The sequence below is a fragment of the Nicotiana sylvestris genome, chromosome 2, assembly GCF_000393655.2.
Source record: "Nicotiana sylvestris chromosome 2, ASM39365v2, whole genome shotgun sequence".
NCBI lineage: Eukaryota > Viridiplantae > Streptophyta > Magnoliopsida > Solanales > Solanaceae > Nicotiana > Nicotiana sylvestris.
In genome coordinates, this window is record NC_091058.1 from 125,115,340 (window position 1) to 125,187,428 (window position 72,089).

Below are 72,089 nucleotides of genomic sequence, written 5' to 3' on the forward strand. Positions count from 1 at the left end.
TGCTAGACGCCGTGTTTCATGCCCGCAGGTCCTGATAGACAGGTCGAGAGTCCTCCAAGTAGGTTATCAGCTTAGCGAAAAATGTTGATGCACTCCATTGCTCTGGAGTTGCTTAATTGGTCAGTACGATTAGTACATGTATTGGTTGGTACGGCAGGGTCAGTCCCGACCTTTATAATGAGTATGTACTATTAGAGGCTTGTAGACATATGTCATGTGTACGGATATTTGTATGGCCTTGTCGGCCTATATTTAAAGTATATAGTGGATTACGTTAGCCTTATAGGCATGTATGTCACAGGTATAAGTTTCTATATTAGGTTGGGACATTCTATGTCAGGTATTCCTTCATGTTTACTCTTGTTGTATCATGACATATCTTCTAGCCCACCTATCTATGATAATGTAATAAGAAAGATACGTTACGTTGGTACTCGGTTGAGTATGGTACCAGGTGTCCGTCGCGGCTCATCGATTTGGGTCATGATAGTTTCTTTTTCTTCGAGCTCGGGGAACTCGGATTCCTCATCCTCTTCTTCTCTCCGGCCTACCCCGGAGCAGGAGACTCAAACGGGCAAGTCCTCATCACCAAACGAAGGTCTAAACTCGACATCCTTAGGCAAAACCGAGAAAGAAAATAAAGGGAGTAAGAACTTGATAATAAAAGAGAAGCCTAACTCAACCAGATCGGAAAAGAGATATTACCATGGGAACTGGCCTCCCAACGACCCTTCGAGAGTTCACGCCACGAATGCTCGGACTAGGGCATCTGAGAAATGATACTCTCGACCCACTCCTTGAGTCGAGGGATAATATTTGGAACCCGAGCAATGGTTTCACCACCACAAACATCAATACGAAAAGAAAAGTAAAGGTAAAATCAACATTCAAAGGAAAGTTCTACTTACGTTTAGTATTCCACTTCTCGGGTAATGGCATGCATTCTGCTAAAATCAGGTCTGAATTCCTCACTCGGACAAAACGGCCTTGCTAGCATCGATCCCGGTCCTCATCGATGCAAGAGAATGGTACTTTGCTGGCCCGACGCATAAGCTTTATCAGCCCCCCTCAGAATAGTCGGGGACTGTACAGCTGAAGTAGATGATCTACAGTGAATCGACAGCCATCAATTTTGATAACAAAGAACCGGCGGAGGATCACGATCCTCCATATTGAAGGGTAGATCTGACCGAGGCAAACTTCATACCTCTTGCAGAAATCTATGATGACCGGGGTCCATCGATCCCAATGTGAAGGGATAAGTGTAAACACTCAAGTATCCCTTGACATAGGTGGAAATTATTAGCCTAGTCGCAATCTTTCCGGACCATTAGAAGGATCTCTTCAGTAATCGAACAGATGTATCTCGAGAAGTCTTCATGCCGATCCGGTACAGAAGATGTTTTTTCAACCTTAAAATCATTATTTACCGAGCATCCTCCAGGGATGAACATTTTCAAAGGGGGTTCATGTACTAGTTCATTGATGGCAGTACGCGAAATAGTTTCTTCGACCTCAGTAGCCGGTCACGAAGTAGAAGGTGTTTCTTTTGGAGAACATTTTTTGAGGTCTTTGTCATTTCTTTAAAAATGGAGAAATACAGGAAGATGAAGGAGTGTACTTGATGGTTTGGGATGAAGACGAACAAAAGTTCTTACAAAAGATCTCAAAAACTAGGATATAAGTGCCAGAAAGTATTGAGAATTCTAAGATACGAGGGTAGAAGGTTTGCATGTAAAGTTGGAATGAAAAAAAGGAAGAGGTATTTATAGTTTTTCAATGACGGTTCGCATTTTGGAGTAAGTGGCTGACCAGAAATTAACAAGCATTTAATGCCATTAAGACTTGACTGACAAGACGTTTCATTTATTTTGTCATTTCTAACGCGGGGTATAGAAGTAAGAATCAGAAGCTAATGTGAGTTTTGCAAGGGGGAAGGTTAGCTCGTATCCCTGCTGGCTTTTGCTTGACTCGTTCAACTTTGATCTGGTGATACTGCCTGTATTATTGGGGTAGCATTGCTAAACAAAATAGTTTCAATAATAAACATGCATGATTTTGTAAAAGTATGACATAAATGTATAGTTAAAAACAACTTTTAGATGAACTGACGACTGTGACGTGGTTCGGGACATTGCAACCTCTCTTGCTACGAAATTTTGAGGGTCTTCATTAAAACTCTACCCCAGTTTGATGGGTTGACGCTTCTAACTGTTGCTCATGCGGCGATTGGTTGAAATTACTTCGCAATTTTGAGGGTCCTCCTTAAAATTCTGCCTAAGTTTCCAATTGCAGGGTATAAAATTTTTATTAAATTATGACCGAACCCATAGGGCTGCCTATGTATCGCCTCTTAAACGGGAATCAGGTCAAGCATAGTTTAATTTACATCATATAAGGAAAGCATAAAGGTTACACATAGTAACGATTGACTGTATCTGAATTGATCGGCTTTGTCCAGACTTCTCCATCCATTTCTGCAAGTATGAGGGCTCCTCCTGTCAAAACTCGGTGAACCATGTATGGACCCTGCCAGTTGGGAGAGAACTTTCCTTTGGCTTCATCTTGATGCAAAAAAAATTTCTTTAACACCAGCTGCCCCAGTGTGAACTGTCTTCGCTTTACTCTCTTGTTGAAGGCTCTGGACATTCTGTTCTGGTAGAGTTGACCATGGCAGACTGCATTCATTCTCTTTCCGTCTATAAGGGCTAGTTGCTCATAACGACTTTTTACCCACTCTACGTCGTCGAGCTCAGCTTCTTGTATGATCCTTAGGGAAGGAATTTCCACCTCAGCAGGAATGACAGCCTCTGTATCGATGCTGATTCGCATTTCCTTGACATTTTTTGCATCTCCCAGGTTGACAATTTCGGTCTCGTCCAGGTTGGACTTAGGTTTGTTCTCAAAATTCTCAACTTCTTTGACAATCTTATCAGGTATGTCATCTTCCTCTGAATCTATGTCCGTTTGTTGCGTTTTCTCATTATATGTCACCGTCATTGGTTTATCAAGACAAGTAATAGTAATGTTGTATTGGTAAAGCAAGGAAAGAAAACGATAGAAATAATCATTATTTCATAAGAAAAATCAGAAATGCTTTTGATAAATTCAATAACTGTTTTGAACATTGAAGATCTTATTGCGGGAATTGAAAAAATGCGAAAAGAAAATCATTTAGTAAAAACAGTGAATAATGTTGGTTTTAGCCTTGCTACCCCGAGGCACGTCGGGCTTTGATTGTCCTGATGGGCCAATTGTTGAGATGTGCCCCTCTGCTCATAGCCTATATGGAAGGGCCTTCCTCCCCCTCCTCCTCGAGAATAACACTATAGTACATATCACTGTCCTCTAAAAATAAGTTCTTCACTGCTGCAAGTGCTTCTTCTTCATCTGACCCATAAATAATGTCGGCCTATTGGAAAGTCTGATCCAGATGCGGTATTGGCTACTCTAGTGGATAGTAAGGACCGCGCCATGGTGGTGACCAGTTATTGAATTCTTCCCAGGTGTAATCATATCCCAGACCGAAAGTAATGCCATGTTTCTTGAGTTTTATGGGTTTAGAGATTCCTTGGAGGTTCTTGCCGAGCTCTTTGCCAGGATCGTACCCACTCCAACTTAGTATACTCTCGATTTTGCTATCCCACCATTTGTCTTTGTCGATAGCGTTGACCCATTCAATGTGGTGGTAAGTTTCTCATCCCAGCTTCTTTCTTCCCTCGATTGCCGAAATGGTTTGGTGACTATATATAGGGTTGCTACCGTCGCCATAAATGATCACTTCTTAGTGATTCCATTCGAACTTTACTGCTTGATGCAGCGTTGATTCTATGGCCCCAGCAGCATGAATCCATGGCCGTCCCAACAGCAAGTTGTAAGACGCTGGTACATCTATCACCTGGAAATCGACCTCGAACCAGGTTGGTCCTATCTGCAAGCATAGAATAATCTCACCAATGGTGGACCTCTGAGAACCATCGAAGGCTTTCACATTGATTGCTCCATCTTTTATCTCATGCAGCCCTTTACCCAACTTCTTGAGGGTTACCAGCGGACAAATGTTAAGACTGGAACCTCCATCGATTAAGATTCTGGTGATGAAATAATCTTCGCATTGCACAGTAATGTGCAGTGCTTTGTTGTGCCCCAGCCTTTCAGGTGGCAGCTCGTCCTCATGAAAGGTGATCTTATGGCTTTCCGACACTTGTCCTACCATATTAGCCACTTCCCCGCTAGTGATGTTACTTGGTATGTATGCTTCATTTAGCACCTTTAACAAAGCATTCTTCTGCGTCTCAGAATTTTGCAGCAAAGAGAGCATGGATATTTGTGTTGGTGTCTTGTTTAACTGGTCGATAACCAAATATTCCTTGGCCTGTATTTTCCTCCAAAGGTCGTCCGGACCTGTCTCAATGAGGGATGGTCGATTGGAGGCCTGCTTGCTTGATTCAGCCAGATGTTCAGGGGTATAGACTCTACTAGTTCTTGTCATACCCTGTGCTGTGACAGTTTCTTCAATCCTGACCTTGCCATTCCTTCTCGCCTCGGCGGTATAGTCCCAAGGTACATCATTTGTATAGAATGGTGGCATGGTAGACATCACTACTGGGACCAGCATAGCTATCCTTACTTCAAATGGAACATGTGCCTTGGGTGGTAAGACTGCAATCTTAAATGGTGCAGGTGCATTTGCTAGAGACACGAATTCAACCTTAATTGGTGTCGGTGTCTTTACGGACGGAGTTGCTTCAAACTCGAGAGGTACAGACATATTCACCTCAGCGTCCTTAGACAGTTGGATCTAGACTATGATTGGATTGAGAGTAATTATCAGTTTCTTTGGGTCATCACCTTCTGCGATCAACCCGATTGATCCCTCGGGATCCCAGTCATCTTCTACTTCAATCATGTGGATACCTCCACCCTTATGGTCTGACAGAGGATTGTTGTGGACAATTAGAGTGGGTTCTTTTTCCATAATGATCTTGTTATCAATCAAAGACTGTATCTTGTCTTTCAAGGAGCGGCATTCATCGATGGTGCACCCTTTCATGCCGGAGTGGTATGCACAGGATTTGTTTGGGTTAACCCACTGAGAAGGATTCTCAGGGGTTGCAGCAGGGATGTGGGTGACATAACCAGCAGCTTTGAGCTTCTCATACAGCTGGTTGATAGGTTCAGCGATGGCAGTATATTATTTTGGAGGTCTGCGATCAAAATTAGGTCGGGGTCTAGGGAAATTTTAGCGTGTAGGGGGTGATTGATAATGGGATGGTTGAGCATTATAAGTTTGGTAGACATGAGCGGGTTGGGAGTATTTGGGTGAAGTAGATTGATATGTAGGAGGTGGAGATGACTGATAAGTTGGTGGCGGGGCTTGGTATGAGAGTGAGGGTGCTTGGTAATTTGGCTGGTACGTGAGTGGAGGTGTTGGATAAGTTTGGTATTCGAGGGGAGACTTGGTCCTTTGTGCAACCATCACGGCCCCTATGTCCCTTTTTTTGGACACACCACCGGACTGTAAAGCCTTATTCGTAGCTTGCAAGGCCTCAAAATTTGTGACTGTACCACTTTTAATACCTTCCTCAATTATTTCACCTAATTTGATAATGTCAGAGAACTTGTGGTTCTCAATCATCATCAGCCGTTCATAGTACTGCGGGTCCTGAGTTCGGACAAAGAACTTGTTCATTTGCTCCTCTTCTAAGGCAGGTGTGACCTTAGCAGCTTCGGACCTCCAGTGAGTAGCATACTCGCGAAACATCTCCGTAGGCTTCTTCTTCAAATTCCAGATATAGAACACGTCTGGCTCGTTCTCTGTATTAAACCTGAATCTGTCAATGAAGTCAGATGCCATGCCTACCTAACTTGACCACTTCTTGGGATCTTGGCTGATGTACCAAGATAATACATCTCCTTTCAAACTCCTCATGAAAAGCTTCATGTGGATCCTTTCATCCTTCCCTACTCCAACCAGCTTGTCACAATATGTCCTCAGATGGACCCTTGAATCACCCGTACCATCAAACATTTCAAACTTAGGAGGTTTGTACCCCTCAGGCAGTTCGACATCAGGTTGTATGCAAAGGTCTTCATAGTTAAGCCCCTCAATTCCTTTGCTTCCCTCAACACCCTGAATCCGGTTAATCAATTTCTTAAGTTCCTCGGCCAAGTTCTTGATAAGCAGATCCTTTTCATCAGACTCAGGTGTGCCTGAGACAGGTTGGGTGGAGTGTGGTATGGTCTCCACGTAGATAGGAGTGTTATGGTGTCCTGGTGTATGGGTGTGGAAATGGTCATTTGCGGAGTTTTGAGGTTCTAGGATGAGTAGTGGAGTGTTGTTTGGGGTATGGTAGGTGTTGCATTGGTTCTTTGGTGGAGCAGCGTGATGGTGAGGTGCGGGATAATTCTACTGTTTCGGGATATTTTGAGGAGGTGTAGGGTTCTGAGTGTTGGGGAAGTTGATATTTCGGGTGCTAAGGGAAAATGACAGGTTTTCCAGATTCCGGACCTGATCGAGCTCTTCCTAGAATTTCAACAGTTTCTGTTCAAGTTGTGACACATTCTCGTTACCCGAATACCCTGGCCATCATTGGCCTCTACCCGTTCAGTTGTGTTCTCCTTCCTGATATTGTTCAGATCTTCCATCTTGCCTTTGTTCTTGCCTTTAATGGAACTAAGAGGAGGAGTGGGTGGAGGGCCCCTAGATCTTGTGAAATAAGATGATGATGCTAGAGTGCATGAACTAACCTTTGGGGAGGGGAAATAATAAAAATGAAAATAAAAACAAAAGGTAATCAAGTCAGTGAGGATTATGAAAAAAAAGTATTGCAATATTTAAACACATAGTGCTGGAATTTAAAGCGCGTCCTAATTTGGGGACCCCTTTGTGGTCGAGGTAGGCCTAGCGACAAATTGATTTGAAGAACATAGAATGATAAATGCCTCATTTTATTGATAAAGATAGGCGAATCCCAAAACGACACTAAATAAACAAGGAATAAAAGTCACTAATGGCCATTGGCCTTATTACATTTGGAAGGCGAGTAAACCTAATCTATTTGGCCTCAGAAGGACCTTCCTCAGGTTGAATACTCTCTTTGATCAAATCCTCCAGCTCGCATAAGTTCACTAGTAAAAATGCCTTTGCCAGGTGTTCTCCTTCATTTCCCTCAGCATTCTGGCAGTCGGTGACTCTCTTCCTCACTTTTCCTTCCAATTCCAGCAGACTGTATTCTAGATGTTCCAACTTTTCGCTAGCTTTGGAGGCCCTCTCTTTCCACTCATTGATTTGGTCTGTTGATGGAAGACTCCTCCACCAGCCTAGTAAGAGTGAGGGTGTGCTAACCATATCGAAGCCGGGGACCTCGTTCTTCATTTCCTGCAAAATAAAAGGGTTAAGACCATACCCCCATTGGACTCGACTATTTAACATCAACAATTAGCATGAAGCATTTAGTTCTCTAAATAAATGTACAGAACGTGATGATGTCCGTTTGTATTTAGGGAAACCCAGTGGACTTTTGGATAAGGCTATCTTAAAGGATCATTATGTGGACAACATAACTGACCCAGGTAGGCTTGACCATGATACATGCATAATTTAACAGAGTAAAGTTTCTATGGGGTTTTAGATTGGTACCCTTGAGTGGAAAATCCAAGGGGGAAGGCAGGAACTATCGACTGCACCGCTGATCGACTAGTTTTACCGCAAATAAGCCTTTGCAAATTTAGGGGTAATGATATAGGAAGGGCGCAACCACTCATCAGGAATTGCTATAGTATTTGTTTGGCACGAGTGGAGTATGATGTTGAGCATGATTATGCAATAATTAAAAGCATGTTGACATGTATTTGCATGTTAAGAAAGCGATAAATACAGCAGTTTTATAATTTAAAGCAGTTATAAAGGAAGGAAACAAGAAAGATATGTCAGTTTTTCTTTTGAAGAAGAAATTAAATGCTTAAAGAAATTAAATAAATAATTTCACATAGGTAGGGGTACAGATTCACAAAAACGGCATGAAATGGTAAAAGCCTAAATATCCCCAGCAGAGTCGCCATGCTGTCGCGCCCCTTTTTTTCCTCGCAAAATCGGGTTCACGACATTTTGGTTGGGACAACTCTTTTCTTTTGGGAAAGGGGTTTGCATTTTTAAAGAGTCACTACCTAACGATTTTAAGGTACGTTAGCGCACCTATAGGGTTCATTTACAACTACGTTTGGTAACCAGAGACAGGGTAAGGGCTTGAAATTATTTTAAGGGGAAGGTGTTAGGCACCCCTCAGGATCCACTAGTGTGATTCCCGGCCAGACAGTTTTTGTGAATTTGTGCAATTAGCAAATAAACAAGTATGACTCAAATAGTAGGTGATTTAAGTTTAAATACACAAGTGTTTGAAAAACAACTAGTGAAAATAGCGTGATTTTGAAAAGAGTTACAATCTAAGCATGCTTATGAATGTAAAGGGGTGTCCTAGGTTTGTTTGTAATATGGATCACATCAATGCAATACCCGGTATGATACTCCTCAAAGAGGGGCTACACGTGGTATTAACGCACCGGTCATCATATTCATATCTACCCTTTCCCACCCCGTGAAGATAATTAAAGCAAGGGTTGGTCTCGAGCCCTATTGCATGTTGTTACCCATCCCTTCCTATCAGTCCTGGAGGAATTTAGGACTCCTATCCTAAAAAGGGGAAGGTTCTAGGCGGACCCTCAGGTTAAAGGCAAAATATTAGGCATCAAATAAGAACACATAAGACTACATTTTAGGGGAAAAACACAGAAACAGATAGAAGTCTCATATACACCTCCACAAGTACATAGACAGCATGACTCATATACAATTAAGGTCTGAATTCAGATCTTAAGCATGGTATCTAAGTGACAATAACAGAACTAGATCTATTATATAACTTAGAAAAGAAGTCCGAATCAGGCTTGCCTACTGATTTTAAGTATATTAATCATTAAGTAGTACACACAAAGAGTAGTTTCCAGTTTTATAAGAGATTGGATACCTAAGGATTGCCTAAGCATTTACCAGAACCATTAGAACTTCAGAAGTCGTTTTTGCCTAATAGCATGTTGTTCTAGGTGTTATAAAATGCAAGGATTGTTACCAGTTTATTTTAAATAGGATAATCAAATGTGAAGTTGTTTTTACCTCTTCTATAATTAGCAGTTTACACTAAGTGTGAATGCGAGTACGAATGAGATCCTAAAACACGATATCTAAGATGCATGTATAAAGCTCACGATGGTTTATTTGCAGAATTCCTAAAGCAGGGTTTCTAAATGCACGGCGGGATTGCAGAATTTCCTAAAGCAGGATTTCTAAATGCAGAAAAAGGTGACAACATTATAGAGCATGTTGTCAAGTATGCAAGAGTAGCAATCTTTGTTTTAATGACCCTTTATCCTAAAGCAGGATTTTTGAGTGACAAGAATGTCAAAAATGAGATGCTAAAACAGTATACATGAGACCTAAGAGCATGGTTTATACTGAACATACAGGAAATATAGACCTAAAGCATGGCTTCTACCCCTTTTCATATCTATAACATACATAGCTAACACCCCCCCCCCATTTCACTATCCAAACCCCAATGTTCATTTATAAATTATTACAGACCATGTGAATGAATTACATAAGAAAAGTAAAAATTATACTATAGAGAGCCTAAAACAGGTCCAGACTTTTCAACACCTGATTTGGACTTCCTCCCTGAGTTATGTAATAAACCACCTCAGGTGCCAAGATTGTTCCATAGTCTTTCGCACATTTGGGTGTGTCAGAGTTCCCTAAGGACCTTAAGGGATTCCGGGCAGTGCTCACACCCAGATTTTATAGCCAAGACAGAGTAAGTACAGTGTGAAAAGGCAAGATTTTATGTGTCCAAGTTCAGAGGGAGCTCAAGGATCCCAAGGCAAGGCTCACACAAAAGGGGCAGAACCTAGTGGTCTAAGAGTAATGTGGGAGTGCTTGTCATAGTTTGAAAAAAAGGTTGAATTGGAAAATAGTTTTGAAACAGCATGTTTGAAATAAGTTTGCAAAAAAAAAAACAGAACAGTTTTGAAAAGGAGAAGGGAATAGTAGCAACAATAATTTGGAACAAGCCAGCACACACAGAACAAACTCAAAGTGTAGTATCATTTCAACCTTCACAAGCAGGGAAGTAAGGGGTTGGGGATATAGAGGGCTCAAATCAGAAATACATAGACATGGATGAGAAGAGAAGCATATAGACCAGCAAGCACAAAGCACAAGTAGGAACCGATTGGCCTACAAACTACTACTTCAAAGGGTTAACAAGGGAATCATGCTTGAAATTAGAATAGTAATAAGACATAGGTACAGGGTATGATAGTAGTCATGTAGGGGTCTATTACACATAATTAGTCATGCCACTTGTACTAATCAAGTACATTAGAGGCCTAAGATACTAACATGGCATACTAGTTGAGGGAGATAAACAAGAACTCAAGTAGACATGCTGATTACACTTGAACAAGAGAGGGCAGAACTTAAGCATGCTGAATAAAGCAGTAAACAAGAAGGGCAATTAAACAACATGAGCCATTAAGTTAGTGTAGAAAGAGACAGGGATTGACAAACAATGGAGCACATAGAGTTGAGTTTCAGAATTGAACTAGGAACATACCAGTTAAGGAAGCAAAGTGCAGAAAAAGTAAAGCAAGTAGAGTTCCACAGTCTAGCCTTGGCTTTCAGTCGGCTAGACAAACAGTAGCACAAGTACTAGAGAAAAAAAAAAGAGTTTGAGTGTGTGTGTGTATTCTAAACTGTGTTCGTGTCCTAAGATTGTAGAAGAGAGTCCTTTATATAGTAGTTTAAAAACTAGTTAGAATAAGGCAAGAATCAATTCTTCAGTAATTATAGAACTCAGCATAGAAAATTGGTTTGAATCTCCCTTTGATTAAGGGAGTCAGTGTGAATGGTAAATGGGCAGGTGACAAATAAGGAAAGAAATCATACGCGGCTGGAGCATAACAAATAAGGAAAGATTTCAAAAATAGTACCAGTATAGAACGGGTAATTAAGACTAGGTTTAGAAAGTTTTCAAACTAAGGAGACAATCAGTAGTAATGCAGACAAGGCAAGGAGAATTAATTAAGGTAAGCAACTAATCAAAGTAGGGGTCGAGATTCAGTAGTGTAGAGTAGGACCAAATTCAATGAATCCCTGATTAAGGATACAACTTAGTAGAAAAAATAAGTATCATAGCAAAATAGGGTAAGGAAATCAGTCAGCCTAACAGACGAGGCAAAGCTTTTAGGGTTTTTGAAAGAAAATTTTCAATCACCATTGATTAAGGAAACTAGACTTGATCAAAGGGAGTCATGACTCTATACGTTCATCATATAAATAGAGGAGGTCCACAGATGTAGCAAGAAAAACATATTTGAAGCATATTCACAGAAAGAAGCAAAAGATGAACAAACAAAGTGACCATACTCATACAAAAGCGACATAAGTAGGCTAGGGATTAAGGAAAACATATTCGAAACAGAGTAATCACAGGACTCACGTAAGCAGGCTAACACACAAACACGAAGTAAAGAAAGCATGCTAACACTCAGAGAAGCAAAGTAAGGAAAATTATAGAAACAAAGTAAAGAAAATCTTTAAAAAAGGGGCTTCTAGCATAGTCAAGTTAAAAGCAGTAAGAGCACAAAATCGGTCAAAACAAACAAGGGAAAGGGTTTAATCATAACGAAATCAGTTAGAACATGCATAAAAGAACTCCGAGAAACCCTAGTTTTAGAAAAGAATGACCAAAATCGAAATAGTTAGTTAAAACAGGGGATTTTTATAGGAAAATGCTTAATAATACTTGAATCATCTTAGATCTATAAAGATCTGAGAAGAATCGAGAAGTAGCAAACTAGGATTTCGGAAGATAGTAAAGATGAGGAAAAATCGATTAAAAACTCATGGATATACCTAGATCTAAGACAGATCTAAATAAAAGTGAAAAATCTCAAGAGTTAAGGTTTCAGAGAACCCAGAAAAGATGAGAAAACCTTAGAACGTTACTGGTTTTATCCGGAAAAGTCATGGATCTTACTCGAACAGCCATGGATGGCCGAAAAATGGCATAAAAGACCATGGATAGGCTCTCGAAGAGTTTTGAACAAAATCTCTTCGAGATCCTTCCATGAAATCACAAAAACGAGCAACCAGGAGACGTAGGAGACAAGTATACGTCTCAAATAGCCATGGAAATCCATGGATCGAGTGAGGATCGAAGTGATTAGGGCTGGTTTTAGGTGGCAGCGGCTAGGGTTAGGTTTAGGTCTCAGAGAAAATTGGAGAGGAAAGGGATTTTAGGGCGGCTATTTGGTGAAAATGAGAGGGTTTGGGGGGGTCGTTTGGGGTTAATTATGGAAGGGAATATTGGGGACCGTTGATCTGGGAGATCAATGGTCGAGATTAAATGGGTAGGTGGGTTCCGGGTTTTGTTTGGGTTTGGGCTTGGGTCCGGTAGGTTTTTTAATTGGATTGGGAGTCCGTTGGATTTAGGCTAGATTTGAAAGCCAATTTGGCCAAAATTTAAATAGCCTATTTTTCTTATTTAATTTATAAACAATAGTAAATAATTTCTAAAAAAATAATTTAAAAATGCTAAAATGATTTATAATACATAATTAGCAATTTAAAAATACAATATCCAATTTTATGCATATAAAACATAATTAAATCTTAGAAGGGATAATATTGCAATTATGAGCAATTTAGCTTTAAAAATACTAAATGTAATTATAAAAATTACCTTAGCCATATTTTGGCAAAAATGCAGAAATCTAATAGATGAATTATCAAAAATAATAATTTTAGAAATAATTATTGGGGATTTTATGGATAAAAAGGGAGAAAATAAATCAATTTAAAACTTTGGACATGCTTATATATGCATATATATGCTATTTTGAAGGTATTTTGCGTATGAAAACATATAGGGAAAAATTAGGTATCAACATGTGTTACTTCATACTATTTCGTTTCCTTATATATATGTATATGACCGGTAGGGCCCTGACCTTCCTCGTCACTACTCGACCGAGGTTAGGCTTGGTACTTACTGGGTATCGCTGTGGTGTACTCATGCCCTTTCCTGCACATGTTCTTCGTGTGCAGATCCAGATTCTTTGATTCAGCCCTTGTAACGACCCGGTCAGTCGTTTCATGAGTTACCACCCTGTTTCCCTCATTTCTGCTTCTTATTGCCTTGTTCAGCTGTATTATATGTTATCGGGTTGGTTGGCTCGGGTTCAGAAAGGTTTTGGTAAGCTTTAAGACACTTAGTCTCTTATGAGTAAGCTTAAGTTGAAAAATTCAACCGGATATTGACTTATGTGAAAAAGGACTCGGATGTGAATTTTGATGGTTCGGATAGCTTTGGGAGGTGATTTGGGACTTAGGAGCATGATCGAAATGTGTTTTAGAGGTTCGGAGTAGTTTTAGTTAGGCTTGAATTGGCGAAATTGGAAATTTTGGCGTTTTCCGGTTGATAGGTGAAATTTTGATATAGGGGTCGGAATGGAATTTTGGGAGTTGCAGTAGGTCCGTTGTGTCATTTGGGACATGTGTGCAAAATTTCAGGTCATTCGGACGTGGTTTGAAAGACTTTTTGATCAAAAGCGGAATTCGGAAGATTTTTGAAATCTTAGGCTTGAATCCGATGTTATTTAGTTGATTCGATGTTGTTTGAGGTGTTTTGAAGATTGGTATAAGTTTGGATAGTGGTATATGACTTGTTTGTACTTTTGGTTGAGGTCCCGGGAGCCTCGGGGTGATTTCGGGTGGTTAACGGGAGATTTTGGAATTTAGGTTGGCAGCTAAAGTTTATGGTTCCTGTCATAACAGCACCTGCGGTTGGGAGGCCGCAGGTGCGATGCCCGCAGAAGTGGAAGGCAAGCCGCAGATGCGGCCAAGAGGAAGATCAGACGAAGCCGCAGATGCGGACACCTGGGCGCATCTGCGATGGGATAAGAATATATGTTGGGTTTGAATCACCCTATATTATTCGCTATCTTGAACCATTTACAGGAGATTTATTTACTGCTCGATTTGAAGATTGTCGATTTGATGAAACAAATTTCCCACAATTAGGGGGAGAGAAAAAGGAAATATAGCAAGAGGAAAGTTTCATTATTATCTCACTTTGATCCTCGTACCCTATATGTAATCAGGAGGTCCAGAAGATCATCCATTTACAGAATATAGTAAATCAAATGCTAGACGCATTTACTGATTTGAAAAGGATAACTAAGTCACATATCCCAGCAGAGAATATGCCTATCCGAATTGATGTCCCAGTAGAACCATCTACTAGCATGAGATCTAGTGAACCTAAAGCACGCCTGAAGCGTGGTAGGCCTTTGAGTTCTAAGGATCGAAATCCTCGGAAAAAAAAATCGACAAATGATCAAAACGATACTATGAAGGGATCTCCTGAAGAGACCCAAGATCTGATTAGTTCTGAGATTCCTGAAGAAATCAATGAACCCGAAGCTCATGTGAGTGAAGAACTTTTAATAAGTTCGACCGGTGATGGGATTAATTTAAATCGATCTGAAATAGTGGTGGATAATATTTTTGCATATAATGTTGCACTTAATATTATGCAAGATAGTGAGGATCTTGAACCTCGATCTGTCGAAGAATGTCGACAAAGATCTGATTGGCCAAAATGGCAAGAGGCAATTCAATCGGAATTGAAGTCACTTGCTAAAAGAGAGGTCTTTGGACCAGTAGTCCAAACACCTGCTGGTATAAAACCAGTTGGTCATAAATGGGTTTTTGTGCGAAAAAGGAATGATAAAAATGAAGTTGAAAGATACAAAGCTCGCCTTGTTGCACAAGGATTCTCACAACGACCTGGAGTCGATTTTGATGAAACATATTCATCATAACATTTCGATATCTCATTAGTTTAGCACTGCATGAAAAGCTTGAAATACATCTAATGGATGTAGTTACAGCTTATCTGTACAGTTCACTTGATAACGAAATTTATATGAAAATCCCTGAAGGATTTAAAATGCCTGAAGCAAAATCTCAGGAAATGTATTCAATCAGATTACAAAGATCTTTGTACGGTTTAAAGCAATCTGGGCGCATGTGGTATAATCGCCTTAGTGAATATTTGCTGAAAGAAGGTTACATAAATGATGTTATTTGTCCATGTATTTTTATAAAGAAAATGACATCAGAATTTGTTATACTTGTTGTTTATGTTGATGACATAAATCTTGTTGGAACTCCAGAAGAGCTCTAAAAGGCAATTGAATATCTTAAGAAAGAATTTGAGATGAAAGATCTTGGAAAGACAAAACTTTGCCTCGGTCTGCAAATTGAACATTTAGCAGACGGGATCTTTATCCATCAATCTGCCTATACAGAAAAGGTCTTAAAACGCTTTTACAAAGCGCACCCATTGAGTACACCAATGGTTGTTCGATCACTTGAAGTGAATAAGGATTTGTTCCGACCTCCAGAAGAGGACGAGGAACTCCTTGGTCCCGAAGTACCATATCTCAGTGCAATTGGTGCACTAATGTATCTTGCTAATGCTACAAGGCCTGACATAATATTTTTTATTAATTTATTAACAAGATATAGTTCTTCTCCTACACGGAGACATTGGAACGGGATTAAGCATATATTGCGATATTTAAAGGGAACTCTTGATATGGGTTTGTTTTATGCTAACAAAGATAGTGCAGACCTTGTTGGTTATGCAGATGCAGGTTATTTATCTGATCCCCATAAAGCTCGATCTCAAACCGGCTACGTATTTACATATGGAGGTACTATCATATCATGGCGCTCCACAAAGCAATCTATTGTTGCTACTTCTTCAAATCACGCTGAGATAATAGCTATTCATGAAGCAAGTAGGGAATGCGTATGGTTGAGATCAATAATTCATTTTATTCGAGAAAAATGTGGTTTGGAATGTGAGAAAAGACCCACAATTTTATACGAAGACAATGCTGCATGCATAGCCCAATTGAAGGGAGGATTTATAAAAGGAGATAGAACGAAGCACATTTCACCAAAATTATTCTACACACACGATCTTCAGAAAAGTGGTGACATTGATGTGCAACAAATCCGTTCAAGTGATAATCCAGCAGATTTATTCACTAAATCTTTGCCAACTTCAACTTTTGAGAAGATGATATACAAGATTGGAATGTGAAGACTCAAATATTTAAAACAAGGTTTTCATCAAGGGGAGTAAAATACGAGATGCACTCTTTTTTCCTTACTAAGGTTTTTTCCCATGAGGTTTTCCTTGTAAGGTTTTTAATGAGGCACATAGCAATGCGTATTACTAAATATGTGTACTCTTTTTCCTTCACTGGGATTTTTTTCCACGTGATTTTTCCTAGTAAGGTTTTAATGAGGCACATTATCTTTTAATGAACATCCAAGAGGGAATGTTATAAATATATTATATTATGGATGTTCATTTAGTACTCCGTTATAAATAAGTTTCCTGAAGAGGCTTATCCATATGGGACTCCACCGTAAATATGTTTATCTATTTAGTACTCTATTAGAAATAAACTTACTGAAGAAGCTTATCACTTCGGTACCCGGTTATGGATAAACATTACCCCTGGTAGAAAATTATCCATACCGGGTATAATAAGCTTATCCTTTCGATATTCCGTTATGGATAAACATTATCCATACCGGGTACAATGAGCTTTTCCTTTCAGTACTCCGTTATGGATAATTATACCCTAATAGAAGATTATCTATACTGAGTATAATGAGCTTATCCATTCAGTACTCCATTATGGATAAACATTGCTCTTAGTAGAAGATTATCCATATCTGGTATAATAACAGCTTACACAGTAACTTATAGTAGCAGCTTACACAGTTCCTTTCTTCTGTAAATAGAAAGATTTCAGTTCATTACGTACATCAGTATGAATCACAATAATATATCAGTTTCTCTCTATACTTGTCTTTATTTTACCGTCTTTATTTTATAACATATATATATATACATACATATATACATATATATATATATATACTAGTACTATTTTAAACAGTAGTACAACTTCTCGTTCAGCTTTAGCCGATCATCACTTCTGGTATGCACATCCGAATTATTTATGCCTACGACCATTGCTTTTCTTTTAATTTTTGTGGTTTCCATTGGAGGACTCAGTTGTGCTTGAAGTGGTTTAATCTGATCTATAAAATAATTTTTTTCTTTTTCAAAATTTTATTTTTTTGCAACTGTACTTCAAAGCGCGGTTTGCATTTCCCTTACTGCATTTTTCTGTAGTAATTTTTGCTTCTTCTGATCTTTGGGTGCTAGATCCTTGCAGCAATATCTGCCGTTGAAATAAATTTTCACGAGCAATTTGTCAGCGAAGATTAATTAAAATAATGGACTTTAATAGGATAATTATTATTTTAATGGTGTTTTAAGTATCTAGTGATGCTAAAAGTTGGAGGGAAGAAAATAAGCTAAAGAGTTTACTATTTGTTTAGGGGGTCATTTGGGCTTGAGTTAGGGTTTGGCTCTTGATGAGGCGTTCTGTGTCTCTTCTTTTTCCTCTTTTTCTCCTTTAAAATGCTTATTGGCTATTGACGCATGTTTTCTGCAAATGTTAGCTGATTAAGGCATGGTTTTGTATGTTGTACACGGGATATCTACTTCTACTGTACTTCATTTACTGATTAAATTGCTTCGGACCAAATGTTTACACCTAAGAAACAATAGCCTTTTTTTTTTTAAAAAAAGAAAACCGGATATTTACTGAAATGAGAAATTAAGCATCAATTATGCTAACAATTGAAACTGAAGTTATATTGTCCATGCTATAATCATTATAGTTCATCAGATAAAAAATTGCGTTCTTTGTTAACGCATATTATATCATCATTTATGTTGTTTCGACATTTCTCCAACTTGGTGCTCTATACGATAGATGTCCTTTGATACATACCTGGCCGATCTTTCGTGTTTCATTTATTCAATAATGTTAGTCAGTCTCACTGGTTCATTTCAAAAAGAAATTACAATAATTTGTTAAGAGTTTAACCATATAATCTATAATATCTTGCCTCACATCTTACCTGAGGTTGTACTTTAGCTTTTCAACAAAAAGGCGTATGAGATCATTGAAGGCAATGCCATTTGAACTTCGGATTAGAGCAAACAAACTTTTAATTATGAAAAAAGAAAAATAAACTATTGCCCTTCTAGGAGCATCATTCCTTTGAGGCCTGAGTGTATCCAGCTTGTGGATGTCTTATCTGGATCTCTAAGAAACAGGATGGAATTTATATGCTTGTAATATTTTAGTCCAAAATCTATGCCATCAAAATTAGATATCTGTTAAATGCATCATTTCGCCCTCAGGCCTCATCTATGCTGAAACTCACGCCCTGGTTAAGTGTATCATTGACTTGACTCTTGCTTAAATTCTTCCACCGCTAGCCAAATGCTTAGTTCCTACATGATGTCAGAGGAAGCTCCTAAAGATCTGAAAACACTGCCTGAAGCTGGCAATCTCACTGAAATCTCCAGTAACGTGAATGCTTCCAGGAAGCAGAATGAGAATATTGATGGAAATCATAAAGAAAGGGAAAGAGGAAAAGTCTGACTTACCAGTAGAACCTATCTCTAATGGAGATGGCAAGGTGAATTCTCGGGCCGAGATAGGAAATTCAGAAGTAGAGTACATTGAATCTGAGAATTTGAAGGATGTAGAAGATGCAGATATTAGCCTGAAGGTAACAAAATGTAGAAGATGTAGATATTAGCCTGAAGGTAACAAAATCTGGAGGTTTCATTTCTTACTTCTGTTGCTGTTTGGTTTCTTGTATCGGTTGAATAAGCCTCTTCTCAACATCTCGTATATATCCTTCCATATTTTAGACACTGTTGACTGGGCTGGACTCAAAGGACTGGGTTTTAGTGTGTGAGGCACTCAATGATGTACGCCGTTTGTCCATGTTCCACAGAGAAGCAATGCTTGATATGTTGTAAGTCTCATTTCGTAAATGAGGATATTACCAATGGTTTGGCTGTGTTCTCTGTTTCCAGGTCATGCTACTTTTTTTCTTCTTAACATAAGCAGAGGAAACATGATATCGCTTATTGTGAAATCCTTGAAGAATCCAAGAATGCTGTTTCTAAGACCGCTATCATGACTTTAGCGGACATTTTCAAAGCATACTATGACAGTGTTGTTGACTCAATGGATCCTCTGGTAAGCTTAGATTTCAACCGACCTTGTTCGTGCATGCACGTGCAATGTAGTTTCTTGAGACAATTTCTTTTCATCCTTGTGCTTATAAAGTGACACTCTTTGTGCCTAGCTTGTTCAACTTTTGCTGAAATCTTCACAAGACAAGCGATTTGTATGCGAGGCAGCCGAGAAGGCTCTAATATCCATGACAACATGGGTTTCTCCAGTTTTATTGTTACCCAAGCTGCAACCTTATCTTAAGAACAGAAATCCCCGATTCGAACAAAGGCTTCAATATGCATTTCTCGAAGTGTACCACATCTGGTTAGAGTTCTGAACAGCCTATTTCTTTTCTGATATGTTTTTTGATTGACGACTGATGAAACTTCATCTGATTACTGAGATATTATCTTGCTAAGTTTTGCTGACCATATCTAGATACCGGACTGAGCTAGAGAAGGAATTTTATTTTAAAAGTATTTAATATATACTATCAAGTATAATATTGTCAATGACCTTAATCTACTGAACCTATTAAAACATATCCAAGGAGATTTAAGCCGGAGTAAATCATATTTTGATGCTCATCTTTGCATTGCATAAAACGAAGTTCTTGTTCTTCTGGAATGAAATAGGACTATGTACTTTGTCGTGCATGATCATATTGCTTGTGGAATGAGTAAAAGATGAATAAGATGTTTGTCCTGCTTCCAAATTTTGTATTGGTAAGGTATTTTTACTATTTGAATCTTTTATTTTCGGTAGTATATGTGGTGGACTGTAACAGACTTGTACACAATGCAGGGAGTTGATGGAATCAAAGCATATGGAATTGAGAAGCTGATCCAACTTGCTGCATCTCAACTTAGTGACCAGCTCCCTGAATCAAGGGAGGCTGCTCGTGCTCTAATGTTAGAACTGCAAAATTTTTACGAGAAAACACTTGATATGCCGCCAGCAGCAGTGAGTGAAGACCCCAAAACAATTTCCTGGGAGCATTTCTGTCAATTGAAGCTCTCACCTTTAAGCGCTCAAGCTGTTCTTCGTGTGACAAATGTCGCCCGGTAGTGTCTTCTTTTTGGTTCATAGTGAGCACATTTTCCCTTTATTCTAATATACCTGTAAATACCATTAAAGGGTGAGGTGCTCGGTAGGCAGTTAAACCACGTAACGGAGCTATAAACCTAGAGTGTTTTGAGTATATGATTTAGATCACATTGTATTGTACTTAAAATCATTGACGGGTGCACGCCAGAGAATGTAGATATAACCTTGACCACTATTGTTTGTTTGCTATATCAATATCTAAAGACGATGCATTAATATCAAATTCGAGGAGATTTGTTTCGTGGTGCCCAAGGATGTTTTTGTTACAAGCTAGTTCCTCTGGAGTTACTGAGCAGAGCTAACACTTGATCTGAGAAAAAGTTCCATTCTAGATTATTTGTGATGATAATGTAAATATACTGTCTAGATTATTGTAACATATCACCCGCTGTTTCATTTAATTGGTTGTTTATCTGATGTAGCTTCATTCTTTACTTAAAAAATCTTTTGCTTGTTCAAAAACCTTTCTTTATCCATTGTGAGTTGGTCAACTATTGTTGAGCTGACATGACAATATACTGTGTTTTGATGATTAACAAACTATGATAAGAACCAAGTTCTAGGATCGAGTTTGACACGTTGCAAGACGGCTGTGAAGATGAGACAAGATGAGTATATTGAACGTCAAAAGAACCAGGTTTACAGCAGGCTATCCGAAGTCAACAAGTCAGACGCGGAAGACCAGGATTCCGATGCGAGTAGGGATTTCGAAGATCTTGTCCGTGTCCAAAAAGGAATACGCGTTTGGGAGGACTTCGTGTAATAAAAGGAATATGCGTATATGGAAAATACTCTAGGGAAGTGAGAAGGATGCAAGTTGGAGTCAAATATGGAAACCAAGCCTAAACGGGAGAGGATTTTCTTAATCGAAATATTTTAGGTTTTGGAGCATTAATTGAAGAAGGACAACCGTGCACCTATAAAAGAAGACCTTTTGCCATAGTTCAAAACTGTTGCTATTGAGAGAAATCACGAGAATACTTCTGACAATAGCAAGAAAAGCAACAAGGTACTTCTGAAGATCCAACTCAATCAACTGAAGAACAGGTTCTTGAAGATGAAGTTGCTCGAGTTCTTTAGTTGTTAGGTTGAGTCTTTTGTTCTGATTTGTAACCTATCTGCTTTCATAGAAGTGTAATAGGTTATTATTGAAACTTTGTTGTTTGTTAGCTTTCTAAGCTAGAGTTGGTCCGGAAAGGGGTTGCTACAATTGGGTTGATTATAGGGGTTAGGGTATTAGAGTTATTGAGTTGTAACCTAATAACTGCTATTTAAAGTTAGTGGAGATTTGAGGAAAATCATATTGAGTAGGTCGTGGTTTTTACTCCCTTGAGCAAGGAGGTTTGCCACGTAAAAATCTCTGTGTTGATTATTTTTCTACAATTATTCTTGTTTGAGTGTGCTGAACTAGTTCAAAGAAGCAGGTTCTTTAAAATGCAAGAATCAGGCAAAACACAATTCAACCCCCATTAACAACTACTTAGGTACGAAACTACAAATAGAAAACTACAGAGAACAATCGCTTTTTGAGAAAAGCTCATTAGCCAAATACATCACAGCCCTACAAAGACGTTGAATGTAGGCTTCCGTGGTCATTCTACATTCCAAACAAATGACCTAATTCGAAGAAATGATAGGAATATGATAAATAGATAAGTTTCTCCCGTCCTAGCTTTATTAATACTTTAATGTACTGCAACAACTACAATGTTTGTATATTCTCCACCAACTCCACAAGTGAAATAAACCTCCAGTTATTCATATTGCTTAAGACTTTTTCTGCACGAAACTAGAACCATACGTTCCAGCAGTCGCAATCTTCAGCGCCTTTAAGAATGCTAGAACTCCATTTTTCTTGAACCTGAGGAGCCAATGTATTAATATCCTCTTATACTGACTGGTTCTTGCTTTTCATTACTTGAGATAATTTTTTTACAGATGGAGCAAAAGATGAGATGAATAACTATGTATTAGCATAGCCAGGCAGATCACATAATCATGACGATCGCGATATCAATGATACTGCTCTTTGTGGGGATTGGAATTCTGATCCTAATTCATGTCTGTATTGTTGGGAGAGCTTACAGAAGAGGAATTGGAACTACTAACATAGTGGAAAGAGGCAGCTTAGCGAGTAACAGCATGTCACATGAGGATATAGAAAAGCTTCCTTCCTATGCCTTTCAGTCCAAAGATAAAGGAACTAGTCCAGTTGAATGTGCAGTTTGTTTGGATAATCTCAAGGTGGGTGATAAGTGCAGGTTATTGCCTCAGTGCAATCACAGTTTTCATGCTGAATGCGTGGATATGTGGCTCTTGAAAATCTCCATTTGCCCAATATGCAGAGCTACTGCTGGTGGATCCATATCTGGAGGAGAAAGTAGCCGATTTAGCGAAAGTGGCAGGCAGGTAATAAACGCGGAAACTGCTGAATTAGCAGAGATGATATTGGTACCAGAGAGTGGGAATTCCGTTAACAGTTTAAGCTTTGAGATGAGAGCGAATCATATAACCCAAAACAGTGAGCAATTGAGCGGAGTTGGTTCAACAGATGGCCAAATTAGTGAAGTGAATGTGAACATAAGTGAAACAAGAAATGATTCGAGAGTGAGCCAAGAAGAAACTGTCCGTATAAGTGAGAATTCTACTGAGGAGATAAGAGCAACCCAACCTATAGAAAGTATCCATTTGGTCCATGAAGAAATTGAAATACTACACTCAAGAGACCCTCAAACAGCTTGAACCCTCAGAGTTGACGAATCAGTTCTGCATTGTTTTAGATAAAATCTTGCTTGAACCGTAAATTATGTGCTTGTTTCTGATTTATATAAAAGCTTTTTGTTTGCTGTCGAGGCATCATTAATGTACTTTCCTAATTTCTTTTTCTTCCGAGAGATTCTTTAAAGTGCTTTTTGCCTAGTAACTAGAAGTCGAATGATCAATTCATCGTTGAGAACATTAATCTCCAAAAAGACAAATATTATGGCGTTCTAAATAAATAAACACTTGACTAGCAAAATCCGTTGAGTAATGTTAACCCTTCCTTAACTTATTTGCTGTTGCTTGAAAAATAGTTTCACAAAAATGGAGACAAACAAGTATAATGTCGGATTTTATCTCTGAATTGAGTGTGAAAATGATATATGAAGTTCATTCTCATCCTCTGAGTAAATCATTTGTTCATTGTTACTGCAATCTCCATTGCACTTAAAAATCTGATTACATATGCTACTGCACGTGCCTAGAGCTCTTGCAAGTCCCAACTTTTCTCTAACCTGCTGTGAGCTTAAACACTTCTGATAGTGACCATCTTAACTACTGGGAAAAAGGTCTCAAGAAAATCAAGACCCTCTTGCTGCGTAAACCCCTTGGCAACAAGTCTTGTCTTATACCTTTCCACAGTCACATCAGCTTTATACTTCACTTTAAATACCCACTTACTATCACTAACAGCCTGTTCAAAGGAGTGGGGCTCAACAATAGAAGAAAAAGCAGTAAGACATGTCCTGTAAGAAGGAGATAAGGCAGAATAACAAAGGAAAATAGATAGTGGATAAGGAGTATTAGAAGACTTAGTGCCAGGAACATAATCTGTAAGCCAAATAGGAGGTTTAGAAGTTCTGAGAGATCTTCTAAGACCATTAGGTGAGGAAGGGAAAGAGTGAGGCAAAAGGCATGGAAAGGACTGAGAAGGAGACATAACAGGAGTGTGAGGTAAGAGAGGAGAAGCAGAGATATGAATAGAAGGGATGACATGAGTAGAGGATGAGGAAGGAGAGGCTTCAGAGTGGAAGGTGAAAGAATATCTGAGCCTGGCATGGGATTTGCAGGAAACATCAGTATAAGGAATGGCAGAATTAGGAGGAAAGGGGTGAGTAGAATCAGGAGGAGGATAACATAAAAAAGTGAATTTTGAATGTTTGAAGGGAAACACACTTTCTCTAAAAGATACACCCCTACTAACAAAGAAAGTGCCAGTTAAAATGTTATAAAGCTTGTACCCTTTCTGTGTTTCTGAGTATCCCAAGAAGATGGCAGGAATAGCTCTAGAAGAAAATTTGTGAAGGAGGTGAGGAGTAGTTGCATAACATAGACAACTTAACACCTTGACGTGAGTAAGAGAGGGTGGATATCCACGAAACAACTCAAAAGGTGATTTCCCCGAAAGCACTAAAGATGGCAGCCTATTGATACGGAAAGTTGTTGGGAGAACACATTCCCCCTAAAACTTTAAAGGTACATGAGCTTGGAATCTAAGAGCTCTAGCCATTTCAATTAAATGCCTATATTTTCTTTCAGCCACTCCATTTTATTGTGGAGTGTGTACACAAGAACTCTGATGAACAATTCCAAGGAAAGTAAAGAGTGTGGAAACTTGTGAATTAAAAAATTCAAGACCATTAGCAGTTCTGATGACTCTAATGGTTGTGGAAATTGTGTTTTAGCTAAGGTAAGAAAGGACTTGATCAAAAGAAAGACATCACTTTTCATTCTCATCAGATAAAGCCATGTCATTCTAGAGTAATCCTCCACAATAGTAAGGAAGTATCTATATCCATTGTAAGTACATTGTCTATATGGATCCCACACATCCATATGTACAATTTCAAAAAGGGGTACATTTTCTTAACACTAGTAGGAAATAGAAATCTAGTTTGTCTGGCTAAAGGACAAACAATACAAGATATAGTGTTATTATTCAACAATTGGTTCTTCAAAAAAGGTATTTTTTTGTATGACTGTTATTGGTGCATGTCCAAGTCTCTGATGCTATATATTGCAATGAATAGATTGTTGTGATGAACATTGAGATGAATCTGAAACTGATGTGTGAATAGCTGGAGTAGAACTGTTAACTGGAGTAAGTGTCCTGAGTACTGAAAGAGAAGACTGTTCAGGTCCTTTGATTGGTAATGGCTTCTTGGTAAGTTGAAGTATGTAGAGACCATCCTTCTCCTTACCAATCCCCTCACCTTGCCAGTGCAAAGGTCCTGAAAGATGCAAAACTCAAGGAAGAATAAAGCACAACACTTCAATTCCTTGGTAAGTTTGGAGAATGTTATTAGATTGTATTGAAAGTTTGGAACATGCAACACATTATACAATGAAAGATCATTTGGTAATATTAAGGATCCTGTGTGTGTTACTGAAGTTGTATGCCCATTAGGCAGATGTACTTTATTGGAATTAGACTTAACAGGAGTAGATTCAGGCTAGAAACCATTTGGTTTGAGTCCCCAGTGTAAAATCACCCAAGAATTAGGTTCAGAACCTGCAAGCAAACAAGTATCAAGAAGTTCTTTTATACCTAACATATTAGCTCTTGCCTCTGTAACAGTCGGCTCTTAAACTTATGACCTGGAGGATATCCTACTAACTTGTAGCAATTTTCCTTCAAATGCCCCTTCATATGGCAATAATTACAGTACATTCCATTATTCTTCTTAAACTTATTGTTCTGAGTAAAAGCAAAAGTTGTTTGATCAGTCATATTCATCTGCTGCAATCCTAGGATAAGCTGTGAAATCATGCTAGACTGTGCTCTATGGCTCTCATCTTTCATGATCATGTTGTAAGCTTGATTAAGTGTGGGCATTGGTACAGTCAACGACACTTGAATCCTTGCTTGTGCATAAACTTCATTTAATCCCATCAGGAACTGTACTAACTTCTGTTGTTCCATATGTTCTGCATACTTCTTGTGTTTCTCACAATCACAGGGAAGTGGTACCATTGACCAATACTCATCCAAAGTATTTTTCAGTTTTGAAAAATACTCTGAAACTGAAGCAGTTTCATGGCTCATGGTGCAAATTTTACGTAATAATTGATACACCTAGTCAAATTCTTCTTATCAAAATGCTCTTTCTAATCTACCCAAACATTATGTGCGTTTGTTGAGTACATTAATCCATTTGATAGCTCTTTCGATACAGAATTGGTAATCTAGGATAATACGAATGCATTATATATTTCTCATTCATGCTCTAAGTCACTTTGTAATGCTCTTTGAGACACTTGCCATCTATAAATCCTTATTTATTTTTCGCCAATACTGCGATTCTCATTGAATTACTCCATGCGATGTAGCTCTTAATTCCAGTTAATTGTTGCGGAATTAAAATGCTACTTGGTGTATCTGATGGATGCAGGTAGAGAGGATGAATATCAGTGAATTTCATCGAATTGCTTTTTCTCCACTTCTGTGATTCCTTGCGTCATTTTCGAATTGAATTTCTCAGCAAAAGGCACGATTAAAAGGAGGAACCTTTTCTAGTCTCTACCACCGATGAGATTTACAGCATAATAGCCTCAATTACAGGAAATTGAAAAAACTAGGATTTGCTCGAAATCGATTATCTCAATTCTTCGATTTTCAAACAAATTGTGGAAGAACACTACCAGCTATGCTCCATTTCTCAAATTCTCAGCTCAAAAACGTCATGGATTCATGGCTCTCATACCATGTTGAAAGGGGAAACTGATTCTGAGTTCGAGAAGAGAGAAGAACAATCGTAGATATATATATATATACATATATATATAGAGAGAGAGAGAGAGAACTACTTTGTATATTCTTTGCAAAAGTATAAAATGAAGTAGATTGTTATTACACTTGTACCCCTTGAACTATTTATAATACTACTACTATACCTTAACTTATACAATTAATTAACTAACCTACTAACTCTCTTTACAACTAACTATGTACAACTACAACTGCTTATGTACAACACCTACTGCTATGGCCAATTTCTACATTTTTCTATAATTAAAAAAAAGGAAAAAGATAAACGCTTTGAAGAGGTAAGTTAACCAAACTTGCTATTTATGCGTGTAAGTATTATCAATTTTATACAACTCTTTTCTTAAGATATTTAATTTAATGCCAATACGTTACCTTTTAGTTAATAAGCTACAATTACTTTCCTATTAACATATTCTAACATTCGTGATTGGCTCACAGAAAAATAGAATTATATTTGTCAAGAGCCCAACATCCCTCCGTTGACCTAGTTAATATTTTGGCCAAACTTCTAAAATCAACTTATTTTGAAAAATGTTTTTTAAAAAAAATTACTTTTAGTGAGAACCAGTTTATGTTTGGGTAATTAATTCGGAAAGCACTTTTGAGCAGTTATTAGTATTTGACCAAACTTTTAAAAGTATTTTTAAGTGTCTTCTTCTTAAAAGTGCTTTTCAAAAAAGTATTTTTGGGGAGAAGCTACTTTTTTCTGTTTCATTTAAACACACTTTTTTTTCTTCTAAAACTTGGTCAAACACCTTTATTTTAGTAAAGGCAAAATGCATTAACGACACTTTTAAGTTGTCTTCAATGATCGGACAAATAACTCAACTGAGCCCATTTTTAGTTGGATACTTCAAGCCTTCAATAGAGTAAGTCAACTAAAATATGGGAGTTCTCTTTTCCAGATTTTGTTTTAAAATATTTATTTGTTTATAGATACTAACTACAGTCAAACATCTCTATAACATCATCGTTTGTTTAAAAAAAAATCGGCTTTTATAATGAACGGTTGTTATACACCTATAACAGCATTTGACATTTAAATATATTTTGGCTGTTATAGAAAAAAATTATCCAAAAGCTAATTATTTTTATTTTATAATATTATATATAAAAGATTAATAAAATATTTAAATTCAAAATCTCAAAAGATATACTAAATATTTCACGAATTAAATGCTAAAGAAATCTAGTACATTATTAAAAAATTCGTAACTAAACGCACAAATATTTAAACTCTAAGGCACACATTAAAAAATATGAATAGATTACTTTTACATATTATTGGTAATTGTCCAATATAAGATATATCATGTGTACATCTTCAAATAAAAAAAGAATGATATGCATATCTTCAATAAGTATAAGTAGATCTTTTAAGTATCTTTTGACACTTTTCTAATGCAAGATATATCATTTGTAGATCTTTGGTTATAGAAATATTTGATGTGCGTATGCTCATGGAACATATTGCTATCCTTAAAATTATATATGTATATGTATAGCTATTATAAGTTGTGCATTAAAGTTATATAATATTTGCTTAAATATTTAGAATTATTAGTAATAATCTTAGAAAATTTGCATTGGTATTTAAACAAAGTTATCCATAATAGGTATTAATCTTAAAAATGAATAAGAATAAAGTAATCAAAATTACATCCTAATTAATTTTTATTAAGGGATGTGTACAAGAGAATCATGATAATATAAGACGAGGGAGTACACAAATTTCTGAAGTTGCAAAGTTGGCATGACGGTAACTGCTTCTGTATCTGCAAATTTACTTACCTGGGAAGATTAAAGGCAAAGCTCATGTAGCTGATTTATGGAATTGTGACAGTTAGGGTGTGGTTGATATAACGGAAAATGTTTTTCAAAAAAATATTTTTTTGAAAAATAAGTAGTAATCTTATTTATTTTTTGGTATTTGGTACGCAAATTAAGGAAAATGACTTCTCAAGAGTATTCATAAATAATTTGGATATAATAAATATGAAGCCATATACTTTCAAACTAACAACCTTCCGGACCTACAAATTTCATAAACTTTCGAACCGCAAAACTTTCAAAACCGCGGAATTTCGAACCCGTAAACTTTATAATTTCTAAACCCGTAAACTTCCAAACACATAAACCTCCGAACTTATAATTTAGGAACTTGTAAAATTTTGAGCCTTTAAACTGATAAATAATAAAATTAAAATTGAAAAATATATTTAAAAAGATTTTTTTTCGAGGGGGAGGGGGGGGGGGTTGGGTGGGTGGTGCAGGAAAACGAAAAAATAGAAATTTGAAATTACAAAAAAAAAAAAAATTTAAAGTAAAAAAAAAATACGAGAGGGGGAGGTGGTAACGAAAAAATTGAAATTTGAAAAACAAAAAAAAAAGGTTATTTTGGATAGGGGTGGGGTGTGGAAGGTTGAGAATGAGTTTTAAAAAATATTTTCCCTTCGATAAGGCAAATGAGTTTATACGGAAAATATTTTTCAAAACATTTAAGCCAACCAAACATGAAAAAATTAGAAAATATTTTCCGGAAAATATTTTCCTCCGTACCAAACACACCCATTAATTTAAAAAATTTGGAGCAGAAAATAATTTGAAAATCATACAATGTCCGAAGTTAGGATTGGTTAGTTCAAACTTCAGACGTGCTGGTCTTAAAGTTTGGGACGGCCAAACAAAAGCTCAGACTAAACGGGCAAGTCAAACTTTAAACAAAAATGTTTGAAGTTTATAAAACCTACCTGTGTTGTTTTTTATTTCTGGAAATAATATTTGGTCTGATTTTCGACAACAAAATGTAATTTTTTTCTAGCTTTTAAAAAGTTCCGGAATACTTTTCTAAATTGGATAGTCTGTTTTTTTTACTTGCAAACTCTTTTTAAGAAAGGGAAAATACATAAATATTCCCTGAACTAATGACACATTTTCAACTACACATCTTAATTTTTCGGGGTCCTATTACCCATTTGAATTATTTCAGAATAAAATTATTTACTCCTTGATGCTTACGTGGCAATTAAATATGGCATAAAAAACTAATTCAGAAACTTAGCTGAGATTAAAAAGTGAGGTCATATTAGAATTGATGAGAGGTAAGTATACGATTTGATTTAATGAGAGAAAATTTGTCGTTAGTTACTCACTCAAATGTACTTCCTCTACCAAATTTAAAACTTGTTTGAATTTGAATTTTTTTATTAACAATTACATAAATTATAGGAGTATGTTATATATAATAATATAATATTTTGTTTTTTTCGACCATTTAGTATTTTGGGAGCCTAATGCAAGTGTTTGCCTTATTCTAGAGCCGTTCAAGCATAAAAGGAGCGATAAGATAGTTTTAAAATTTACTTCTCAACTGTGACATTTAAAAATTGACCTTCAAAAATAGACATAAGATCCAAATCCAAATAATTTCTCCGAGAATGGAACACAAAAGAAAAAAGGAAACAAACATTCTTCCATAAGATATTTTCAAAAGCTATTCACTCTTTATAGAAACTCTGCTTATACACGTCTTGAGGTGAAAGTGACCCAACAAAAAGAAAAAGTGAGTATTGAATATTGACGCCAGCTAAAGTATGGTTTCTCTCAATTTACATACCACTCTACATGTTAGGCATCGCCACAATAATACACTAGCAATATTTTTCTCTGTCTTTGGCCAAAATTTCTTAAGGATTTCTCCAATTCTATCACATCGCTCAGCCTTGAAAGTTGTTTACCACATGCATATCTGAGAGCGATCGTTTCCACATTACACTACTTTAATTTTCCGTTGTGTGGTCATTTGGCCAAAGACATAAGAAGTTGCAGTAGATATATGTCCAAATTAGATAAGAAATCGTGGAGTGCATGTCCCTTTTGGTTGTTTATCGTATTGAGAGCTGGATTTGAAGAAAAGTTACGTTGTTTTCATATGAGATTGCCCCATATAATAAAGAATGATTTCGGGGATTATATGAAATTGTCCCATATAATATAGAAATAGAATGCAAGTTCATTAGATAATACTCTCGGAATAAATGTGTCACGGCCCAGATTTCCCACGGTCAGGATCGTGATGGCGCCTAACTTTTTAAAATGCTAGGCAAGCCAACAGACAAAGATCTAGTATGCTAACTACTATCCAAAACAGTAAATAATAATAATAAAACCGAAACAAAGTAAAGAAGTGCGAAAATTTATAATAGTCTAAATACTAATACACGACTACCCAAAATCTGGTGTCACAATCCACGAACTCCTAAGAACCACTACAAATACTGGTTTAAAAAAATACATCTGTTCTCAAAATAAAAGAAAACAGGGAAGACTAGGATAAATGGGAGGGGACTCTAGGATCTGTGAACGTCGACAGATCTACCTTGGGTCTCCTGATGGACTGAAGGTAGCAACCCAACTCTGATCAGCGAGGTCCAGTACCGAGATCTGCACAAAAAGTGCAGAGTGCAGTATCAGTACAATAGGCCCCATGTACTGGTAAGTGCCGATCCTAACCTCGAAGAAGTAGTGACGAGGCTATGACACGACAATAACATGAATCTGTGCAGTTAAATCATATACGAGAAAATAACAACAAACGGAAATTTGGCAGATAATAATGAGAAGGGGGAAAACATTTTGAGGGAAAATATCAAATCCTGAAAATAGTACAGTAAAGAAACGCAGTAAATATCATGTTTTGCACCAACGAAAGTAATAACATAACAAAACATATGCACGGCATCACCCTTCGTGCTTTTACTCTCGTCATTACCATAAGAAACAATAGAAACTGCACAGCATCACCCTTCGTGCATTAACTCTCTCATAACATGACGCGACATCACTCTTTGTGCATTAACACTAACAGAATATGGCACGGCATCACCCTTCGTGCATTAACACTAATAGAATATGGCACGACATCACCCTTCGTGCATTATCACTCACTCACAAAACATTGCATGGCATCATCCTTCATGCTTTACACTCTTCCTCACCCAAACAATAGAACAATAACAACCCGGCAAGGGAAATCATCAATAACCAACCTCGTTTCAATGTTAAATTTCACAATATAAATCTCAACTTGAGTCAATACTCAACCAATATCTAATTCCAGGAAAACATGATAAGATTTGTTTAACATGAAAAATAACTAGTTTAAGCATAACAACAACAACAACAACAACAACAACAACAACAACCCAATATAATCCCATTTAGTGAGGTCTGGGGAGGGTAGTGTGTACGCAGACCTTATCCCTACCCTGAGGTAGAGAGGCTGTTTCCAAATAAACCCCCGGCATTCTTCCCTCCAAGAACTTCCCACTTTGTTCTTGGGGAGACTCGAACTCACAACCTCTTGGTTGGAAGTGGAGGTTGCTTACCATCAGAGCAACCCCTCTGAACAGTACGAATAAAAAATACAACAGTCACAAGTATAAGACTCACTCGCATGCTATGACCCGACGACAATGTATAGGTACTCGTTACCTCACCTATACGTCGTACTCAACAACCAAACACATAGCAAATAAGGCAACAACACCTAATTCCTCAAGCTAAGGTTAGCTACAACACTTACCTCGATTCCACGGGCAAACTCAATCCTCAATTATTGCTTTTCCTCTATATTCCACCTCTAATCCACTCGTACCTAGTCACAATTAACTCAATAATATCAATTATCGCCAAAGGAATCAATTCCAATGCACAATTACAAGTTTACCAACATTTTCCCCAAAAAGTCAAAAACCCGACCCCGGGCCCGCTTGGTCAAAACTCGAAGTTCGGACCAAAACTCATTCACCCATTCATCCCCGAGCCCAAATATGTAATTAGTTTTGGAATCCGACCCCAAATCGAGGTCTAAATTCCCAATTATACAAAAATCCCTAATTCTACCCAAACCCCCATTTTTTACCATGAAAACCCTAGATTTTAGGTTAAAAATTGATGAAATACAATGGGTAATTAGAAGAAAGTAGTTTAGAATCATTTACCAACACTTTGGGAAAGAATTTATCTCTTTAAATTTGCCTCTATGCCTTCTAGTTTTTGAAAATATGAAATAATGGCCAATTCCCGTTTCTGCTTCTATTTTTAAAATGTTGGACAGGTCTTCATCGCGTTCGCGATGGACCTGTCGCGTTCGTGATGCAATGCGGCCAGAAGGGCCTTCGCATTTGCGAAGAGATGCTCGCGTTCGCGATGGTCTGTCTCCCCGGACCATCGCTTTCGCGGGCCTAGGACCACGTTCGCGAAGAGCAACTCAATGTTTCCCCAGCCCACCTTCAATTTACTCTATGCGTTCGCGTGATGCCGGTAGCGTTAGCGAAGAGCAGCCCCTCAGAGCTCCGCGTTTACGACCATGGATTCGCGTTCTCGGTGAACAATCCCCTACCTAGCCCAGGTTACGCTTCGCATTCGCGAGAGTATCTTCGCGAACGCGAAGAAGAAAAACCAGAAACACTGACTGCAGCAAAACACACCAGATTTCTAAGTCTAAAACATTTCATAGCCTATCCGAAACTCACCTGAGCCATCAGGGCTCCAAATAAAACATGCACACAGGTCTTAAAACATCATATGGACTTGATCGCGCGATCAAAGCGCCAAAATTAAACCTAGAAATATGAATTTACCATCAAATGTCATGAAATTTTCAAGAAAGTTTCAAAACTTCTATTTTCTCAACCAACGGTCCGAATCACGTCAAATCAGTCTCGTTTCTCATCAAATTTCATAGATAGGGTATAAATATCATAAAAAACCTGTACCGGGCTCTGAAACCAAAATATGGACCCGATACCAATGAGATACTATTAACCATTTTCTCAAAACCATTATAATTTCAGTTTAACTATTTTCATCAAAAATTTATTTCTGGGGCTAGGGACCTCGGAATTCGATTCCGGGCATATGCCCAAGTTTCATATTTTATTGCAGACCCTACGAGACCGTCAAAACATGAGTCCGGGATTGTTTATTTAAAATGTTGACCGAAGTCAACTAAAATCACTTTTAAAGGCAAAAATTAATATTTTTTCAAATTTTCACATAAAGGCTTTCCGAAAAAGCGTCCGGACTGAGCACACAAATCGAGGAGAAGTAAGGTGAGGTCTTGAAGGCCTTGGAACCCCGAATTGGGTTCTAAAACACGAGATGACCTTTTAGGTCATCAAATTCTCCACCTCTAAAATAATTGTTCGTCCTCAAATGGACATAGAAAAGTACCTGAGCTAGGGAAAAAATGGGGATATCTACTCCACATATCGGACTCGGACTCCCAAGTAGCTTCCTTAACAGGATGACCTCTCAACTACACACGAAATGAAGGATAATTCTTCGACCTCAACTGACGAACTTGCAGGTCTAAAATATCTACCGACTCCTCCTCGTAGGTCAAATCCTTGTCCAACTGGACAGTGCTGAAGTCTAACACGTGGGATGGATCGTCGTGATACTTTCGAAGCATGGACACATGGAACACTGGATGATAAGCCTAGTGGCAATGGTAGTCTATAAGCCACCTCTCACACTCGATCAAGAATCTCAAAAGGCCCGATGAACCTAGGGCTTAACTTACTCTTCTTCCCAAACCGCATCACACCCTTCATGGGTGACACCCAAAGCAACACTCTCTCTCCGACCATGAATGCCACATCACAAACCTTACGGCCGGCATAACTCTTCTGCCTGGACTGAGCTATATGAAGTCTATCCTGAATAATCTTAACCTTATCCAAGGCATCATGCACTAAGTCTGTGCCCAATAACTGAGCCTCCCTCGGCTCAAACCATCCAACCGGCGATCGACACCGTCTACCATACAATGCCTTATAGGGAGCCATCTGGATGCTCGACTGATAACTGTTGTTGTAATCAAACTCTGCTAATGGCAAGAACTGATCCTTAGAACCTCCATAGTTAACAACACAGGCGCAGAGCATATCCTCCACGATCTGAATAGTACGCTCGAACTGTCCGTCTATCTAAGGATGACATGATGTGCTCAAATTGACCCGTGTACCCAACTCATGTTGTACTACCCTCCAGAAATGCAAGGTAAACTGCGTACCTCAGTCGGAAATGGTAGACACAGGCACACCATGAAGACGAACGATATCACGCATGTAAATCTCTGCCAACCGCTCCGAAGAATAAGAAACTGCCACAGGATTGAAATGCGCTGACTTGGTCAGCCTATCCATAATAACCAATATTGCATCAAACTTCCTCTGAGTTCATGGGAGTCCAACAATGAAGTCCATAGTGATACGTTCCCACTTCCACTCAGGTATCTCAATCTTCTGAAGCAAACCACTAGGTCTCTAATGCTCGTACTTTATTTGCTGACAATTCAAACACCGAGCTACATATACAACAATATCCTTCTTCATCCTCCTCCAACAATAATGTTGCCGCAAGTCCTGATACATCTTAGCGACGCCTGAATGAATAGAACACTGGGAACTGTAGGCCTCCTCTAGAATCAACTTACGAATCCTATCCACATTAGACACACAAACACGACCCTGCATCCTCAAAACTCCATCATTTCCAACTGTAACCCGCTTGGTATCACTGTGATGCGCTGTGTCCCTAAGGACAAGAAAATAAAGATCATCATACCGCCGCTCCCTAATACGCTCAAATAAGGAAGATCGAGCGACTATACATGCTAGAACACGGCTGGGCTCAGAAACATCCAACCTCATGAACTGATTGGCGAAAGCCTTAATATCTAATGCAAGCGGCCTTTCACCGACTGGAATATACGCAAGGCTGCCCATACTAGATGACTTCCTACTCAAAGCATCGGCCACCACATTGGCCTTCCCGGGATAATACAAGATGGTGATATTATAGTTTTTCAATAGCTCCAACCACCTTCTCTACCTCAAATTGAGCTCCTTTTTCTTGAACAAGTACTGCAAACTCTTATGATCCGTGAGCACCTCACATAACACACCATATAGATAATGCCTCCAAATCTTCAGCGCGTGAACAATGGTTGCTAGCTCTAAGTCATGAAATGGATAATTCTTCTCGTGAATCTTCAACTGTCGCGAGGCATATGCAATAACCTTGCCACCCTACATCAATACCACACCAAGTCCAATACGATATGTGTCACAATATACTGTATATGGCCCTGAACCTGTGGGCAACACCAATACCGGCGCCGAAGTCAAAGCTGTCTTGAGCTTCTGAAAGCTCATCTCATACTCGTCCGACCACCTGAACGGGGCACCCTTCTGGGTCAACCTGGTCATCGGGGTTGCTATATATGAAAACCCCTCCACAAACCGACGGTAATAACCTGCTAACCCCAAGAAACTCCAAATATCTATAGCTGATGTGGGTCTAGGCCAGTCCTTGACTGCCTCAATCTTTTTAGGATCCACCTGAATACCCTCTACTGATACAATATGACCCAAGAATGCAACTTAACTCAACCAAAACTCACATGTTGAAAACATAGCATATAATTGGCTGTCTCTTAGAGTCTGAAGAACAATCCGAAGATGCTACTCATGCTTCTTTCGGCTGTGGGAGTAGTTCAAAATATCATCAATAAAAACAATCTCAAAGGAATCCAGATAGGGCTTGAATACCCAGTTCATCAAATCCATAAATCCTGCTGGGGAATTTGTCAACCCAAATAACATAATTAAAAACTTATAATGCCCATACCGAGTGCGAAAAACTGTCTTAGGGACATCGGATGCCCTAATCCTCAACTGATGGTAGCCAGACCTCAAATTGATCATTGAAAACACCTTGGAACCCCGAAGTTGATCAAATAAGTCATCAATCCTCGACAATTGATACTTGTTCTTAATGGTGACTTTGTTCAACTGCCGATAGTCTATGCACATCCTCATCGATCCATCCTTTTTCTTTACAAACAACACTGGCTTACCCTAATGCGAGACACTGGGCTTAATAAAGCCCTTATCAAGCAAGTCTTGCAACTGCTCCTTCAATTCTTTCAACTGTGGCGGGGCCATACGGTATGTCGGAATAAAAATAGGCTGAGTACCCGGAGCCAAATCAATGCAAAAGTCAGTATCCCTGTCGGGTGACATCCCCTGGCAGGTCTACAGGAAATACCTCTGGAAACTCACAAACAACTGGTTTGGAATCCACGGAAGGGACCTCCGTACTGGAATCACGAACATAAGCCAAATAATCCAAACACCCCTTCTCGGCCATACGACGAGCCTCCATATAAGAGATAACCCTACTGGTAGAATGACTAGGAGTCCCTCTCCACTCTAATCGAGGCAACCCTGGCAAGGCTAAGGTCATAGTCTTGGCATGATAGTCCAATATAGCATGATAAGGGGACAACCAATACATCCCCAAAATGACATCAGAATCAACCATATCGAGAAGTAGGAGATCTACGCTAGTCACAAGATCCCTAATAATAACCGCACATGAGCAATAGACACGATCTACAATAATAGAATCACCCAGCGGTATGGACAAATACACGGGAGCACTCAAAGAATCATGAGGCACAACCAAATATGAAGCAAAGTAAGATGATACATACGAATAAGTGGATCTCGGGTCAAATAATACTGAGGAAATACTACTACAAACTAAAACCATACCTGTGATAACGACATCGGATGCCTCAGCCTCAGGCCTGGTTGGGAAAGCATAACATCGGGCCTGGGCCTCACCACTCTGAACTGCATCCCTGGGACGGCCTCCTGCTGGCTGGCCTCCACCTCTAGCGGTCTGACCTCCACCTCCAATACCTCGACCTCCACCTCTAGCTGTCTAACCCCTATATTTACCTGTTTGAGTAGGCGGTGGAACCCCCGATGCTGGGACCATAGCACGAGAACCTTGATGCTGAGAACTACTCGATGATCGAGGACAATACATGGCAATATGCCTCGAATCACCACAAGTATAACAAGACCTCGACTACTGAAACTATTGACCTTGAAACTGACCTTGACGGCCTGGGTTACCACCTTGAAAACTCTAGAGCGGAGGTGCACTGATAGGAGCTGGTGGTGCACTATAGGGTAACTAATCAGAATACTTCATATGAGAGCCACATCTACCTAAAACATCGTGATAAGCCTGAAGTGCTGAATGAAATGGCCTAGGAAGATGGCCTCTACCAAAAGAATCCCTGCCTCTAGACGAGGCACCACTGAACCTACCAGAATAACGAAGCCTCTTGTCAGACCCCTAACCACTCCCCTGAGCTAAAACTCTCTCAACTCGCCTGGCCACATTGGCCGTATCCTGGAAGGAAATCTCACTCCCTATATCCTTAGCCATATGCATTCTGATAGGCTAAGCGAGTCCCTCAATAAACCTCCTCACCCTCTCTCTCTCTCGGTGGGGAGTATAAGAAGAGCATGACGGGCCAAATCAACAAACCTAGTCTCGTACTGAGTGACAGCCATAGAACCCCACTGAAGATGCTCGAATCGACTGCGATAGTCCTCTCTCTAAGTAATAGGAAGGAACTTCTCGAGAAATAGCTGAGAGAACTGGTCCCAAGTCAAGGCAGGTGACCCAACTAGTCTAGTCAACACAACATCATTGCACCATCTCTTGGCGGACCCTATCATTTGGAATACAGCAAAATCAACCTCATTGGTCTCCACTATCCCCATGTTCCGCAACATCTCATGGCAGTGGCCAAGATAATCCTGTAGGTCCTCAGAAGTTGCCCTACTGTAATGAACCAGAAAAAGCTTGGTGAACTTGTCCAACCTCAACAAAGCCTCAAAATACATGACTGATCTACCAACGGCCTGTGCCGCAATAGCTGGCTGAACTACTCCAACTGGCTGAGTTGCCGGAGTCTGAAACTAAGGAGCCATTTGCTCCGGAGTGTGGGTAGTGGGAGTCTGTGCTACTTCCCTAGCCTGAGAGACAGCTGGTTTTACAGAGAACGTTCCTGTTTGAGCTACATTCTCCATAAGGCCCCCTAGGAGGACCAAAGCATCCTGAAGTACCGGGGTAGCGATGAACCCTCGGGAACCTGAGCTGGTCCTACCGGAACAGTCTGAGCTGGAACCTCATGATCAAACTCCACCTTAGGATTCTCTACGGGTGTTGCTGCTCGAGCTCTAGGCTGAGCCCTGCCACTTCCTCGGCCTCGTCCTCTGCCCCTTTTAGGAGCTGCTGTTGGAGGCTCGGGCTGCTGATCAGTTGATGAAACACTATGTGTTCTCGCCATCTGCGAAAGAACAAGAGTAGAAAGTTCGATTAGCATTGAGAAATCAAATCGCACAACAAAGAAGAATAAAAGTGAAGTTGTTCCTAAACTCTATAGCCTTTGGGGGATAAGCACAGACGTCTATATATCGATCTCTCAGACTCTACCTAGCTTGTTCGTGAATTGTAAGACCTAGGCAACCTAGTGTTCTGATACCAACTTGTTACGACCTCGATTTCCCTCCGTCGAGATCGTGATGGTGCCTAACTTTTCAAAATGCTAGGCAAGCCAACAGACAAAGATCTAATATGCTAACTACTATCCAAAACAGTAAATAATATACCAAAACACAGTAAAGAAGTGCGGAATGTATAATTGTCTAAACAATAATACACGACTACCCAAAATCTGATGTCACAATCCATGAACTTCTAAGAATCACTACAAATACTGGTTAAAATAAAATACATCTATTCTCGAAATAAAAGAAAATAGGGAAGACTAGGATAAATGGAAGGGGACTTCAGGGTTTGAGAACGACCGCAGATCTACCTTGGGTCTCCTGATGGACTGAAGGCAGCAACCCAACTCTGATCAACGAGGTCCAGTACTGAAATCCGCACAGAAAGTGCAGAGTGCAATATCAGTACAATCGACCCCAAGTAATGGTAAGTGCCGAGCCTAACCTCCACGAAGTAGTGACGAGTCTATGACATGACAATAACATGAACCTGTGTAGTTAAATCATATACGAGAAAATAACAACAAACGTAAATTTAACAAATAATAACGAGAAGGGGAAAAACATGCTAAGGGGAAATAGCAAATCTTGAAAATAGTACAGTAAAGAAACACATTAAATATCATGATTTTCACCAACGGAAGTAATAACATAACAAAACATGTACACGGCATCACCCTTCGTGCTTTTACTCTAGTCCTTACCATAAGAAACAATAGAAACGGCACGGCATCACCCTTCGTGCAATAACTCTCTCATAACATGGCATGACATCACCCTTCGTGCATTGACACTCACAGAATATGGCACAACATCAACCTTCGTGCATTATCACCACTCACAAAACATTGCACGACATCACCCTTCATGCTTTACACTCTTCCTCACCCAAACAACAGAACAATAACAACCCGGCAAGGGAAATCATCAATAACCAACCACGTTTCAATGTTAAATTTCACAATATAAATCTCAACTTGAGTCAATACTCAACCAATATCTAATTCCAAGAAAACATGATAAGATTTGTTTAACATGAAGAATAACCAGTTTAAGCATGAACAGTACGAATAAAGAATACAACGGTCACAAGTATAAGACTCACTCGCATGCTATGACCCGACGACAATGTATAGGTACTCGTCACCTCACCTATACGTCGTACTCAACAACCAAACACATAGCAAATAAGACAACAACACCTAATCCCTCAAGCTAAGGTTAGCCACAACACTTACCTCGATTCCACGGCAAAACTCAAGCCTCAATTATCGCTTTTCCTCTAGATTCCACCTTCAATACACTCGTATCTAGTTACAATTAACTTAATAATATCAATTACCGCTAAAAGAATCAATTCCAATGCACAATTACAAGTTTCCTAACATTTTCCCCCAAAAGTCAAAAACCGATCCCGGACCCGCTTGGTCAAAACTCTAGGTTTGGACCAAAACCCATTCACCCATTCATACCCGAGCCCAAATATGTAATTAGTTTCGGAATCAGACCCCAAATTGAGGTCTAAATTTCCAATTATACAAAAATTCCTAATTCTACCCAAACCCCCAAATCTACCATGAAAATCCTCGATTTTAGGTTGAAAATTGATGAAATTGTCATGCCCCAAATTTCGAGGAGCCCGACCGGCGCTCAACCGAGTAACCCCGATTCAACGAAGTGGGGCTCATCAAGTCAGCTGAAAGGATGATGCGGCACTAGCTGCGACCAACCCTGCCTGCTATAGAAACACCTACTTCCATTTAAAGACATAGCGCCCCCGGTAAAAGGGATGTTAGTGCCATCAAATAACACTAGTATTTATAACTAAACATCATCTAGTAAGAAAGAACTTTCACACCAAACATAAGGAAATCATAAGTATAACTCAAAAGCTTCAAATGATCACAACATTATCAAGGTAAAAGAATCACACAATTTTCACATTTTGTTTCCATAGCCTTTAGTTTGGAGCATTTCATATTGTTCATCATTGTTCACAATACCACCGCTAGCTTGAGCGGAGTCCGATCTTGACCCGATCGGCTAGGTTGTCTCACTTGAGACATAAACTTCAATCACAATCTCATTTCCCTTTTTATCCGGGATTCAATATCAACACAATACCCATGTGTGCAACATGGCGTCCGATCTCGGCCCGATCAGCTATGATGCCTTACCAAGGCGTTTCCTTTTTCCATCAATCATCTCAATCCAATCTTTGTTTCATATATGTCATTTCATAGGCACTTAGGGCCACAACTATCACGTCATATATTTGGCACTAGGCCACATTTCACATCATTCCCAATTTCAATGTTAGATTTGTAATTTAGGATAATATGTGCACAAAAGAGCAAATAAAATTGTAAGCATAGATGAGACTTCACATAGAGGACACAACATATGCAACTTCAATCTCAATTTAAGGTCTAAACATTTCAGTACATAATTCATATTCCTTGCACCCTTTCAAGTTATCAAGAATAACACATTTATCATATTGAGACACATCTTGCATGCATAAAAGGTCGCAATCACGCATATAAGGTCGCAACCCCAAATTTATGTGAAACAACAATCAACACAACAATTCAACTTTGATCTTACCGTATTTACACAAACACCGATGGAGCTCAATTTCTAAAAGATAGGGGTTTAGCCATACATACCTGAAATTTGCCCCTTAATGATACTACAATGATTCAATACACTTAAGCAACTTCAATCTACAATACAACATTCAATAGGGCCAATATTAGTAATAAATTCCATAACTTATGCCATTTAGGCATATTATCAAACACCTTGTAGGTATAGATCTTTACATCTCATAACCGTAGTATTATTCATCCAACTTTTACTATTAACCAACAATTTATTCCACCATCATTCCTAACCAATTTATAACTTCCAACTATGCATGACCATCCATTCACGCCCAACCAACAAATCTTATCAAATAATCACCTTTCAATCTCTACAATATTTATGTATTTATATTGGGAACTTATGGCTTCTAATCACCACACCAAGAGTTCCAATACTTAATTCATACTCATATTTTCATAATATATCCATATATGTAAGTCTAAGGGTATAGGATTTACCTTTTGGAAGAAATCTTGCAAACCCTCCTTTGAGTTCTTGAAGGAATTTCTTGACTATCTATGTGTTTCATGAGTAGATTTCATCAATACTAGTGTAGGAATGATGAACGTTTACACCAAGTTAATGGAGATTACTTACCTTGATGATGGGAGGAGTTGGAGGTCTTGAGAGAGTGGAGGAAGACCCTAAGAGTCGTCCAAAAGAAATGGGAGAAAATGAATCCCGAAATTGTATTTATTAGCCCAAATTTCGGATGCGGCCTCGGATGCTTCGCATCCCCACTTCACTCCTCTCAGGAGCTCGGATGCTGACCCGGATTCTATGGTAGCACTTCACTGACAGCCCCTCTTTTCGGATACTGCCTCAGATGCTTCGCATTCGCGCAGTTCTCCGCCAGCCTTTGGTAATTTGGTCATAACTTTTTGTATGAAAGTCCAAATGACGAACGGTTTGAAGATTTAGAAACTAGACTCAAAGATCTATAATTTGATAGGTTGTGAATCACATAACACGTTATATATCTGTATATGTTCTCATCCAAAGTATGATCTTGTGCGTACCCATTTGGAATTTTAGTTTACATGTAATTTTCCAACTTGGCTTAGACGTGGGTCTCTCCTTGGACTCCAAATCACTTATAATATGACTTATACACTTATTACCATATACAATTGATATCCGTTATATCATTAATCTTGTTTTCACACAAAATAAAATAATTAGCCTACCTTGGCACCACGAAATCTTAAATTACTTAGCAAAATTTTTTCCGGGGCTTTAAATTCTCCTCCGCTTAGGATCATTTATCCTCGAATGATAAGTGGAGTCAATCCGAAAATAATTAGTATAACTTATCTCTTTTCTCACACATCTTTAACTCCCAAATTTTGACTAACTCCCAGAAATTTTGGCAGAGTTTCCCTTGTAACTAGGTCTATCCACCTGTTAGAGAATCCCAGAAACACACCTCAACAACATATATGTGATCAAATGACGTATCAGAACATAAAACAACACCAACCGTAGCCCCATAATGAACATATAATTTGAAAGGAATTCCTTTACATAAGCTGAACAAGCGATACAAAATTTATGTGAAACAACTTCATAGAACTATTTCATTGCTATTCAAACAAACAGGGGTACTTCCTTTTCATTTCTTCCTCAGCTTCCCAAGTGGCTTCCTCAATTTGCTGGTTTTTCCATAACACTTTCACAGAGGCAATTTCTTTATTTCTTAACTTTCGGACTTGCCTATCAAGGATGGCAACTGGAATTTCTTCGTACGATAATTCTTTATTAACCTCAATAGTCTCAACTGGCACAATTGCTGACGGATTTCCCACTACCTTCTTTAACATAGACACATGGAATACTAGGTGTACCAATGACATCTCGGATGGTAACTCGAGCTTGTATGCTACCTGACAGATCCTTTGAATGATTCTATATGGCCCCACCTACATCGGACTCAATTTCCCTTTCTTTCCAAACCGTATAACACCTTTCATAGGGGAACTTTTAGGAATACCAATCATCTTCTTTGAACTCTAAATCTCTGCGACGAACGTCTGGATAAGACTTTTGGAGACTCTGAGTAGTTTTCAACCTCTCCTTAATGACCTTAACCTTCTCCATAGCTTGATGCACAAGGTCTGGCCCTACCAATTCAGCTTCTCCAACCTCGAACCACCCAATGGGAGATCTATATCTCCTACCATACAACGCCTCAAATGGTGCCATCTAGATACTAGCATGAATGATGTTGTTGTAAGCAAATTCTATGAGTGGAAAATAGTCATCCCAACTACCTTTGAAATCAAGACTACAAGCGTGCAACATGTCCTCAAGTGTCTGAATAGTCCGCTCTGCTTGCCCATCGGTTTGAGGATGGAAAGTTGTGCTAAGATTTACCTGCATTCCCAAACCTTGCTGAAATTTCTTCCAAAAGTTGGCAGTAAACTGAACCCCTCGATTTGAAATGATTGAGACTGGAGTGCCATGTAGCCTGACTATTTCTTTGATATACAACTGAGCATACTGTTCTGCTGTGTCGGTAGTTTAACTGGCAAGAAGTGTGCTGATTTCGTGAGTCGGTCCACAATCACCCAAATTGAGTCAAACTTGCACAGAGTGCGCGACAACCCTACCACAAAATCCATATTGATCATTTCCCATTTCCACATTGGAATTTCTATGTTTTGTAAAAATCCTCCAGGCCTTTGATGTTCAGCCTTCACTTGCTGACAGTTCGGACATTTTGCCACAAAGTCCTCCACATCCCTTTTCATGTTATTCCACCAATAAACTTCTTTGAGATCATGATACATTTTTGTAGAACCTGGGTGTACAGAATACCTAGAAGTGTGAGCTTTTGCCAAAATCCTTTCCTGAAGACGATCACTATCTAGAACACATAGGCGTCATTTGCACCGTAGGGTACCATTATCAATGCCAAAAGAAAATGATGTGGTCCTGTATTTATGAATTCCCTCCTTCAGTTGTACCAATAATGGATCGTTGTATTGCTTCTCTTTCACTTCTGCCACAAGTGACGATTCAACCCTATTTTGCACGATTTCCCTACCTTCACTAGAGTTCGCAAGACGAACTCCCAAACTAGCCAACTAGTGAATCTCCCTGGCCAACGACCTTTGATATGCCTCCAAGTGAGTTAAAGTATCCATAGATTTCAAGCTAAGAGCATCTGCCATGATGTTGGGCTTTTCCTGGGTGATATTGAATATCGAGGTCGTGGTTTTTGAGTAACTCAAGCCATCTTCTCTGCCTCAGATTCAACTCCTTTTGTTTGAAATATATTGAAGGCTCTTGTGGTCCATAAATACATCCATGTAGACCGCATACAAATAATGTTGCCACATCTTTAGTGCAAACACAATTGCCACAAGCTCTAAGTCATGTGCTGCATAATTCTCTCCATGATTCTTGAGTTGCCTAGAGGCAAAAACTATCACCTTAACACGTTGCATCATTAGTGGAACATCTTTATCACATTTCTCTTACGTAAGACCTCCCACGAATTGAGTTCTACAATAATTTTCCCTGATACGGTTACAATCTTCTGTGAATACTTGCAGCTTGCTCTTCCAAATTTCAACAAAGACATTACTGGATGAGTTTTCTTATATGACCTTTTTATTTCAAAGAAATCATATCTTCTAGCCTTCGCACACACCTTCACATCATCAACATGCACGACATTGCATAAAATGTAATGTAACATTGTGCTCAGACCTCTCCTAGACAACCTTTTTCCTCCTTACGTGACTTATAGAATTTAAGAAACCACTCCACTTCCCTTGTGAATATTCTCACGATCCCTCTTTACGGTTAAACATCGCCCAAAACACATATCAACACCCTTTTTATTTAACGACTTTTGGTTTTACTCTTAAGTGTAAGACTTAGTCCACCCGATTCTATCCTCGATGAGTAACTCACATTATTCCCCGCATTGTAGCTACCAATAGAGTTCCCTGATATTGCGGTTTAAGATTTACCATGTTAAACATGTATGGTCCGTAACAAGTGTTCATCCTCTTTCAATCTATTTTTAACCTTTCATTTGCCCTTTGGGTAGATTGTATTGTCTTTCCCTTTTTTTATTGCCCTTTGTTCTGACCAATATGCTGGTACCATCTTTTCTTTCTAACTGGAACATTCATTCCCATTCTATTTTGCTCATAGTGCATAATTGATAGCCTTATTGTTCCACACACTTGTCTACCTCCCGTGATCTTGTAATATCATTGTGCCTGGTTTAGTGAGTTAATCATACCACAACTTCACCTCCAGTTGTCTCACTTTCCATTATCTATAGACATGAACTGTCTCTAGATTCTTTAGTTAATATTCGGTGTCACCCAAGTCGGTTGCATTATGGTTAGTCCTGTATAACTTTTATTAACACCTATGCTCTAAGCGAGTCCACCATTCTGATACAAGATATTTTATGATAACCATGATCATCTCAATTTATAGGTTTTCTCCCCATTTCTTCTCGCCTCATTATTCCTAGCTAGTGAATAGCCATGCACTCTTCCTTATGTTATGTGGTCCTTTCCCTTAGTTATTTCATCCCGCTCACCTCTTAACTATCGTTAGGATATCCGTGGGAAAGTGTGTTCATCCTCGTATCACTTAGCACTTCTTTGCTTGTAAGATTCTTTCGAGGCTCTCCATCAAGCCCAAATACCCTCTTCGGTTATTATAGCATCACATTTATTTCTCCCACTCGTCCCGCCTTTCTTAACGCCTTGGTACTTTGGTTAAATCACAAGTCTATGATTAACCCATTCTAAAAACTCGCAACCTTCCACATTTGACCAATAGTACTTCCTTAGGTTCCATTGTTCCTAACCCTCTAGCAAGTATAAAATCCATTTACAAATATACTCTTAGTTTCTAGGATCGTTGACCCTATCATTCACATTGCCCTGTAAGAAAAAATAATTTACCTTCCTTAACCTTCCACCTTTTTGAGGGTACTAGTGGTCTATCATTAGCATATCCTTTCAGATAATCACGTTATCCATTATCACTTTTCTAGACTACGCATGTCTTCAACAAAATATTCAAACATCTTAACTACATGGTCGTACTCTTGTTTCATTGTATTTAAGTGGCCTTACTATGTCCCTTCCTCCCCCACTTAGGGCGAATGCCCCGGATTTCGATACAAGTCTTGAATTTAGAAACTTCAGGGACATATGCTCATGTCTCTATCCCTCATATATATGTTCGACTGAAGGGAGATTTAAGTCACCATGGTATTAACCTCATAAGTTCTCTTCTCTTATTCAGCTACACGAGCTTGGGATTCCAATTCCTCATGTCAATATCCTTTAAAAGTGTAATATCACTTCGTACATTTTGAGATTTTTATAAAGTTCGTTGTACATGGGTCTTCTCATCGTGGGTTCAATTGACTCTCTTTTCATAACCTCTTGTCTCCCGTGAGAGACCTACATATTTGTCATTACTGTCCTGGTCATGCCTTACATATACCACATGCTTATATAACAAATTTTCTTTTACACTATAGGATCATATACATACTTCCCACACTATCCACATATGCCATATAAGCTCGTGTCTCATTTATCAAGTCAATGTCTCCTTCAAGGTGGTAAAATTTTTTAACACTTTTCTCGAGTAAAGTATGCGTCTGATACTATGTACGTATCTCATATATTCGTACCATTCGTTCAACACGATACATGTACCATCCCCTTAATATTCAGGCCTTTGCCCATTTGTCATGTCATATGACAACATTACTTGGAATAGATGAAAGATCATTTAAACTTACCTTGAACTTTAAAGAACGTGTTAGAAGGCAATCTCATAGTCAAGCTCTATCGCACGATCTGGAGTGTTGAAGAAGGGTAACATTCCTAAAATGTCCATGTAGCCTCCAACTTATAGATGTGGTCGACAACACACCGATAAGAAAGACTCTACTAGACACGGCTCCGAGACATCCAAGGATACTTTAAAACCTTAGGATCTGATACCAAGTTTGTCACGCCCCAAAATTCGTGGAGCGCGACCGGCGCTCAACCGAGTAACCCCGACTGAGCAAGTCTGTTAGGTTTCATACTACCCAATTTCGTCTTTGAATAAAGAGAAAATGTACACCATTAATCAAATTCTTTAAACATGTCATTAACAATTCCATTTCATTTCCATTATCAACTTCGTTGACAATTTTGAAGATATTACAAGTTTTATACATCATTACGAAACATCAATAATTCTACTTTAACTCCAATACCCGACACTACCCACAACCTGTCTACGGAGCCTCTAAATACAACTGAAGAGTAATATAGAAATGTCGGCACCAAGGCTCCGGCTATACCTCAAATACAATGTACTTGATAAACAGATGAAACAGGACCCCGAAACGAAGTAAGGCTCATCAAGTCAGCTGAAAGGATGATGTGTCACTAGCTGCGACCAACACTACCTGCTATAGAAACACCTACATCCATTTAAAGACATAGCGCCCCCGGTAAAAGGGACGTTAGTGCCATCGAATAGCACTAGTATGTATAACTAAACACCATCTAGTTAGAAAGAACTTTCACACCAAACATAAGGAAATTATAAGTATAACTCAAAAGTTTCAAATGATCACAACATTATCAAGGTAAAAGAATCATACAATTTTCACATTTTGTTTCCATAGCCTTTAGTTTGGAGCATTTCATATTGTTCATCATTGTTCGCAATACCACCGCTAGCTTGAGCAGAGTCCGATCTCGACCCGATCGGCTAGGTTGCCTCACTTGAGATATACAATTCAATCACATTCTCATTTTCCCTTTTTATCCGGGATTCAATATCAACACAATACCACCATGTGTGCAGCATGGCGTCCGATCACGGCCCGATCGGCTAGGCCACCTTACCAAGGCATTTCCCTTTTCCATCAATCATCTCAATTCAATCTTTGTTTCATATATGTCATTTCATAGGCACTTGGGGCCACAACTATCACATCATATATTTGGCACTAGGCCACATTTCACATCATTCCCAATTTCAATGTTAGATTTGTAATTTAGGATAATATGTGCACACAAGAGCAAATAAAATTTCAAGCATAGATGAGACTTCACATAGAGGACACGACATATGCATCTTCAATCTCAATTTAAGGTCTAAGCATATCATTACATAATTCATATTCCTTGCACCCTTTCAAGTTATCAAGAATCGCACATTTATCATATTGAGACACATCTTGCACACATATAAGGTCGCAACCCCAAATTCATGTGAAACAACAATTCAACTTTGATCTTACCGTATTTACACAAATACCAATAGAGCTCAATTTCTAAAAGACGGGGTTTTAGCCATACATACCTGAAATTTGGCCCTTAATGATACTACAAAGATCCAATACACTTAAGCAACATCAATCTACAATACAACATTCAATAGGGCCAATATTAGTAATAAATTTCATAACTTATGCCATTTAGGCATATTATCAAACACCTTGTAGGTATAGATCTTTACATCTCATAACCGTAGTATTAGTTCATCCAACTATCACTATTAACCAATAATTTATTCCACCATCGTTCCTAACCAATTTATAACTTCCAACAACATATGTATGGTCATCCATTCACACCCAACCAACAAATCTTATCAAATAATCACCTTTAAATCTCTACAATAATTATGTATTTATATTGGGACCTTATGGCTTCCAATCACCACACCAAGAGTTCCAATACTTAATTCATACTCATATTTCCATAATATATCCATATATGTAAGTCTAAGGGTGTAGGATTTATCTTTTGGAAGAAATCTTGCAAATCCTCCTTTGAGTTCTAGAAGGAATTTCTTGAATATCTATGTGTTTCATGAGTAGATTTCATCAATACTAGTGTAGGAATAATGAACGTTTACACCAAGTTAATGGATATTACTTACTGATGGGAGGAGTTGGAGGTCTTGAGAGAGTGGAGGAAGACCCTAAGAGTCGTCCAAAAGAAATGGGAGAAAATGAATCCCGAAATTGTGTTTATAAGCCCAAATTTCGGATGTGGCCTCGGATGCTTCATATCCCCACTTCACTCCTCTCAGGAGCTCGGATGCTGACCCGGATGTTATGGTAGCACTTCACTGCTAGCCCCTCTTTTCGGATGCTGCCTCGGATGCTTCGCATCCGCGCAGTCCCCCGCCAGCCTTTGGTAATTTGGTCATAACTTCTTGTAGGAAAGTCCAAATGACAAACGGTATGAAGATTTAGAATCTAGACTCGAAGATATATAATTTGATAGGTTGTGCATCACATAACACATTATATATCTGTATATATGCTCATCCAAAGTGTGGTCTTGTGCGTACCCATTTGGAATTTTAGTCTTTAATGTAATTTTCCAACTTGGCTTAGACGTGGGTCTCTCCTTGGACCCCAAATCACTTATAATATGACTTATACACTTATTACCATATCCAATTGATATCCATTATATCATTAATCCTGTTTTCACACAAAATAAAATAATTAGCCTACCTTGGCACCACGAAATCATAAATTACTTAGCAAAAATTTTTCCGAGGCTTTACAGAAATGTAATGGGTAATTTGAAGAAAGTAGTTTAGAATAATTTATTAACACTTTGGGGAAGAATTTGTCTCTTGAAATTCTATGCCTTAGTTTTTGAAAATATGAAATAATGGCCAATTCGTGTTTCTGCTTCTGTTTTTAAAACACTGGACAGGTCTTCATCACATTTGCGATGGACCTGTCGCGTTCGCGATGCATTTCAGCCAGAAGGGCCTTCACGTTCGCGAAGAGCTGCTCGCGTTCGCGATGGTTTGTCCCCCCTGACCATCTCGTTCGTGGGCCTAGGACCGCGTTCGCGAAGAGCAACTCAATGTTTCCCCAGCCCACCTTCATTTTACTCTACGCATTCGCATGATGCCGGTCACGTTCGCGAAGAGCATCCCCCAGTGCTTCGCGTTTACGACCATGGCTTCGTGTTCGCAATGAACAATCCCCTCCCCAGCCCAGGTTACGCTTCGCATTCGCGAGAGTATCTTCGCAAACGCGAAGAAGAAAAACCAAAAACACTGACTGCACCAAAACACACGAGATTTCTAAGTCTAAAATATCCCATAACCTATCCCCGGGCTCCAAATCAAACATGTACACGAGCTTTAAAACATCACACAGACTTGCTCGAGCGATCAAAACGCCAAAATAACACCTAGAACTACGAATTTAGCATTAAATTGGATGAAATTTTCAAGAAAGTTTCAAAACTTCTATTTTCTCAACCAACGGTCCGAATCGCGTCAATTCATTTCCGTTTCTCACCAAAATTTCACAGATAGGGTATAAATATCATAATGGACCTGTACCGGAATCTGGAACCAAAATATGGACCCGATACCAACGAGATCAATTATTAACCATTTTCTCAAAACCATTTTAATTTCAGTTTAATAATTTTCATCAAAAATTTATTTCTCGGGCTAGGGACCTCGGAATTCGGTTCCGGACATACATCCAAGTCCCATATTTTACTACGAACCCTCCGGGACTGTCAAAACATGAGTCCGGATCTGTTTACTCAAAATATTGATCGAAATCAACTAAATTCACTTTTAAAGGAAAAAATTATTATTTTCTCAAATTTTCACATAAAGGCTTTCCTGAAACGCGCCTGGACTGCGCATGCAAATCAAGGAGAAGTAAGGTTAGGTTTTGAAGGCCTGGAACCCCGAATTGGATTATAAAATACGAGATGACCTTTTGGATCATCACAAAATGTGCGATTAATTTTTTCTTATGTTTGCTTGAAATATTTTATCCGATATAAATAACTCGGGGATTATTTATATTATTATTATTATGGTATTATTTTTATACAACATATGTAAAGTAGCTCTGTTATTTATGGAATTTGCATTTATTCAAGCAAGCAACTTTCTTGAATACAAATCATTTTACAGTAACTCTGTGTTCTACTATTTTTAGTTTGGAATTTTTACCTCCTATAGAAAAGGTTAACACCTTATTATTTTAAATAAATACCATTTAAAAAATTATATTCTATAGATACCTTTTAATGTTTATAGCAAAATATTTAATTTTGGTTAACTCCCCCCTAAGCCACTAAATACGCTATTCAGTTACACTATTTTCTTTCTCTTTCTACTTTAATACATGTCATTCTCTTCCCCCATTCCCTGAAAATAAAATGCTCAATCTCAAAATTCTTCTCACCCACATCACCTACGTTCTCTGCGATCCCAATTTCTCCAATTCCAGCGTCGTTGCTTTCTCTTAAATTTTTTTAATGTATACCCGATTTGAGCAAACTTCAGACACTACTTCCACTTCCTTCTTCTTTTTTTCTTATTTTCTTTCTTCTACATTCTTCTTTGTTGCTGTTTGAAAGCCGTAGATATGTTAATATTGGAGAAAGAAGAAACTAAGTGTTTGGATTCTGATAATGTAAATTGTGGGATTTGTTTTGAGCAATATACTATTTTTTCCGATCGGCGCGCACAACACAAGGGGTTTTGCTCGACGGCGGATTCACCGGAAATTAGGATTTGTTCTTGAACAAAGACGACGTAGTTTGGGGCTGAGCAACTTGCTTTTTTGTTAATATATTTTAATGTCTTTTCAACGTATCACGCTGTATTTTCATGTATTTCATTGTATTCATTATCTTTTTTGTCATTGTAATTCAATGTATCTCGTTGTATTCCATGTATTTCATTGTATTCACTGTCTTTTTTTCATTGTATTTCAATGTATCCCGTTGTATTCTATGTATTTCCTTGTATTCACTATCTCGCTATATGCCATGAATGTATTCATATATTTTTTTAATTAATATAATTTATGTATTCAGATGTATTATATAATTTCTCTGAAGATTGCTATGTTTTTGGAGTATTTTTTGGTTGAGAATCTTTTTTATAACTGAAAATACAAATTTTGTGTGTTATAATTGAGTTATATTAGGAGTCTATTATGTTAATTGATTCACTTTCTGTTTAAAAACAATGTAATTCCTTGTTTCACGCCGTGAATACAGTCGAATACATCTGAATATAATAATCTGTCCAGCTGTATTCCCATGTTTCACACCATGAATACAGTCGAATACACTCGAATACAACAACTGATTAGCTGGACTTCCCTGATTCACGCCTATTTTTGTTATTGTATTCATGAATACAGTAGCTTAAATACATCTAATACATCTTATAACAACAGAAAATATATCTACAATCCGTAATATAGCAAATGGTATCTATAGATAGCTAATTACTACTAAATGATAGCGCTTTATGAAAATTTCTCTTTTAGTTTCGCAGTAAAGTAATTCTGGTACTTTAAAATTTTGCATTTATTCCATCATTTAACTCAAATGAGATGCACGAAGTGTTGTTTATGATGATGAGCAAAAAATGTTTGGCCAATCACTTTTTCTTTTCAAACGATATCTTATGTAACTAACATTGACAATCTTAATTATTTTTACAATAGCCTACCTAGATTATGCTAAGTAGCCTCATCAATTTATTCAAGTAGCTTATTGAAATAATTAATGTAATTAAATTGATATATTTTATTTAGCTTTTTTCAGGTTACCAATCAATAATTACAACACACAATTATTTTTATCTAATGTTTAAATGAATCGACAATTTAAATATATGTTTTATACTGTCAACACTAAAAACATCATTAAGATCATAAACAGATGGCAAGTTAGGGACGGAACATAATACGCAATCGAATGAGAGATGGAAGCTTCTAATCTTCTTCAATGAAAATGGATCTCTCTCTTTATTTATTGCCCAAAGATCAGTGTCGAGACTAACATGCTTCAGCTTTGCCACTATTATTTAATTTAATTAGTCGTACTAGAAATCACTTCTGTATGATGACGCATTAGCAATCATGCATAAATTGATGTTGAGTTTGGTCTTGGCTTTTCACGTAGACACATATTCTAGACTGTTCATCGGCCTACCGACCAAGCAGTATTTTTACCCGTAGATTCAAAAAATTTAAAAGTAAACAGATAAAGAAGGAAAGGAAATTAAACATCATATATACTAATTTCTCGGCATATGCGTTGTACAAGTACGACGAGTCATGTAATAAGCGATTTTATAAAATAATATTAATATTATTAAAATAAAGATTTGAGCAAATAGTTTTACATAAAAGAATATGTCGAGGTTAGGATGATTGAACGCAGTTGAACGATCAAAGTTTAATTAGAAACATGTGAAATTATTTTACTTATTTTGGTTTCATGAGGTACAAACATGTAATGAATAATAATTTATCTAATACTCTCTATAGACGATATTCCTGGTATGTATATATATGTTCATTTCATTCGAATCAGTTGTTCGATCTGTCATGACCACGACTCTTGTTGTCAACACTAATATTCCTATTGAAAATAGTACCACTGTTGCAAATTACATCACAAAAGTATGAGATTAAAATTAATAATAAATATCAAATAATTCTGTATGAAAATAGTGCATAAATTCCTCTAAAAATTTATAAAGATAGTGCCGTCACTATATTTTCCCCGTCTTCCAAGGATACAAATCATTTTAAATTTTTTTTACCCCAATGGGGGCGGAAAGAACCCGGAATCCTCCAGAACGGTGATGATAATTGACCGCTTCCAACCAGGATCCGCGCTCGGGGCAGGGAACCGATTGACCAGCCTCAAGCTCGAATTAGGACCACCTGCCCCCAAGGACGAACTCTTCCTCGACACTTCCAAGTCACCTAATTCGGTGGCGTCCTCCGTGGCGTTGGAGTCCACGCCATCAAAAAAGCTTTGGAGAGGATCGTCCGCTCAATATGTAAGCTTATAAATATTAATTTTTTTTCTTTCTAAATAATACTAATTGCAAATTGAATATTTATCGTCTTTTTTTGTAATTTGATACTTAAAAGTGCTTTTTTAAACTATTGGCCAAACATAATGAGCTGCAAAATGCACTATTCAATCAAATTGGCCAAACACAAACAACTATTTTGTAAAAGTACTTTTTCAAAAATCACTTTTCAAAATAAGCAATTTTTGACAGCTTGGCCAAACGGGATCTTAGACTTTAGTCCACTAGATTAATTGTAGAGGTGGGCATCGGTCAGTTCGGTTCGGTTGTGAATATTATCGGTTCTTCATATTGGTTATCAGTTTATAAATGTACTAAATCGATAACTGAACCGATAAGATATTGGTTATCGGGTATCGGTTAGTCGGTTGTCAATCCTTATCGGTTCGGTTATCGGTTTACCCGATAAGAATAAAAACTATCCAAAAATTTATTATAGAAATCGTGAACATACTATTAAGAAAAAGGAATTGAATTTTTGCTCTTAGGAGAAGAGGGGTTGAATTTCAACTTAGAAATAAAACTTTCTTTGCATTTGAAAATCCCAATGAATGAACTCAATTTTCAAAGTTATAAGTTAATAGGAGTAAGGGATAAGACATTCAACAATCTAATCTTACTAACTATCTCACTGCGGGCGTGCATAATTCAAAGGAAAATAATAAAATCCTAATCTTGTAAATACTAAAGAATCAATGCAACAAAAGAAACAAATAGAAAAAATAAAAATCTGAACAATTAATTCTCTAAAGTTTAAAACTAAAATCTTAATTGAAAAATTAAAATGAGAAATTCAGAAAAGTTTAAAACTTACTCTAAGGATTAAGACCGGACGATGAAGAGTAATTACCGAGAGAATTGAGAGAATGAAGCTATAAGGTGATTTTATATACTTAGTGGATAACATTATAATTTTGATAAAGCTTATTGGGCTATCGGTTAAATCATTAATAAAATTGGGCAAACCGATACCCGAACCGATAACTCATTAGTCAAATAACATTAAACTGTTATCGAACTATTTATCCAATAACCCGATATTAATAACCCAATAACATTTTATCGGTTCGATTTATTATCACACCTCCTTTTTTCCTACACCCAGAAAGGGTATAAGGGAGTTTTTTCCAACTTAAAGTGACAATCGAAACGGGATTCATTTATTATTAAAAATTCAGAGTCGCCACTTGGGATAATTTATGGTGTCCCAAATCACCGGTTCAAATCCCGAATCGAGAAAAAGATTGATTCTGTTTTACAGTCCGCGAACACATAAATTCGGGTAAGGAATTTTGTTAACCCGGGAGAAGGTGTTAGGCATTCCCGGGTTGCTTCCCGGGTTCCGTGGTTCTAGCACGGTCGCTCAACTGTTATAATTGGCCTATTATCTGATTTTAATATATGTTTTAGCCTATGGTTCAATTTTAATTTATTAACCGCTCTTATTTATTTTTAGGAAGATTGCAACGTCATTTAAAATATGTCTTGAACCACGTCACATAAATGCACCCGCGGTCCACGACATATTTTATTTAACGTTGTTGAGATTTGGATTTGGGTCACATGAAATGCACACCCGAGTTTAGGAAGGTAATTTCAAATTACGCGCCTAAAGCAACTACGCATTTTTCAACTTTGCGAGGGCCATAGAAAATTCGCTAAATGGCATGCCTCGAATTCTAAGGATTTAAAATTAATTAAATGAGGGCCATGAGTTTTGATGTTTTATTGTGGATGGAGTGGTATAAATTGATAAGTACAAAAGGCCTAAAGAAATGGGTTAGCTACATGTATATCACTGGAGCCTTTTGTTATAGCATACTACAATTCAGAAAGGTGGAGTTGGCATTTATGTGAAAATAACAAAAGACAGGTGCCAGCTTTGGGTTCATCTCCATATCATCTTCAAAAGACCGACTTTCGTTTTCAAATTCTAGAAAGAAACTAACAAAATTCGGATGAACCAGAAGGAACAAAACAAACATGGACATACAAAAATGCATTTTAAACTTGATTATAACAAAGAACACTTAAAGTAATTAATTTATTTAACACTATGCTAAAGAGAAAGTTGTAGTATCACCACTATAACTTCTACAGTACCATTTTGAAGCAGAGGAAGTTGAATCTTCACATGGTTAATTTAAGAAAATATGCAACCAATAACATAAACTGAAGATAAGATCCTTCCACTAACGCAATCTATTTTTTTTTACATCTTAATGCTGACAAATTGTTCAACTTCACCTACTTCTTTAAATTTCAAAATATGAACATGGTGCTACATGAGCTTGAAATCTAAATGTAAACAAAACATACCTGCTGGTTACAAGTCATGAGCCAAGAAGAAGAAAAAAATGAGACAGAGTCATGAACATACTAAAATAACGTTAACATTTGCAAATCTCAATTCACTTAATCAAAGAAACATCATTCATGCGAACAGATTAAATACGAAAGAAACTTTATCAAAAGAACCAAATCAATTTGCTTCTGCTTCAATAAAGATGCTCCGACATTTTTTAACTCAAGAGCTTGAATTACATACCTACAAGAGAGTGAATTCAAATGAATAAAATCTGAAAGTTGTAGAGTCAATACAGCAGCAACAACAAAATCTCTATCAACTCTTCTTCAAACTCAAGATTCAAGGCCCGAAATATTGAAAGAAAAATTTAATAAAAATTTTCAACCTAAATTTCTCTCCTCCCCCTCTTTTTTTTTTCTCTTCTCAAATTTTCTCTTCTATTTATTGCAAAATTTTCGAGATTTTTCAGATTTTTTTTTAAAAAATATTTTATTATTTTATTATTTTTTAATTAAAAGAAATCCTACTTACAAATTGCTTTTATTTTTTTATAAAAAGAAATCCCACCTTTCTTTACTTTTATTTTTTAAATTCCAACTTTAATTACTTTTATCTTATTTAAAATCCCACTTTTTTTACTTTTTAAAAGAGAATTCCACTTATTTAACTTTTCTTAAAAAAACAATCCACTTTCTTTTGCTTTTCTTTTAAAAATGCTACTTTCTTTTACTTTAAATTTTTTTAATTTTCAGATACCTTTATATTTATTTTTTAATTCCAACTTTCTTTTACTTTTTATTTTTTTAAAATTTTCACAAAACTTTACTTTTATTTTTTTAATTTTCTACTTTCTTTTACTTTTTAAAAGAGAATTCCACCTACTTTTACTTTTATTTTTTTATTCAATACTTCCCATTTTCTTATTTTTTAAATCACTCCTGAAAATTAAAAAAAATTAATATTTTTTCGGAATTTTTTTTAAAAATAAAAATAAAAAATAATAATATTATAGTAATAATTCACCTTTTAAATTTTGTATTTTTACCCTATAATAAAAAGTGTAACAAAGTTAAAAATTGTAGGCTAAAACCCCTAAAATATTTACATAAAAGAAGTGATAAAAAATTAAATATTATCAAAAATTAGGTGCTCACATTTATCGGTTATACCCGATATATGCCAAGCCCTAATTAATTGGACATGCACTAACAAGTAACAAGCATAAATAAAATCCACTTGGCATTACTGTTTATAAACCAAAATAGTTGCATAAATCTTACCTAACTACACTTGGATTCAGTGCTTACACCACTTATTTGCTTGTGCCTAGTTAATCCAACACAAACTGCACTTGTGTGACGGAATAAATGAAATTACTCCATTTTAACTAGAGTTTCATGTTCGATCTCGAGATTAAAATATTTTTCAATAGGGAACGTTTTACCTCCTTAGTGTATCTATAATCTACTCGATACAAATCCAAATTGCTATGGACAATATACTTCAGATATTGAATGATTAAATCGAGGAAAATGGTTAGTTAATTTTTTGGTGATTTAATTATTACAGTGAGGTGATTTCAAATTAATATAGCAAAATAAAAGTAATTATGGAAATACTTAAATTATCGTGTGAAGATAACTTTTATAAATTAAGTCTAAGCAAATTAGTAGAATCAAGATTTACAAAAATGTAAAACTCATTTAGAGTTTTATAATTTGGGAATTTGTTAAGTTTATTTATGCTGCTACCTTTACTGTTACTGTGAGTGGAGCCTTTTGGACTAACATTGTTCTTGACAGTTTTTTCTCATTAACTTGTTCTTGTCGTTAGTTCGCAATCACACGCAAATGCATGATTATTTACCATTAAAAAAATAGTTGGTAAAGGATGATCAACAGTATGATTACTTTGTTTCACGTTAGGTTTTCACATATTCGAGGAAAGGCGCAGTGGAGGAGCCAGAATTTTCGTTAAGGGGTGTTAAAATATGTAAAAGTAAATATACTAAGAAATTAAGGGAAATCAATACATAATATATATACATATAATTTATTTTTTTACCTAACTGTACATTGTACTTTTCCCGCGAAGAGGTGTCATTTGGCACCCTTTCCGATAAGGTGGCTCCGCCACAGTGCCCCATATATATATTTTGACAGAATATGGTTGCTTTGTTTAGATTTCAGAAGAGTATTTTCAAATCTTTAACTTAACTGCAGCTTGATGTCGACCAAGGGCAAGCGACCCTCTCTTACCATACATACAATCCCTTATTTTCTAATTAAGAGAGTTTTAGTTGGGTAAATTTCATGCGTGCTAGTGTTGTATTTAGTTGACTTTCCTTCGTTGAAAAATTATATATCCTGAAAATAAGGACAAAACTAGACCATATTTTTTACATAAAGAGAGAGGATGTTGAATCTCCTCGACATAAAGAAAGTTATAGTGAAATGGCAAACGAGATCAAGAAATTGCTCTATACTTGTTAGATTCAAGTCCGAGGTGTGACAGTTCCTCATATAAATTCTTATCTCCCCCACTGTATTTTACTAATAACATGACTATTACAAGTCAGCTAATAATTGGGTGTAAGACACGTCCATTCAAGGGTCTATGCTATAGTTTCAAGTTTCGTAATTAACAAAGGCATATGTACAAGTAGAACAATTGGGTAGGTGAATAGTCAGACCATCATCTTGACCCAAAATGTCCCTCCCCCATCTCCAAACACTTTGGCTGTCCCATATTGAATGTTCTTCTGTATTCTCATTTGTCATATGAACTTATCTTTGATCATAAACCTTTTCTTTGTTTCTCCAGAATTTTAACCTGCGGAGATTTTTATCTTATGTTTTACTAATGTATTTTTAGAAAGCATGTGATTGTTGAAATAAGCATCCAAATGTTTAATTTGTACAGAAAATTCCAACCTATTTGCAGCTCGGCAATACTCGAATCATCCACTGAGGTGTATTTATCCCACACCGGAGAGAGCTAATAAGTAGATAGCCGAGAGATGCTATAAAAATAGAGGCCCGAGAACGTTTTAAAGCATACCTTTCTCGGCCTTTTGGCTAAGATCAAGTGTAGTATCTGTTCTTATCAGTTTAATATCTGATATGTGGGCTATTAGCCCACACGATATTAACTTAATTTTTTAAGGGGAAGGTCCATTAGGGTAGCTTGCTATCTGGTCCTTCGAGCGTCGCCTAGGCTTTGCACTATAGCCCAGGCCTGGCGCACCTCACCAAATCTAGTCCAACGTTTCCGATTATATACCCTAGGCCCAAGCCCAGCGTATCTGGCCTTTTACTGTACGGTTTCGTAGGTCAATTGTATTTTGTTCTGCACTTGTGAAAGAATGTCAACCCTGATTATATGTATACAACTTGGCATTTTGCTAAAAATTATATTGCTTATTCTATAGAGAAAAACTTACCATAGTGAGTTGTCGATGGTAATTTTATACATGCCGCAATTTATCATATTTTAGGTGTTTTGCAGTTTTTTTAAAGATATAATAATATGTTAGAATTTTGGTGGTAAGATATAATAAATTTTCTCTTTATTTGTAGTCCTTTACAAAAAAAGGTGAAGTGTTAGTTGTGGAAACAATCCCAAATCTTTAAAAATAGCAGCCGACCGAATTAGTTTGAATTACTTTCGTAAGAAGACCTTTTTTAAAAGAGTTTCTCCAAAAAAAAATTGCCAAAGCATTTTTCTAGAAAGTCTACAATGGGAGTTCAACTTGGTCAAAGTATATGACCTCATGTGTAAGCTAATATTCATTGAATATAAACTTAATATTTCAGCGCCCAAAACTAATGCTTATCTGGTGAAACGTCAATAAATGTTCTAACTATACCAAATAATCTCTGTATGGCATAATCTGTAATAGTCTCAGGTAGTTCCACGTTACAAATATGTGCGAGTTATAGTGCATGTATTGTTTATTTGATGATGAAAAACAAAAAATTTATTATACGGTGATTAATCAAGAAATTTTACGTTATACATAAAAATTACTTACTTTTAAAAGATATTTTTGTCTTTAGATAATTTAATTCCTGTGCTGCTAATATACGTATTCTTATTTGATAGTACTATTTTATATCACATAGAACAATACACATACTTGCATAAACCAGCTTTGTGCAGTACCACCAATTTCTATGCATAAACCAATATAGTGCTATGTTGATTTGCCCTAATATAAGTTGTATTTAATAAACGTCTTTTAGTTGATGATTGTTTTATTATTTAGAAATATAATAACATAATACAAAACGTTTCACTTCGAATATATAAGTTTCATATCAACAGTAGTATACCCCTCTATTTTTTCTCAATAGGCACCAACATGAAATCTTCTTAAATGTTCAATACGCAGTAGTTAATAAACGGTTGTGTTTTCCAGTAAGCAAACATTGATAGATCAAATAAGAAAAACTTAATGTACATATTATTCTATATTTAAATTTTTCCGCCGCCAAGTGATAATCTTTATTAACTATCTTTTTTTTACAACATACTAGTATTTGTACCCGCGCGATGCACTGAGAATTAAAAAGAACAATTTACACTGTATATTTTAATTTGTTAGTGTTGATATCATTTTTACAACCAAACATTAAATATATTTTGAGACTCCAGTAAAACTTTTATTCCGCCGCCATAATAGATATTCCATGAAAAATAATGATGCTATAAATTTTGCTTCATATGAAGCCTGTGAGCTACATCAGTTTAATGATCTCTTTAATTTTTCATCTTCTACATGCCCTTAATCAATTTTCTTAAATATATTAGTATATTTTTTTAGTAGATTTTGGACTTTAAGTTTATTACTTAATATACTATTTTTTAACTTTGGTTTATCATTGTATGCTCATTATCAAGAATACACACGCATAGGAGAAAAAAAAGTGAGAAAAGATTAAAAACATACGAAGTACTGCAAAAAAAAAATCTCAGCTCTCATAGGCATTCGAGATATATGAGTAATTAACTAAATGTCAGTATGTTGCTATTCTCATGGAGTTATTGAGATAAATTTCAGCTTCCTTCAATTATCCACATTTAAAATATATATCAAAGAGTGCAAATTCACTTTGCAATTACGGATCAACCTTCCCTATTTTATAGCCGCTATGTTATCAATGCAGCTGTATTAACTAACATGTTTGAGCTTATCACATTTTTTTGTATCCTCATTTCATTGACACCAATACTTAAAAGGCGCTCTCTTCTATCTTGATTGTGAAATTGTATATGAACAATAATCAGTTTAGGTAAGTTATATATGCACAATTATAGTGAAAAACGATTACCTGTTTGGAATTGACCATTCGTTATATCACGCAAAAGTAGGATTGATTTTCTTCATTTTCGATTCTGCTCCATCTGCCATTTGTGGGATCAACACCTTGTAGAAGAAATAATGAAAGATGAAATAATTACCGAATAGTTCATTCTTATCAACATCAAGTTGATTTATCAAATGCTCACAAGGTTTAAAGTTGATGATATTCAAACTAAACTGCAGAACATTAATTTCAACCACATCCGTCCTATGAGAAAACGTCAGTTTCAATTTATGCTTGTTGATCTTAAATTTCATATCGTTTGGTCTATCTAGACCCTAACAAAACCGTAATTAATGTGGATTAAATATACACATAAGTTTAAGAAAATACAAAACAACTTGAATATCCACATTACATGGTAATGGAAAAGTTTAATAGCACTTAAAAATGTATGCACCTTTTCATCCTGAATAAGTAATTCAAGGGGCTGTCTAATTTATCACGATATGGAACGTGCCATATCTAACAACTCCAACCCATTTTGATACTCGATATTTCACTAATATAGTTAATGGTTGCAACCATATTTTGTAATTTCTAATTGATTGTAGGTTTGTTTATAATGAACTGTACGTAAGGTATTTTGTAGTAGGTCATATGATTAATATATTAAAAACTATAAGCAACAAAACCCTAATTAAAAGAGATTCTTAATAGTATTTCATTATAAAGATCAGTGCCAGCTCTAATATGCAATATATAAAAAAACAAATATTAAGTAAATACACAATTTTGAAGGTTTTGCAGAAGGAAAAAATATTTAATACTAATTTCTTAGATAAATGAGCGAGATCTCTAATATGCAATTCATTAAAAAAAATCAATTATTAAGTAGATACACAAATCTGGAGAATGTTCAAAAGGAAAAAGTATTAATTTTATTTCCTTATATAATCAGTCATAGTTCTAATATACCATTCATAAAAAGTATTTAATTATTAATCATGGAAAAATTCTAGAGAATGTTTCTTCAAAAGGAAAAGATATTTAGTAATATTTTCTTATATTAATCGATGACAACACTTTATGCAGTTTATAATTATTAATTAGATTAGATAAATAATTCTGGAGAATGTTCAAAAGGAAAAGGTATTTAATATTATTTCCTTATATAACTCGATGACAAATCCAGCAATTCTTGAACAAAAAAAATCAATTAGTAATTAGATACAAAATTCGAGAGAATGTTCCTTCAAAAGGAAAAGATATTTAATACTATTTAGTTATACAATTTGGTGACACTTTATGCAATTCAAAAAATCCAATTATTAATTTGATACAAAAGAATATCAATTAATAAATTTTATTAATATTATACAAATAGAATCCAACAAATTAAAGAATTATTATTTCAACTTAAAATTAATGTGTAAGATACAAAATTAAATTTAATTAATTCTTTCTCAAAAAAGGATACCTACCATAACTGAATTATACACAAAATTTAATTAAAGATACTTATAATATTGTATATTGTACACAAATAATGTCATATTCAAAGCTTGTACTAAATAAAGAATTATTATTTCAACTTAAAATAAGATATAAAGCAAAAATTTAATTGATTTTTTCTCAAAAAAGGATACCGACCATAGCTGAATTATACACAAAAATTTAATTAAAAATACCTACAGTAATGTATATTGTACCCAAATAAGATCAGATACAAAGCTTATTTGGTTATACACAAAATATTCTCTAGATACAAAATTATAGAGAATGTTTCTTCAAAAGGAAAAGACATTTAGTTAATTAAACATACCTACAATAATTTATATTGTACCCAAATAAGATGAGATACAAAGCTTATTTGGTTATACACAAAACATTCTCTAGATACAAAATTATAAAGAATCTAAAAACAAAAAAAAAAAGGAAAAAATATTTAGTACTATTTAGTTATACAATTCGGTGACACTTTATGCAATTCAAAAAATCCAATTATTAATTAGATACAAAAGAATATCAATTAATAACTTTTACTAATGTTATACAAATAGAATCCAACAAATTAAAGCTCAAATTAGCGGTGGATTTCCATTAATTATAAAGCTTGATCAATTAGTTGTGGATTTACGTTAGTTATAGATATATAGATATAAATATAGATATTAAATATAAATATAAAAATAGATATTAAATATAAATATAAATATAGATATATAGATTAGATTTGTCTAATATCTATTTAGATTATGTATAAAATTTATTAAAATACTTCCATTAATTATGTTTCAATTTATAATTTTTATTTATTAATGTTGTCTTAAAATTGCCAAGTGACTTCTTTTTAGCTTGCCATTTGGTTTAATCACATGCTTCACTACTCTCCTTTTAATATAATATAGATATAGCGATATTACATTTGTTATTTGTAACCAGCAATTAGGTAAGAAAATCAACATACATTTATGCAACTGGAAGTAAATTTCCTTCCTTCTATCATTACATCACCTAATTTCGTAAATTACATTTTCTTTTGGGATTATCATAATCTGTTATAAGAAATAGTTATTTCCGTTAAAACGCAACATACACGCCTTTTCGTTTTACGTGCACATGTGTTAACACAATTATTAAACCATAAACACAAAATGTTAAAACCTAACACTGAACATAACTCATGCTAAACATTTCTTAATAAAATTGATAATTGATTCAAGTTAACATACATTGGAAAAATCTTCAACCTAAACTCGAGCTATAGAAAAAATTTGGGCTCATAACATCACTTGTTACAGGCTGTGAGCCCAAGTGAAAGGAAGTATTTGAAAACCTAAGTTCAATATGCAATAGAGCCCAAGCATAGAGCAAGAAATTTCAAAAAAACAAATTGGGAAAAAGCAATGTAATGTTGTATCGTGTGATATAAAAAATTGAGTCACGTTATAAGATACTAATGCTAATACACTTTTTTCTCACGTTAATACATTTTTCACTACCCCCTTTGTTCCTCAAGCTTGTGTTATTCTTCTTCTTCCCCAACGTTAGAGAGAGAGAGAACAAAATTATAGAGAATAATAACGATTACTATTTCTTTTTCTGATCCAAACTTTAAAACTGTTTTTTTCTTCTTCAACCAGTGGTTAGATCTGTTGAATTTTTCCTCAGAAAATCTGAGGAAATAAAGGTGAGTTTTCTAGAAAAATGAGATGAGTAATTTTTTTTTTTTTGGGTTTTGAATTTTGAACTGTTAAGTTTAACTTTTTTTTACTGTTGTGTTTTGCAGACCTAATGAAGCGATTACGGGATGATGTTTATGCTAATCCTCAATTCAAGCGCCCATTTGGTTCTTCTCGTGGAGAATCGTAAGCTCTTCTCTTTTCTTGTGTTTTTTGTTGTTGTATTATAGGTTTAAATCAGGTTATTTTCTTATTTAAAAATTCTCTATTATGATATTTTTAGATTCTGAACTTGCTGAATTTCTTCGCTAGTTTTAAGTGAATTAGAGACCTTTAGTTACTATGTGGTCTGTGATGGCTAAAATTTTGTGATCAGAAGTAGTTAGATTCCACCTTCCACCGTGCCTTAAGACTTATGTTAGGTTGTATCTTTGTTTCTACTACCACTCAGAGATTTTCCTGCGGATTTTTAAATAAAGATTTGATCTTTATGCATGCTGCTTTTGTTTTGATGGATTTAATTTGCTAAAAAGTATTTAACTACTAGTAATAGACTGTTTAATAAACAATTTAGTTAAGGTCACTGGGGCGGATCCGCAGTGTAAGTTATTCATTCACCCTAACCTAGTAGCTTTGACCTAGACTTATATATGCATTAAGAAATCACTATGTACAAATATTAAATTTCGAACCTGATTCTTAGCACTTGAGGTCGCTGTTCTAGAATTCCGAACCCATAAATTATCAAATCCTAAATCCACCTCGCGTTAAGGAGAGACATTTCACTTCCCAGTAATGGAACTATGAGTTGCTAAGGGACAGATAGGTTGGTACTTGGTAGAAAGGATCCTCCACGGGTTCAAATCATCAAGGGACAAAGTGGAAAAGGGCCACTGTTGGATCCTACACTGGTGGGTTTTGGGGGGGGGGGGTTGTTAGGGGTGAGTTTATCTTATCAATTTTTTTTCCTATGTTTTTTTTTTTAAAAATGTTTCTTTAGTCAATCTCTTGGGCAAAGGAAAACTAGAAACAAAATCACTGTTTATTTATTTGTTTTGTTGAGTTATGACAATCTTGAGAAAGGAATTTGAAACTATGACTTTTGGGCGAACTAACCAAGGTGCTAAGAATGGATGGGAATAGTACTTTTATCCTATTAAAAGCATATGGTGGGAGGAAAATGGTCAATTATATGGTTTAGAGCAATAAATTTCGTGGCTATTTTTAGTTTGATTCTATGTATAATTTTTTCTTTTTCTCCCAACGAAGATACGGCCAATCACAGGTTCCTGGAAGTGGCGCTGGCGGCGGAGGCAATAGTGTTGGCGGTACTGGAGGGGGTGTTGGTACCAGTGCTAGCACCCAAAAGTTGACAACTAATGATGCATTGTCTTATTTGAAGGAAGTTAAGGACATGTTTCAAGACCAAAGGGAGAAGTATGACTTGTTCCTTGATGTTATGAAAGACTTTAAGGCTCAAAGGTTTGTTGCTTGCCTTTTTTTAAAAAAAAATAAAAAATTCCAAATCTGATGATTCATGGAGGAATTTTTGCATAATTATGTTGATTTCCCTGCACAGAATTGACACTTCCGGTGTCATAGCAAGAGTAAAAGATTTGTTTAAAGGGCATCCAAATTTGATCCTTGGGTTCAATACTTTCTTGCCCAAGGGCTATGAAATAACCCTCACTGAAGAAGAGGAGGCTCCTCCAAAGAAAACAGTTGAGTTTGAAGAAGCTATCAGCTTTGTGAACAAAATAAAGGTAATGATGTTGGTGCTTTTCAGTTCTAGTGACTAGTGATAATAATATGTCCTTTTTTCCTTTATGTCATTCACTAATAATATATATGTGTTCTGATTCCTGCAGAAACGTTTCCAAAATGATGATCACGTGTACAAGTCTTTCTTAGACATTTTGAACATGTATAGGAAGGAACACAAGGGCATTACTGAGGTGTACCAGGAGGTACAACACTGAGTAATTGATGCATAAATATGATAGACAACTTTCGTATTTTTAATGTGTTCAGTTCTCTCTAAATGTGTAGGTTGCAGCACTTTTTGAAGACCATCCTGATTTGCTGGATGAGTTCACGAGATTCTTGCCAGATTCTTCAGCTACTGCATCAGCAACACAGACTTCATTGGGCCGACCTTCTTTCCATCGTTATGATGAGAGGAGCTCTGCTACATTGCTTCGGCAACCACACACGGACAAGGTATTCTATTTGATTTATCTTGTTATCTTATTCTAGTTTTTTAATGCTATTTGTTCCACTACCATATTGATGAGTCTATTTGTTCTTCATTCTAGCAACGTTTCCGCCGGGATAGGATTATCAGTCCTCATGCAGAACGTGATCCTAGTGCTGAACGCCCTGAGATGGACGATGATAAATCAATGATAAAGTTGCATAAAGAGCAAAAGAGGCGTGCTGAAAAAGAGAACAGGGACCGCAGAAGTCGCGATCAGGATTATAGAGAACCTGATAATGAGAATAATGGAGATATAAGCATGCTCCGCATTGCTGATAAAAGAAAATCTGCTCGGAAGGTTGAAGAGTTCGGAGGCACTTACGATGATAAAGATGGCGTGAAAAGTGAGTGCATGGTTAGCATTCTGATTGTTAGTATATAAGGATGATAGTGGTTTTGTATATGATTTGTTTTGTTAGCAGATAAATTTCTTTTGTTAGCATTTTCTGCCATTATTCTTTAGGCTTATGACCCCTCAGTACAATCTGTTCTGCTGTATGGTGTTCATTTATCTTAGGTTTCTATACGAGTTTTGAAATTCTAATGTTTGTTAGTTCATCCTTAATCACAAAACTTCCATCTTATGCCGGAAGTTTGAATAGGCGATCCTTTAAAATATTTTCTTGTCATTTTTGCTGTTGCTTGGCCTTTGGTCGCAAGAAATTTATTGTTCCTTTATTCTGGTGGATGGTGTTCTTATCATGCGAGTTTCACTTTGTTGTTTCATTTTGGAGTTCTTAACATATGATCTTTGTACCCCGCATGTTGTCACTAGAGTTGATGATTGACCTTTATGATTTGCTTGATTGTGCCAGATATGTATAGCCAAGAGTTCACTTTCTGTGAAAGAGTAAAGGAGAGACTACGCAGTCCAACTGATTACCAGGCATTCCTAAAGTGCCTCCATATTTATAGTACAGAAATAATTAGCAGAAAGGAGTTACAAAGTTTGGTATGTCTGTTTGATCTTTTTACTCCTGTATGGCAGTGATTTTCTTTGTTATATTTAACATATAGAAGGCATTCAAAATTTTAATCTATCATATTATGGACATTGATTAGGCACTAGTCATGTTAGTGATACAAATTGGTTCTGATGGTTATTCACCCGGGATTTGACCTCTTTATCCCTCTCCATGTGGTAGAAAACTAGCTTAATCATGATTTCCACAGGATTGAATGACACTACAATGTTTGGAATCAATATCTAGATGGTTTGCTTGTTTATTTTTGTTTAAGCATCACGAATTTGAAAGAAATGCATATATCAGGTTGCTGATTTACTTGGAAAGCATCCTGATCTTATGGAGGGATTCTATGAATTCTTGGAGCGCTGTGAACGAATTGGTAATTCTGTTATTTTTGTAGTTTGTGTGATTGTAACTTTACATCTATGGGATTCGACTCTGAATGTTACCTACTCTGCAGATGGATATCTCGCAGGTGTTATGAGCAACAGTAAGTAGTGCCAATACCTGACACTCAACCATCTAAAAGAAAAACGAAAAAAAAAGAAAAAGAGAGAAGAAAAGCATTTCTTTTGTCTTCTTGGGATGCCTATTTTTTATCACTATAGTCTGATGAAGTGTTCTGTTAATAACAGAATCTTTGTGGAATGAAGGGCATACATCAAAGTCAGTGAAGGAGGAGGAGAAAGACAAAGAACAGAAGCGTGAAATTGATGGAGGTAAAGAAAAGGACCGGTACAAGGAGAAATACTGGGGAAAGTCCATTCAAGAGCTTGACCTTTCGAACTGTAAGCGCTGCACTCCCAGTTATCGACTTCTTCCTGAAGATGTAAGAAACTGCTCTATCTGTTTTCCTGGTAAAATCTTACATGGAGGAATCTCGATCGCTTCCGAACTATATTGACTTGAACTTGTTGAATCTGTTTTCGGCAGTATCCGATACCTACAGCGAGCCAAAGGTCAGAGCTCGGGGCTCAAGTGTTAAATGATCATTGGGTATCTGTGACCTCAGGAAGTGAGGACTACTCTTTTAAGCACATGCGCAGAAACCAGTATGAAGAAAGCCTGTTTCGATGTGAAGATGATAGGTAGGTTCTTTTTTTTTTTTTTGCAAGTGTTAAGCGGTTACCCCTAGGCCCTAACCCATTGCCAACTAAAGAAATTGAGAAAAAAAGGAAAGGGAAAGAGAAAAACTTGGGAATGATAAAGCATTAGAAAATAAAATAAATCCTAAGAAAACAATCAGTTAAGAGAAGTGCAGGGAATCTGGCCTTTCTATCACTTCTATGAGACTCCTCTCTCCTTTGCAATTATTAGGTCAAATAAGAATTACCTAATGTATATGGTTCTTGAAATAGCTTATTGACTTATAAAACCTTCTGTATTATATCCTCTTAAGGCTTGCCTTTAGTGGTTATCTTCTGCATTTTATCAATGATGGTTTGTTGCATTCTGTTAACATCAGGTTTGAGCTAGACATGTTATTGGAGTCAGTGAGTTCAACTGCTAAGCGTGCAGAAGAGTTGTTGAATGCCCTTAATGATAATTCAGTTGGTGTGGATGGCCCAATCCGCATCGAAGACCACTTCACAGGTTTGACATTTGTGATATCATTAAGATGCTGCTGTCTTTATGCTCAGTTCATTAACATAAAGATGTATAGTTTGTAGTTTGCTGATGCATGAAGTTCTACTTTATGTAGCACTGAATTTAAGGTGCATTGAACGTCTCTATGGTGACCATGGCCTGGATGTGATGGACATTTTGCGGAAAAACCCACCTCTTGCTCTGCCTGTTGTATTTACCCGCTTGAAGCAGAAACAGGAGGAGTGGACGAAGTGTCGCTCAGACTTCAACAGAGTTTGGGCTGAAATTTATTCTAAGAACCATTACAAGTCGCTTGACCACCGAAGTTTCTATTTCAAGCAACAAGATTCAAAGAACCTTAGCACAAAATGTAAGTCCTCTGTTTGGTGTATGTGGTGGTCTTGGTTTTCGCTGTGGACTTCCCTTCACAGTTTTTTTTAAAATTCTCGTGGCCCCATTTTTCATGGTCGTATGGGGCTAACAATGCTATTTCATTTAGACTTATATTAGTGCACCATAATGTTTGTGTAAAAGGGCAGCCCGGTCCACTAAGCTCCCACTATGCGCAGGATCCGGGGAAGGGCCGGACCACAAGGGTCTATTCTTGCATTTCTGCAAGAGCTTGTTTCCACGGCTCGAACCCGTGACCTTCTGGTCACATGGCAACAACTTTACCAGTTACGCCGAGGCTCCCCTTCACCATAATGTTTTGTGTGCCTTCCGTTATTCATCTGTTCTGTTTATTCCATAAAGCTTCTTTCTATTCTTTTCTATTCTTACACATTCTGGACGAGCCATCAATTCCTTATTCTCTTTGCTGTTACTATCTAGCTTTATTCATCGTAATTGGATATTCACTCTCTTAATATATGCTAGCCTTTCCAACTGCACTTTCGTGTATGTCCTTTTCATACAGATAGTACTAGCATTCTACTGTACTTGCTACACATTCCATTTATGTTCTTGCTGCCCTTATTTCGGAAATATTGACTGCTTGTTCTAGTGAGCTTGCGACACTTTTCAGTATGCTTTTTGCCCTGTTCTCCTTTTTGCATATAGATGGTGCTAGTTATCCTAGTTTACATGCTATATGTATTTTTTTCTATTTATTATGTGCTACTGCTACACAGTTCTGAGTATTTGACTGTGAGATCAGTAGATAGTTGATGTAAAGCCTAGGAACTTCATGATTGTCTAGTGTATAGACATTGATATTTTCACTTAGATGTTTCATGTGGTTCTTTCTTATAATTTTGATGATTCTGATTGACAGCCTTAGTAGCGGAGATCAAAGAAATTAAGGAGAAAAAGCAGAAAGAAGATGACATGATTCTTGCTATTGCCGCTGGTAGTAGACGTCCAATAAGCCCTCATCTTGAATTTGAATTTGCTGATTCTGATGTTCACGAAGACATGTACAAACTTATCAAGTATTCTTGTGAAGAGGTTTGTTCCACAGAAGAGCAGTTAAATAAAGTTCTGAGGCTGTGGACCACCTTTCTTGAGCCAATCTTTGGTGTTCCTTATCGTCATCATGGCTCTGAGGCTACTGGCGACGATGTCTTGTCAAAGTATCATGGT

General features: G+C 36.9%; 3 protein-coding genes, 1 non-coding gene and 1 pseudogene across 6 annotated transcripts in view; 4 read left to right on the forward strand and 1 right to left on the reverse strand.

Annotated features, from left to right (window-relative positions):
- Positions 1 to 17,106: 17,106 nt before the first annotated feature.
- Positions 17,107 to 21,564, forward strand: LOC104212818 (uncharacterized; annotated as a pseudogene).
- Positions 21,565 to 22,214: 650 nt separating this feature from the next.
- LOC104212736 (RING-H2 finger protein ATL3-like) lies at positions 22,215 to 23,213 on the forward strand. Its single transcript, XM_009762116.2, has one exon. It carries the CDS (start codon positions 22,366 to 22,368, stop codon positions 23,107 to 23,109), a length of 744 nt encoding a protein of 247 aa, XP_009760418.1. The 5' UTR covers positions 22,215 to 22,365; the 3' UTR covers positions 23,110 to 23,213.
- Positions 23,214 to 34,977: 11,764 nt separating this feature from the next.
- LOC138885540 (uncharacterized) lies at positions 34,978 to 35,691 on the reverse strand. Its single transcript, XM_070166499.1, has 2 exons — positions 35,275 to 35,691; positions 34,978 to 35,136 (listed from the first exon to the last, which is right to left on the reverse strand). Exons 1-2 carry the CDS (start codon positions 35,689 to 35,691, stop codon positions 34,978 to 34,980), a joined length of 576 nt encoding a protein of 191 aa, XP_070022600.1.
- Positions 35,692 to 60,261: 24,570 nt separating this feature from the next.
- Positions 60,262 to 60,456, forward strand: LOC138886660 (U2 spliceosomal RNA). Its single transcript, XR_011405709.1, has one exon. It is a non-coding gene; the product is annotated as a U2 spliceosomal RNA (small nuclear RNA).
- Positions 60,457 to 65,480: 5,024 nt separating this feature from the next.
- Positions 65,481 to 72,089, forward strand: part of LOC104212519 (paired amphipathic helix protein Sin3-like 2) — an 11,561-nt gene continuing 4,952 nt past the window's right edge. For all 3 annotated transcript variants that reach the window (XM_009761840.2, XM_070168189.1, XM_009762029.2), the window contains exons 1-15: positions 65,481 to 65,704; positions 65,804 to 65,882; positions 66,966 to 67,178; positions 67,276 to 67,459; positions 67,565 to 67,663; positions 67,746 to 67,916; positions 68,012 to 68,297; positions 68,769 to 68,905; positions 69,225 to 69,300; positions 69,382 to 69,411; positions 69,557 to 69,750; positions 69,855 to 70,009; positions 70,387 to 70,514; positions 70,624 to 70,878; positions 71,782 to 72,089. The exon at positions 71,782 to 72,089 is cut by the window's right edge and continues 271 nt beyond it. In XM_009761840.2, the coding sequence (XP_009760142.1) occupies positions 65,809 to 65,882; positions 66,966 to 67,178; positions 67,276 to 67,459; positions 67,565 to 67,663; positions 67,746 to 67,916; positions 68,012 to 68,297; positions 68,769 to 68,905; positions 69,225 to 69,300; positions 69,382 to 69,411; positions 69,557 to 69,750; positions 69,855 to 70,009; positions 70,387 to 70,514; positions 70,624 to 70,878; positions 71,782 to 72,089 (2,310 nt within the window). In that variant the 5' untranslated portion in view covers positions 65,481 to 65,704; positions 65,804 to 65,808. The remainder of the gene's footprint in view (positions 65,705 to 65,803; positions 65,883 to 66,965; positions 67,179 to 67,275; positions 67,460 to 67,564; positions 67,664 to 67,745; positions 67,917 to 68,011; positions 68,298 to 68,768; positions 68,906 to 69,224; positions 69,301 to 69,381; positions 69,412 to 69,556; positions 69,751 to 69,854; positions 70,010 to 70,386; positions 70,515 to 70,623; positions 70,879 to 71,781) is intronic.

What these genes read in the sequence shown, in the direction of transcription:
- LOC104212736 (XM_009762116.2), top strand. Translation starts at nt 22,366, where the DNA reads ATGACGATCGCGATATCAATGATACTGCTCTTTGTGGGGATTGGAATT.
- LOC138885540 (XM_070166499.1), bottom strand. Translation starts at nt 35,691, where the DNA reads ATGGGCAGCCTTGCGTATATTCCAGTCGGTGAAAGGCCGCTTGCATTA. An exon ending in AGAAGGATATTGTTGTATAT is followed by an intron (nt 35,137 to 35,274) that starts GTAGCTCGGTGT and finishes CCATGAACTCAG; the next exon opens with AGGAAGTTTGATGCAATATT.